This window comes from Lactuca saligna, chromosome 1 (assembly GCF_052625555.1).
Source record: "Lactuca saligna cultivar CGN05327 chromosome 1, ASM5262555v1, whole genome shotgun sequence".
Taxonomy (NCBI): Eukaryota; Viridiplantae; Streptophyta; class Magnoliopsida; order Asterales; family Asteraceae; genus Lactuca; species Lactuca saligna.
In genome coordinates, this window is record NC_136417.1 from 56,146,876 (window position 1) to 56,218,964 (window position 72,089).

Consider the following 72,089-nt stretch of genomic DNA (forward strand, 5'->3'; position numbering starts at 1 on the left):
TTAGTCAAAGTACCTACTTGGATAAGGTGTTAAATAGGTTCATCATGCAGGATTCCAAGAAAGGTGACTTACCGATCAAGAGTAACGCCAAACTGAGTAAGACTCAGAGCCCGAGTACAGAGGCTGAGAAGAGTCGAGTACCATATGATTTTGATGTAGGCTCGATCATGTATGTTATGACTTGTAATCACTGTACTGCGGTGAAGAACATTCTCAAGTACCTGAGGAGGACTAAGGATTGGGTCCTTACCCTTGGTGGGAGTGATGACTTGAGAGTAGTGGGGTATAGTGATGCCATCTTTCAAACAGACATGTATAATTTCCGCTCACTTTCAGGCTGGGTCTTTACCCTAAATGTAGGAGCAATTATTTGGAAATGTTCCAAGCAGGAGACAGTAGCTGATTCAACTTACGAATGAGAGTACATAGCAGCAAGCGAGGCGATGAAGGAGGCAATATGGACGAAGAACTTCATTAGAGACCTTGGAGTTGTACTAGCTATAAAGGAGCCTATGGAGATTTTATGTAATAGCTATAGTGCAGTTGCCTTAGCCAAGGAACCAAGGGATCACGACAGATCCAAGCACATTGACAGAAAATACCACTTCATTAGACATCGAATAGAAGGACTCCTCGTGGCAAAGAGGGTATCATCGTATGAGAACATAGAAGATACCCTCACGAAGGGACTGTGTAGGGTTAAGAATTTACTACATGTGAGGCGCATTGGGCTAAAGGATGATATTAGTTTTAGTAATTAGATAACTTTTGAAACTTGTAAAATAGTTGAAATGTAATTGACATTTGATGTTTAAATAAAAGGTGTTTTTATTTACTAGTATGGTATTGTCTTGTGTCAATCATTTACTATTGTTTCATTTTTCATGTTTTGACTTCCAGAATAATTATATTATTCAAACTATCTACATTCGATGATATTTTGGAAGTAGGTATTGAAATAAGGCTATCATGAATTGGGTTTGTAGATTTGTCTGAATTGTATTAGAAATAGCAATTGTTGTTGCAACATTCATGAGTGATCATAAGTTCTGAGTATTGGATTCAACCAACACTTACTTTGTATCACTTCATGGAATTTATCTTGAGTGATCGTGAGACGGTAATATCATATAAGTCTTCAAACCAAGAGATATGAGTTGTTGACTATGAGTTGGTTGTACGTTGATAGTACGAAAACACATTAGTAACTTCATGTTATAAAATGTGCTGTTGTGTACAGTTTGATAGTAGAAGCATATGAGTCGAAGTTTATCTGTTCCTTTTAGTCCTTAGATAATTAAAAGCGATATCTTAGGCCCCTCGATGATTTTGTTTTGATGCATGTTCCGGGCCCGGTCAGAACTGAACTGATGTGTTCGATTAAGTTCTATGTCAAACAAATCGGAAATCGGGAAACGAACTGCTGGACAATAAGTACGACGTTGTTCCATGTATTTATCCGGTTGATATCTTTAACAAAGGATTATATGATCACTTATTTAAAATCGCACAACTTAGTTCCACGAGACTTTTAAGAGCTATGATTGCTGGTCGGATCCTGAAGTCGTACTTGCAGCTATAGTTATTAGACTTATCCAAGTGGGAGACTGTTGGATAAGGTGTCTAAGTCCTTAAGTATATTTTGTATTTACTTGACCCGATTTAGCATGGTCCATTTGGGTTGCATGGCATCAGAACAATTTGGATAGACTTTTATGAGAAAAGGATATTTATGATTTATTAATATATTCTAAGTTCTAATATATTAATATGAAATCATATTATTTAATTAGTATTGATCAAGAGTTAGTTTGGAATTAATTTTGTGATAAAAAAGAGACTAATTAAATAAATGCGGATTGATTTGGTAAATCATTCATTCTTATAAAATGGGCTTATGATCCATAGTTCTTCATGTTGGGATAAACCCATGTGGTGACCCATGGATACTCCATGGAGGTCAAAACCCATGGATCATGAGGAATGTGGAAAGTCATGAGTTACATGGTGTAACCTTAATGTGCACACTATATAAAGAAGCCTCATACTAGAAAATCAGCACAAAAGATACACAAGTGAGGGCTAGCCGATTTTAGTGCAATATAATCTTCTCTCAAGTTATTCCAGCTGTTGATGGTGTTGTGTGAATCATTTGAGGCATCACATTTGGGGTGCTAGGCTCAAAAAGTCTTAAGGAATCAACGCTACAAGAAAGGTATGTCATTCTACTAGAATTTTGTGTTACATATACCCCATGATATGCTAGTTAGGATGAAACCTTGGAAAAATGAATGTTTGCATGTATAATAGAGAAAACATAGATCCAAGGTTTCTAGGGTTGCATGCACACAATAGGAGTGTTAAAATGGTCAAAACCCAACAACATCAAAGGTCACCTTGGACACGATAGAGAGTATGGAGAAACCCGAGTAGTGAGTAGACGACGAAGGAGCAAAAACATCACTAGGAGTAGAAATCTATAAAGAAACGAAATAGTTTTAGTTAGATGCTAATATAATCCTTAATATTGAACGCATAGTACATATTATAATCTACGACCAAAATATGCAATTCATAATCTACAAGAGGGATGTCGTAATCTAATTGTAAATTTTAGAAAGGTAGGTAAAAGCAATTTACCAATTTCAATCAAAATGAAATTCCTAGATCTTTTGAGATACATTGAATCTATCAACGACATGTTTAATCTCAGATTATGCTCTTCTATTTGTCATTGGGATGCTGAGGATCACAAACATGATGTAAATAACCATAAAATATGCTTGGCACTCTCGATGTCATTTTTCATTTCCATGTAATGTGTCGGTTAACCACACACCCTAGAACCCCTCACCATGAGTTTACGGCCATAAACTCATGGGGAGTTGTCCCTGGGCCGTAAACACCATAAGGTGAGTTTACTCTTGAAGAGTAAACTCCATTCCTAAGCCATTTGAGCCCTTAAATGTTACCCGGGACACCCTAAACACTAAACCAAAGTGTTTTCCGCTTCTTAGAGTGCGTATACTTTTTTAATTAGTATTAAATATACTAATTGTATGTGAACATATGTTATCATATGTTAAATAGGTCTCTGAGTGTGTCCAAGTCCTTACTTGACACCGGACACCCAACCGGCACCTTCGTCGGATCCACTTGCACCAGGTGAGTTCATACCCATGAATGAACCTTTTAAATGTTTTTACATGTTTTATTAGGGGGGGGGGGAGAATACAAGTTAAACATGCCAATTATCATATCAATCACATGTGATTGATAACCCGCATGCACAAGAATTTACACTGTAAACTGTTTTACCGAGTAGGATACTATAAATGGTTTTCTAAAATGTTTTCACTTGCTCATAACTCTTACTTATACTGGTTTATCAAAGTTCATTTTAAACTGGTTTATGAAAGGTTCCAAAGAATTTCTAAAGGTTTTCAAACTTATTTTATCAAAGAATACCAAGTTGTGACATTCTTAAGTATAAATGTTTTTCCAAGGTTTTCATCAAAGTTCTCTTTCATGTCGTATACTCTTGCTTGTTAGATGCCGTTGCTTCGCTTTTACTTAGTTTAAACTCCTACTTGATAACGTTTCCAGTTTATGATACACTTGTATTTGGTAACGCTTATACATCACGATTCGATTATCCCACACTATTTGTTTACACTTTACGATTGTGTTATTCCACACTATTCGTTCACACTTTATGATTCAGTTGTTCCACACTATTCGTTCACACTTTATGATTCAGTTGTTCCACACTATTCGTTCACACTTTATGATTCAGTTGTTCCACACTATTCATTCACACTTTATGATTCAGTTGTTCCACAGTATTCGTTCACACTTTATGATTCAGTTGTTCCATACTATTCGTTCACACTTTATGATTCAGTTATTCCACACTGTACGTTTATACACCACGACTCAGTTATACATCACAATGCGTTTCCACTTGTTACACACTCATTCGTAGTTAGATGTATGTCTGTACTTGTATAGGTGTATATAAATCATGATTGAAGGACTTAGGAAGGCTTGTCCGCCCTATTTCCTTTTCTTCGTTGAGATGTGGTCTGGTGGGATCGGATGGCCGTCCGAAGGTCGTTTGATTCATTAGTTGTATGTTATGTATACGAGCGTAGACATATAGGTTTACTCTAGTCAGTTCAGTTATGAGTCTCTACCTCTAGTTCAACACTTACATATGAAACCCACTACCCACTATTTGGGATGCATCTTCGAGACACGACCTTCTCCGTCGTCTAGTTGGTAACCAGAGTCTCCTGGAGAGAGAGCAGAGATTGTGTGTATAGATCTATACGGGATTGACACCCCCACACCCTGACTGCTAGCTACAGTCCACGGCCCACCAAGCCAAGGGGTGACAAATGTCATAATTTATAGACGCTTGTAGGGCGTCGGGTACTTTAGTGTCGGTTAGTATGGTTAAGAGTATCCCAGGTTTCCTTATAATTCATGGCCTTAAGGTAACGGTATTATACCAACAATTTACACTGTATGCTGGGAACCCATTTTCAGAGTCATACTGTTTTTAGACCTTGCTAGTTGTATCTTTCATTTGATACTGTCTGCGGTCTGTATTCTCTGTTTTAGACCTTGATAGCTGTATCTTTCATTTGATACTGTATGCGGTCTATATTCTTTGTTTTAGACCTTACTAGCTGTATCTTTCATTTGGTACCGTTTGGGGTCTGTATCTCCTTTTGTTAGACTAAGCCAGGCGTTGCGTTCGTTCGATACTCTCCTGGAGTCTATGATTCCTTTTTGCCTTAGTCAGCAGTCCTCACTGCTGAGGCATATGTTATTTCCCTGATTTCTCTTGCTTTCTTTAATAATCAAATTCAATATTTTGATAATGATAGCGATTAAGAGAAAACTACTTCTTACCACATAACTCCGTCCGGTCTTGGTAGAAGGCTACTTTTATTAAAGAAAATATAGGATTTTCTGGAAAGACACTAACGTAATGGATACACTAAAACTACCACTTTTATTAAAGTTATTTGAATAAAATGACACTAAATACTTATGAACTCACCAGCATTTGTAAAAATGATGATACTCACTTTTCAAATAACTTGTATTCTTAGGTCAGCATTAGATAGGTACATCCCCGGAGCTGTTGATAAAGATAGCTTAGTACAATGTTGTTCTTATTACATTTACTTGTATTACTTTGATATATTGTAATGTGAACCATGTAAAACTATTACCATTAATGCAATGATTGTTGTACTTTGATTTACTATATTACATATGTTGTGACACTTGACATGACGTCATCCACCCCAGAACGTTTCCATCGTTCCGGTTTTGGGGTGTGACAGGTTGGTATCAGAGCATTGTTTATAGTGAGCTAAGTATATCAATTCATAAAAGATATACAGCCTATAAATACAAAAGGGATAAAACACTCTGACCAAGAATTTTACTTTAAAATATAACCATATTTTACCAAAGTATAATAACATCTAGAATCTAAACACTTGAACACAAATATCACAAGAAGAACAATAATAAAAGTCTTCGGATGTTGAGCACTACAGTCAAACCTGGGTAGTTATGTAATCGTATGCTGCAATAAATGTAACCTGATCAACTACATTTATTCGAGATGCGATGAACGTGTGCTTGGGAGTGATAATGGTGTTGCAACAGGTCTGAAACTTACCAACTAGGAATGCTAGAGCCAAACATAAAGTTTGAAATACTATAGGAGTATTTTGGAACACTAAAAGACTCACATTAATCCCAGAATCATAATCAGAAGATAAGAAACAAACAAGAAATTAAAATACTGTAGGGGTATTTTGGAATACATAGATAACCCTGTGTGGAGAACTAAAAAGCTCCTTATTGATATACCTACAACTACAGAGGGTATACTCCCAAGATTATATATAATAAGGATCCCATAGGCTAAGAATGTGTGGTTTCACCATACTTCCTTTTCCTTGTTTGGATGTGGATATAAGGTAGTATCACATATTCGAAGGCCTATCGAATCTAAGCTATATATGATTTGTATACCCTATGTAATCGTAGCAGGACTCGATAGGGATCACCCAGTGAAATGTTAATAATCTCTTAGGATTCTTTAGACATTTCCATTCTCACGCAAACCCTGTAGAAAACCCTACCTACTTCAGTACTCGGCGGAAGAGTTGATTCTGACCCCGAAGAAGTTCATTTAGAAGATTTCCAGCTCGGAAACGAATGAACTAGGTCGAGATTATTGCATTCACCAAGTGCCTATATCTTTTGGGGACATCGGTGAGAGATTCGCCTAAACTTCCTAGATTTCCATTCATCCATCATGAAGTGATGACAACCAGAGTCGGATTCGGAAGTAAGGCGGAGTAGAAATTCAATATGTCCATACGAGAAGAGAACCATCTTACAAATGTGACAATTTTATTTTTAAGTAAATTAAGAAAAAATTCATTTTTGTGACAATTTTAGTGAATAACAACAAAATCATTGTATAAATGAATCATCGAGATGTTTTTTTGATAATTTTTTCTTGTGAATCATCTTACAAATGAATCATCTAATGATTCATTTTGCTTGTTCGCGAAAAAAATATGTAGAAAAAAAACTTCTTACCTTCCTACCAAATTTTTTTTTCTTATTTGATCTTGACTCTCTCTCTCTCTCTTTATATATATATATATATATATATATATATATATATATATATATATATATATATATATATATATATAACTTTTTTTTAACCAACAAAGGAGAATAATATATATATATATATATATATATATATATATATATATATATATATATATATTTTCTATCTAATAAAAGAATAGTTTTATTCTCCTCTTGACATGTGTCATCTTATTAAGTTTCTTAATTAATGCATATTTTATTCACTTTTTGACATATGTCATCATATTATATTTCATCTCATAATTAATATATGACATTTGTAAAGATATTAATTCTCCATTTCAAATTTCAAATTTCAAATTTCTTACGCTAATTATATTAAATTAATATCATTAGAATAAAAATTAAAATAAACTTAATACAAATTATAAAGTGATATAATATCACATATTTATTTAAATAAATGATTAAAATTTATATAACTAAAAAAATCTCTTAATTAATAATTTATTTAAAATAATCGATTAATAATTTTTAGTTTTTATTTTAAAAATTAATTAATTGTATAACCGTGGTTCCCACGGATTATAAACTAATATATATATATATATATATATATATATATATATATATATATATATATATATATATATATATATATATATATATATATAACAACACTAGCAAGTTACTAGAGAGGGAAAGCAAAAGTAGACGGGACAAAAAATGGAAGGAATTAAAATGCAATTAGACCATCCGTAATACCGAGGACGAACAATGAACGAGGAGTGTGAACACCAACCATCAACCATTGTTGGTGTACCAGTCACGATCACGAACAAAAAACAAACAAGGAAAGAGAAGAAGAAGCCGACCACGACTAGCCACAGTAAACCACGTAGATCACGAGCCGGTTCGTCTTAGATACACGAGACTGCCTTACATTAGAAACTAAAAAGGGATTGATGTTCAAATGAATTTAATGTTGTGGAAAATAATAAAATATTCCTGCAACTCGAATAATCCAAGGCTTCTTACGTAATTGCGGCTTGATACTCTAAGGTTGTACTTCCATTACGACACCGTACGGTCAAACATTCAACTTGCTAGCTCCTAAACTTTATGTTAAGGACTTTAGAATTTTTCACTTCGGTTTATTGCATTTCGGTCACTGATAATTTGCGTGTCTCTAGAAGAATTGTTTTATTTATTCCTACCTTCATTGACTTTCAAAATAATTTTTTAAGTATATGGTCTACTAACCTTTAAATTGTTAAAAATAAATGCCCTGTTTTTCTATATACAACACTTATTTAAACCAGCAAAAATCAAGATTAAAAAACATTGATAATTTAAAATGGTAATAAAAAATCAAAGATTTATAAAAAATATTGAATTACAAAGATATAAATATTGTTTATAAGATTATAATGATTAGTTAAAAATAACACATACATTGTTTTCAATTTATGATCTACGTTGTGTATGTGTAGACATTTAAAATGATCATAAATATCGGATCTACGTTCTGTATGTATAGAGATTTGATAAAATTATGATTTTATACATGTAATATGATTTGAATAGACCGAAAAAACATAATAAATCATAGAAATAACATTGTTATACAGTTAATTAAAAAGAACCGTAATATAATAAATATATATAAACACAACACAATAAATTACAAATTAAATGATGAATAGAGTGTGATTTACTAAAATGATATAAAAAACATGAAATCTATAGATTGGTTATAAATTTCTAAAAACTTTTTTATACATAAGGTTATGTTAATTTGTAGATCTCTTTAAAAATAAAAATGTTTTTACAAAAAACAATAATATAGCGTAGTAAAAATCAATATAATTTGGTAAGAGTGTTACAAACTCTAAATTCCGGATTTGAAGCGTTAGCTTGTGTTTTATTTGATCCTCATTCCGTGAGTCCAACACCTACATCGAAACAACTTCACCAATAACATCTACAACTATAGAATATGTCATAAAAGATTGAAGTGCATAGATAGTATACTGTGAAAACATGATGTATTGTAATAGTTTATTAAGAATATGGGAAAAAAAGTTACCAACTAAGTTATAGATAGAGTTGTTGTAGAGATAACCGTCTCATAAGATGCAAAAGAAAATCTGTGAAATGATTTTGGAAAATCCAAAACACTTAGCAATACATGTTTTGTAATAGAAAATGATCTTTCTTTTACATCAATGATAGTTAAAGTTGCTTTATTCTTTGCAACAATGAAAGATTTTATCAAAATAACGGAATCTTCCACAAGTTTGTATTGCACCCTTGAGGAATCCTTTGGATACACGTTTGCTTGAATTTTTGTATCATATTCAGATAAACAATATACATTTTGTATAAAAATAATAATACATTTATAAAAGTAAAGTAGAATAAACTAAATAAATATATAAAAATGAAAAATACATTCTCATCAATATGTATCATTTCGACTGATTTAGGAATGTTTGCGGTTGAATCCAATGTTGTTTCCATAAAATGAGAATCTGAACCTTTAATGTATACTCATCCTTCAAATTATCAATTTCTTGTATTATAGTAATGTTTTGGTTAGCCATTATTTCTATAATGGAGAGAATAAAAATTTAAAAGCACGTATAAAGTTATTATCTAACAAATTATTATTATTATTATTATTATTATTATTATTATTATTATTATTATTATATATATATATATATATATATATATATATATATATATATATATATATATATATATATATATATATATATATGAAAAAGTGAATATGTGGCTGTCATGTATGTAGTATTAGGTATAGAACCATCAAAATTGACTTAATTTTAATTAAAAAACACAATTTTTTTCGTTGTTAGTTTCTTTCTATTGTTTTTAAACTCATATTATTTTTAATTTATTAATTTATCTCCAACATCTATGTATTTCGAATGAGCTGTTTATATTAGATCTTTAGTAGGCTTCATAACTTTCTTAAACACCTACCATATGTATACTTACATGGTTCTTTATGATGTGTTGTGAGAAAAAGTTTATTAAGCTTTTAATGAACAATTTCAAGTTTACACTACAGTTTTCTATAATAAATTTGAATATGAAGATTTATAGGTAGTTGATAATGTATTCTTATAGATGGTTTGTGGTGTAATATTAAATATTTAAAACTTATTAAAAATATATACAAAGCCTATCATCTATTCTAATAGAGGATACGAAAAAGATGGTAAAGAGATTTGATTGTTTTTTTGTTAAAACTATGTTGTTTTAGATGGTTCTATACCTAGTATTAGGTACTAAATATGAATAGTAAACTTATCATTTTTTTGAAGAAGAGGAATAGTAAACTTATCATTTTTTTGGTAGAATTGGTCCTGCACTTTGCTTCTAATTCTTTATCTATTTTGACACGTTTGGTCCTTGCAATCAATATTTTTACACTGAACCTTTTAATATTTAAAGTTTTGCCACAAAACATTAAAGGTTTGAAAACTTTGATTCTTTTTCTAAAAATTTGTTAATTCCTACCCCTTTAATTCTTTAGCCGTTTTCACACTTCTGATTATTACAGTCAAAACTTTTACATTTTTTCATAAAAAAAATGAAAAAAACGGTCCGGGGCAAAGTTCGGACTTTTCACCCTTGCACTTTCTACGTCTGTAATTTATGTTGCAGTTATCTTATAATTACCGAATATGTAGCGGGGGTAACCTTTCTAGTTTGAATTAAATTTATGTTGCAGTTATCTTATAATTACCGAATATGTAGCAGTTTTGAAGAAATATAAAGGTATTGCCGTATTTCTGCAGTAATTTTGAAAAAAAAATATAAAGATTAAATAAGAATTCGCCATCTTAGATTATACATTATTATATATAATTTATTAGACGAATATTCACGCATTGCGCAATGGAATAATTATGTAGTTTAATATGGTTATATATATTATGGTAAAATAAATAGGTAACGTTCTTTTTAAGCATATAGTTAATTGGGAAGTTATGATTTTAAAACAAATAAGATACTAACATAATGCAATTAAAAAAATTATGAAATTATGATTGATATGGTTTAATTAAATTATTATTGTTAGTTTAAAATTGTAAATGTAATGTTTATGTATGCATTAGTATCTAATGTAATTATTTGATAATTGGTTAAATATGAGTTTTCAGTTGTGCCCGTATGCGTTTAGTTTCTGAAGTAAACCCGACATGTGTTTGAATCACATTTTTAGAAAATTACTGAAATAGGATTAGAAACTTACTTATTTCCTGCAATGTTTGGTAATTTAAGACATCGAATTTTCGCATTTTTTCATTGTAGATTTTGTAGAACTTTGGATTCATTTAAATCTCTATGCTCGAGTTTCTTATTCATTTTTTAACGGTTTTAAATATTCTTTTATTCTTGGAGTTTTAGATCTTCAAGAATCGTGGTCCACCTCCTGTTCTTCCATTCTTTAGTAAGATTGGAATAAATATAGTTTTGGAAACCTGTCTAAAAGGCAAAGGTTTTGAAGTTCTATATTGAGACTTTATGTAACGACCCTCTATGGTATGTTGTTTTTATATTATTTATTTAGAAGTTTGCAGAGGGACTCGGCGAGTCTATTGCCCGACTCGTCGAGTAGAGACAGGATCTTGAGCAGCGTTTAGATCGGCGACTCGGCGAGTCTATATTCGGGACTTGGCGAGTCTACCTGCCAGGTAGAAACCCTAAATCCCCGGGTTTGCAGCCCATTTAAACCATCATATGAGCCCCAAACTCATCTCCTTCACCCTCAGAGCATCATTTAGCAAACCTTAACCATTCCCTTGAGTATTTGAACATTTCTTGTGTGAATCTTGAAGTTTTGAAGAGAAGAAGGAGGCTAGATCCAAAGGAGAAGAAGAAGATCCAAGGTCTTGCACCCATTTCAGAGTTTATTGAGGTAATAATCAGATTCCTTCTGTTTCTATGATTGGTTCTCTTTCATAAGCATATTTAGCCCATTTTATCCATTCCTTAGCTTGTTCATAGTAGAGAGATCACATTAGATTGATTAGTCTTCGGATCTAGCCATGCTTCAGTTCCAAAAACGTAGATCTATCACCTTTATGGATCCATTTTGCATGATAGCCCTAGATCTACTCTTCTAAGTGCCTTTTTATCCTTTATATCCTTTTTCATGCATATGTACACGTAAAGTTGGAAACTTTACATGGTAAACCAGCCTTAGAAACTCAGATCTATAAATTGTACACAGTGGTTTTGAGCAGAATCGAGTTTTTAGTAACTGCATGCATGTGACTCGGCGAGTCGTTCTTCGGACTCGGCGAGTCGAGTCGCGAGTCCCCGATCTTTCCCCTTTGAGTGATTCCGAGTGGGGACCAGTGAGTAGTAGAATGGACTCAGTGAGTCGGAGGTTAGACTCGGTAATGGAGGGACTCGACAAGTTGTTCATACAACTCGGCGAGTCTAAGACAATCTTCTTAGATTCTAGAACAACTCGTTGAGTTGTTCATACAACTCGGCGAGTCGGATGCAGATGGCCTGAGTTTTAGAAGCGAATGGGAACTCGTCGAGTTTATGCCATACTCGACGAGTAGCAGCAAGCAGGGTTGAGAAATGAGAGTAGGGACTCGGCGAGTTGGCGGCCTAACTCGGCGAGTCAGGTCAACTGTAATTTGACTTTGACCAGGAGAGTTGACTTTAGTCAGGGGTAAAAGAGTCATTTTACCCCAATGCAGTTGTTAGTATTTGATTGAGTGTATTTGTGGAATTGTAGCCGGGGATATACCGGAGCAGCAGCAGATAGCTTCCAGAGCCATACACTTAGCAGCCAGATCACGAGGTGAGTTTCCTTCCAGTAGGAACGGGTCTAAGGCCACAATGTCGGCCCGTTCAGTTAGCAGTAGTTTCCAGACTACGGTCCGATGCAGTAGTTAGTATGTTTGATGCCTTCGTGGCTCAGATAGGATTTATGTGTTATGTATTATGTGTTATGTGTTACGGGAAACGACCCGATGCAGTATGCAGTATATGTGTTTATGCTAGTTGATATGTTATGCTATGCTATGTTCAGTCAGTTTCCGGACATCGGTCCGATGCAGGGGGCAAGGCCCCAGTTAGTCCGGACTTCGGTCCGATGCAGGGGACAAGGTCCCAGTCAGTTTCCGAACATCGGTCCGATGCAGGGGGCAAGGCTCCAGTTAGTCCGGACTTCGGTCTGATGCATGGGACAAGGTCCCAGTCAGTTTCCGGACATCGGTCCGATGCAGGGGGCAAGGCCCCAGTTAGTCCGGACCTCGGTCCGATGCAGTGGGCAAGGCCCAGTATGTGCTTTATATGTATTGTATGGTATGTGGTAGTTTGGGGGAGCTCACTAAGCTTTGTGCTTACAGTTTCAGTTTTGGTTTCAGGTACTTCCGCAAGCAAAGGGAAGAGCTCGGGTTGATGGCATCGCATACACTACAGTTTCAGTTGTCCTGGGAGATGTTTTTAGTTTTTCATAAATGTGATTTGATACAGTTTTGATACAGTTCTTCATAACACTTTGCTACTGTTTTGAGATATTGCCGTACGAGTTTTATTTTATGATATTATCATAGTGTTTTTAGTAATTGTTAAATAAAAATTTTTGGGTCGTATTTTGGGATGTTTCACTTTAACTTTGGTAGAAAATATCACCTTCATCAGGCAATGATCTTGGATTCATTTCTTGGTTATAGTATCCGCTTTATTTCATCCTCAATCCACATTATCCTATCACAACTGCTACATATTCATAATCCGTTTAGAGAATTTGAAATTGTACAAACTAAAGGAGTGGAAGTTATGAAATGAATGATATAAAATCATGCACCAGGATCAAACTAAATTAGTGGAATGTATAACATGAATGATATAAAAGGATTTAATTACCATGCATGAGCTAGTTTTGTTTCATCATCTTTGCCAAATTTTCATTAGAATTGGGAACATATTTATAAGTACGTAGGAAAAAAATCAAATTTTTCTTCATGCCGTGCTCTAAACTTACCATCCATAGTTCCACTTGTAGCTTCAAAATTTCAGTTATATAAAATGTGTAAAGTGTGATTAATTACTTTGAATGTGTAAAGGTGTGTGTGTGTGTGTGGGGGGGGGGGGGGGGGGGTTTAAATGCATGAGGTGTTTGAAAATTTGTGTGGAGGGTTTCAAATGCATGAGGTGATTGGAAAAATGTCTCATTTATAAGTATAGTAAGATAACTTATAATCATTATAAGAAAGACACTAACATTTATCAATTTTAACTATTTACAAAATATTGTTTGAGTTGTTTAAGTTAAACTAAAATTTATATTTATGTTGACCCTGTAATGTTATATTTAAATTAATAGTTTAAGTATTTTATACAAATTGTTCAAAAGTTGTATCTTTAAAATGATAATGGTTAACATCCAAGAATATATTAAAAATAATAAATTAAGTACAATATGTTAAAAATTAAAAAACATAACTTTATAAGTAGAAGTAAATATATTCTTTTAATATTGAACTTTAGTTTATATATGATTACACTTTAGGTTTGATATTTATTTAACCTTATTAACCAAGTTATAATTATTATTAGAAAGGAATTGAAAAGTCATAGAGGTTTCAAATGAATGTGGTGAAAGAAAAAATATATGGGAGTTTCAAATGAATATGATGAAAGGAAAAATGCATCATTCATAATATAGTACGATTATGTGAATGTTCGTGCGTTGTGCAAAAACACAAAGATAGTTGAAATCTTTACAAATATATGTTTTTTTTTAATATAACAATAACGTTGTTGTTTAAATTGATATAATAATTTGTATACTAAATTGATATAATTTATTGATTATTTTGAATTATATGATAATGTATCCATTTATTTTAAGCTTTCATTTCCACCTCCCTTATCACCTTAACACTCTATGAGAAACCCTAATCAAGCTATATCCTTGTGTGAGAGAAAGAGAGGCTAATACTTCATATTTTGGTGCGTTTTTGAAAGAATATTGATGAGAAAAAGGCTTGGGACGAGAGGGAGCTCTTGGATTCGGTGTTCATTCATTCATAGCTTGTGTTTGAAGGTAAAAAGCTACCACCTTGCTCATTCTTTGATTATATCTCGTTTCTAGGGAGTAGGGCGTTTTTCCATCCTTCTTTGAGTCCTAGAGTGTTGTGAGCTTGCCATGGAGTTGAGACTTCAGATTTGGGCTTTATGTAGTCCCTTGAGCCCAAATATCCAAGCTTTATCAAGCTGGTGGCAAGTTTTTATGCATTAAACGCAATATAGAGCTTGTTTTGGCATTTCGAGCCCTAGATGCCATACATGGACGTAAAGCTTGCAACTTTACGTGGTATTTCAGCCTTGGGAGGCTAGATCTAGAGTTTGGGACATTATTTTTGCTTAGAATCGTCTGAATCAGTATTGATCTAGAGGGACTCGATGAGTGCATTAGCCAACTCGACGAGTCAGCTAGGCTTTTCCCTGATATAGTGTACGCGCTACAACTCGACGAGTTGAGTTGGAGTTTACCCAATTTTTTGAGAACAAAAGGAAGTCAACGAGCTACATAGGTACACTCGACGAGTTCAGTTAACATGGATTGTTGACTTGAGCGTTGACATTTGTTTACTTTAAGGGTTGGTCAATTGTGGAACTTGGAAACATTGAAGGGGTAAAATGGTCTTTTAACCCTTTTGAGATTTAGTGGAGTTATCTTAGCATCTCGGAGTGGTTATTATAAATTGCTTATTAGACTGTTCGTGGGGTACTAGATTTACTAGCTTACTTCTGAGGAGAGTCTTCTCACTATACATACCTAAGTGGTTAGGACCGGACGGTCCAACCCGAGTTGTGAGACCGGAGGGTCTTCACCTAGATACATGACCAAAGGGTCCATATCGAGATATAGCCATCAGAGGCTAACTATTGTGTGTGGTATTTTGGGGAAATCACTAAGCTTCGTGCTTACCGTGTTGTGTGTTATGTGTTTCAGGTACTTCTCAGGATCGCGGGAAGGCGTCGGCTTGATTGTACACACCTGTTCGAGATTATGTTTGAGGATTCTGGAATATTATTAGTTGTTTTGTGGATTTGTGGTTATTGACAAATGATACATTGTGGAATTTTGAGAAAATGTGATACTGAGTCTTATGTGATTTTAAAACGAAAAATGTGTTTGAAAACTTACGGTGTTACATCAGCTCATAGCAGAAGAGGCCAAGGTGACACCAGACATCATTACTGGCATGTATTCTTTTATTTTTTGTTAATTATTTCAAGTATACTTATACTTTTATATCAGATAGGTACCTTCTTAGTGAACTCTTTGTATCCCTGTCCTGTAATAAAGATTTTGTCATGGCTATTGCGGAGCTGGAGTGTCCGTTGTGATTGTCTATCACCAATAAACACAGGGTTGCGGCTTCGAGTGTTCTTTAGGGCTATACTTTGGAGATATTTTGGGTGTCATACCTGACTGACTTGATTCCCATCCCTACAGGGGATATGTGCATGATAGTAGGGATGGACTGATTAAGCAGATTTGGTGCCATGATTGATTGCGAGGGGCAACAGGTAATAGTTTGAACCCCAAAGGGGGGAGAACAAACTAATTATAGCAAGGGTACCAAGGTCGGTTCAACCTTTTGTTATGCTGACAGGACTCGACAGTATCTACAACATGGGTGTTTGGGTTACCCCGCATATGTGGTTGACACTCGAGAAGAGGGAAGAGTTTCACTTCTAAATGTGCTAGTGTTCATAGAGTTTACAGATGTATTTCCGGAGGATTTACCTGGTGTGCCTCTCGTGAGGCAGGTGGAGTTCAGGATCAATATGATCCCCGACGTGGCACCAATTGTCAAGGTTTTGTATCGTCTCACACCACCCGAGATGCAGGAGTTGTCCTCTCAGCTTCAGGAGCTGTTGGGCAAGCAGTTTATCAGACAGGACAGTTCACCTTGGGGAGCACCGATTCTACTTGAGAAGAAGAATGACGGGTCTCATTGTATGTGCATAGACTACCAGGAATTGAACAAGTTGACAGTGAAGAATCATTAGGCACTCCCTAGGATTGATGATCTCTTAGATCAGGTGCAGGGTACATCTTGGTTCTTCAAGATTGATATCAGCTCAGGTTACCATCAAATGAGAGTCAAGGAGGAGGACATGGAGAAGACAGTGTTACAGATGCATTATGATCATTACGAGTTCATGGTGATGAAGCTTAGGCTCACCAACCCACCTGCAACGTTCATGGATTTGATGAAGCGGGTATGCAGGCCGATTCTTGACCGGCCAATTATTGTTTTCATTGATGATATTTTGGTCGAATCCAATACTAAAGAGCAACATGAGGAGTATCTTGAGAGTTACTGGTAGTATTAATACAAGAGAGGCTTTATGTCGAGTTCTCCAAGTGTGAGTTTTGGTTACGAGAGGTCCAGTTTAGGGGACACCTCATCAATAAGGACGAGATTATAGTCGACTCGACCAAGATTGCGGAGGTGATGCACTGGGAGGTCTCGAAGTCCCCGTCTGAGATTTGGAGTTTTCTTGGGTTTGCAAGTTATTACCAGAGAATTATTCAGGAATTTTCTAATATTGAAGTTCCTCTGACCCGCCTGATGAAGAAGAGTGTGGATTTCCATTAGGGGTCTGAGTCATAGGTTGCGTTTGAGACTCCTTGGAGGAAGTTATGTGAGGCCCGATATTAACCCTCCTAGAGGGTCTTGAGGATTTTGCTGTATTTTGTGATGTGTCAATCACAGGTTTAGGGGCGGTTCTCATGCAGAGAGTTATAGACATTGCTTATCCATCCAGGCAATTCAAGCCTCGTGAGGTTAGGTATTCGAATCACAATTTGGAGTTGGAGGCAGTGGTATTTTCTATGACATCCCAATTTTCACAGCCAGAAAAGACCGATTTGTTTATGCTTTATTTTATAAAACCAGAGTAATCTTTTAAAGAAAACAGTTGCGGAATTTGTTCCCAAAACAAGATATGATAATAACTTATCAAAACATTTATCAAAGAGAATGTATTTTCATTTAATAATAAAACCTCGGGATGTCATGTTCCGATACAGACATATAAGCATAAACAGAACTTACATTCAATTACACTAATGGTTTATATCTCCTTTAAATCTCTCTGTGAAATATGTCTTTGTATCGATACCTGTGATACACAGAAAACTGAGTGGGTCAGGCTTGGGAGCCTGGTGAGCATATAGGGTTTTCATCCCATAATGTTATATCATATATTTATAAATATAGAACATTCAAAATTGGACAATTTCACCATATAAAGACAACTCTTATCCCATCCCATCGATCCTCGCAACAACATGATCTAAACTCTCATATCTAAAATTTTCCTCTTTACCTAATCCCTACTAACGGATCTAAAACTATCCTCTTCACCGATCCATACTCAAGGATCTAAAACTAACCGTTTTCACCCGATCCATACTCATGGATCTAAAACTACCTGGTCCATTCTCACGGATCTAAAACTAACCTCCTGATCTGATCCGTACTCCCAAATCAATAATTGTACCCAACCCATACTCCCAGAATAAGGACAATTAACTATACCCTAATCCTGATCTGATCCATACTCCCGGATCAATAACTGTGCCCAATCCATACTCCCGGACTAGGGACAATTAACTTAGTCTTAATCCATACTCCCGGACTAATAACAAGTTTTATCTCTTTACCTGATCCATACTCCCGGATCTAAAACTAACCTCTTGGTCTAATCCATACTCCGCTGAATAACTAGATCAACAACAACAACATCGGGGCCTCTCATCTGTTTATCACACATCAACTATCTACCCATGTTCTACCCAACATATTAGTAGATAAAAAATATATATATATTTATACATAGTTTAAAACCTGTATAGCATTCTCATTCAATACCTATTCCACATAACAGATGAGGCACACCCACATAACACATATTTCATAGAGAATAAATCAGATCTATGAGATAGAAGAAAGTGAATATACATTCAGACACATAACAATAAAATTATACACATAACACATATTTCGTATAAAATACTTCATAATTATGCGTTATAAGAAAGTAACCACACACTCACTTGATTAGAAGATGATCGGACATCACTACGACTTATAGAAGTAGTATTCTTCGGTAGATCTGGAAGATCTTCACAAAAACCTGGCTCCTCACGGGCAGAGCTTCGGCTCGGGAATCGCACTTCTCGGGATCTTCGGGGCCTCGGGACTTGCTTTGGGGCTCGGGAATGATACCGGGGCTTCGGGATAATTCTTGCACGAAAAACGATGCAAAAATGTGAGAGAAAGGGAAGAAATGAGCAAAGAAGTCGGTTGCCCTCGACACCCTTTTATAGGGGGCTGGAAACTCATTTACGCTGAGTGTAAATTTACATTACGCTGGGCGTAATGTAGATCAGATCGTTGACTCCCCCCATGGATAATATTGGTTAATTTATAATTAAATTAAATATTGAAAATATTTAATAAACTTCAAAAATTCATATCTTCCTCATACAAACTCCGTTTTTGACGTGCTTTATATCCCCGCGTAGGTGAGACTACGCTCTACAACTTTCGTTTAGACTCTGTTGGCTAGTTTTGAATTTATTTTTATTATTTATTCTTAGTAGGCCGGGACAGGAAAACTCCATTATAAAATCATAACTTCTTTATCCGATGTCTGTTTCTTTTCATCGTTTCACTACAATTAACGAGATCTTCGATTCTCGTTTAGATTGTTTCGGCTAAAAACTGCTCGGTCTCAAATCGAGTATTCGGGCTGCATATCGCTAAGTCGAAACTTAGAAAAATCATAACTTCCTCATATGAAGTCAGATTTGGACGTTCTTTTTATGCACGCTCATCGTTTAACGAACTCTATGACTTTTGTTTATATTGCTAAGGCTAAATATCACTATAACGTAAATTCACTTTTTACGTCATTCTTCGTCGTGCTGGTTCTGTCGCGAAACTTCGACAGGTCATAACTTCTTCGTTATAACTCGGATTTCAGCGTTCTTTATATGCACGAAAACCTTGTAACATATACTATAAATTAGTTAATATTATTCATTCTAAATAATCTTTCATCAAAAATTCATTTTGCAGGTAGAGACTTTATGCTGAAATTACGTTAGATGTTACATCTTTATATGCACAAGGTTCAAGTTCACCATATACTACGCCTCTAGTAGGCTACACTTCCTGATACAGACTTTATATATTGACATGAAGTCTTCATCCTTGAATCCTCGCATTGTTTTCTCCTTCGTCGAGGATCATGTGGAATGCTCTTGGCTTTGGTGGTGTATTTGGCCTTATAGCCTCTTCTCTTCTTGGGCAGTTTTGCTTGAAGTGCCCTTCTTTGCCACACTTAAACCAGACTTCTCTTTTGGCTGGGCATTTGCTGGCGTAATGACCAGTCTTTCCGCATTTAAAGTAGGTCATTTCTTTAGAGCATTCCCTAATGTGCTTCATTTTGCACTTGTCACACCATTGTGCTCCTTCTTCGAGCTTCTTCGAATCAGACTTCCAAAATTTTCTCTTCTCATCAGACCTTGAAGATCCTTCCATCTTTCTTTTCTCGCCCACCTTGTTTTTCTCCAGACCCCTTTCCTTTAACTAGGTCTCCACATTTTTAGCTGCTTGGACTGCTGTCTTCAAAGTAGTTGCCATCTTGATCGTTGGGCCAAAGTCGGCAGGCAGTGCATTTGCGAACCTCTCAATTTTTGAGAGTTCAGTTGGCACTAAGTATGGAAACAACTTCATCTTTTCAGTAAATGCATTAGCATAATCATCAATGCTGAATTTACCTTTCTTCAGGTTACGGAATTCATTGTTCAGATCAATCAGGTCTATCTCTGAGCAGTACTGCATCTTTAACTACTCCATGAATGATTCCCAAGACATCTTCAGGGCTTCCCCTCGAGGCATCATATCTGCCAGTAACTTCCACCAGCTCAAGACTCCGGTCTTCAGTTGTCTAACTGCAAAGACAGACTTCTATTTGTTGCTACAGTCGCAACTCTCAAACACCATCTCCATTTCGGAGATCCAGTCCCTAATCTCAACAGGCTTTGGGCTTCCAGAAAGACTTGGTGGCTTGGCGCCCAAGATATTTTTATACATACACCCATCCCTGTTTCTTTCCCTTTCCGGGTCATTCCTTTCTACCAATAGGGGTTCTGCTCATCCAACCGTCCCACTGTAGTTACCTCCCTCCGAATGCCCTCCATTCACTTCAGGATCTTCCACTTGAAGTGACACTTCCTCATGATTTAGTTGGAGTAATCGCCTTGTCTCCTCCATTTGGCAATCCAACATCATTTGTATCATCGCTTGCACCCCAGCCATCATCATTGGCTCTGGTGCTGCTGCTACAACAGGTGCTTGCTCAACCACAGGTGGTTGATTCTTGTCTTCGTTCACATTTCCAACTCCACTTCTGGTTCTTACCATTTTTGATCTACACACCAAATAAGGTGAATTCAAATCCTCAATCACGATAGATAATTAAATCATCCTCATTACTCTGAAACGTTTACATGCTAGTTCTAATATCGTAGTCGTACGCTTAGAATCCTAAACACATAAGGTCTCCAGATCCGGTCAGCAACAGACCATTGATCCGAACAAATAATAGCATCAATATAGCTATCATACAAAACATTTAGCACATAAAAGCATTTTAGGCATCATTCCTAAAATATACTAGTGCTTGTGTCAATTTAGGTGTACCACCTAACATATTTTAGACACACTCCTCACAATCATTACTTAGCATTCTAAGTTTAAGTCTAGAAATTTCCTACAATTTCCTAGTTCGCTTAAACTAATGCTCTGATACCAACTGTGACATCCCCATTTTCAAGGCCAGAAAAGACCAATTTGTTTTATAAAATCAGAGTAATTTTTTAAAGAAAACGGTTGCGGAATTTGTTCCCAAAACAAGATGTAACACCCAAAGTTTCAAAGGCCTAGAAAGGAAAGAAAAGCCCTAATTTAAGGGCTGACTCGGCGAGTCCAAGGAGGGACTCGGCGAGTCCGAGCGAGATCCGGGTCGAGGTGTAAGCGACCGACTCGGCGAGTCTGGTCTGTGCGTGGAAAACCCTAAATTCGGGACTTGGAGCCTATATAAATATCTTAATCTTCTTCCTAGGGTTCCTTACTGCCTCTTTAGCCCTGGATATCAAACCCTAGCCGTCACATCTCCTAGTTGAGCCTTGGAAGGTGCATTAAGCTTGGAAAAGGAAGAAGGAACTTGGAGGAGCAAGAAGGAGCTATAGATCTGGGATTGTGAGTTCATTCTGAGCACTTGGAGGTAATAAACTAGTTCCTAGACCCTTTTTGCACCTAGATCTATGTGTGGTTGTTGGGGCTCTTTTGCCATAATGTTATTATTTTGGGTTAGAAGCCGGATCTGGAGTTGCTACTTCAGATCCAAGTGTGTTAGGGCCTGGAGAAGCATAAAGTATCATCATTTAAGTCGATTTTGAAGCCCCTTGGCCTTACACCCTAGTTTATGGCATATTTTGCCTAGATCTCCTTCTCTACACGTAAAGTTTGCAACTTTACGTGTGGAATAGGCTTGGGAAGGGTGGATCTATAGTTTGGAGTCCATGCATGACTCAAAAATCCTCTGCATGTAAGGAGAACTGAAGGGACTCGGCGAGTCCTTTGAGTGGACTCGGCGAGTAGCATGAAGTTGTGGAGAAACTCGATGAGTGGGATGAACAACTCGTCGAGTCGTATGAAGATTGCCTTGGACTCGGTGAGTCAGGTCGCGAAACCCCAAACCCTTCGAGTTGTGACTCGAATCAGTGAGTCGGGTGGAGACTCAGTGAGTTGAACAGGTTTGGACTCAGAAATCGGTAGACTCGGCGAGTCATGGACTGACTCGGCGAGTCGAGTCGCGAATGAAAGGAATCTGATCATTTTGAACTCGGCGAGTCAGTAGGGTGACTCGACGAGTAGGGTTGACCTGGAAGGTTGACTTTGACTAGGACTTTGACTTTGGACCAGGGTGGACTTGATTGTCTTTCGGGGGCCAGTTAGACTCAGTGTTGCATTGATATTGGTAGTTCGGGGAGCAAGGGGAGCAGGAGTTCCGTGAGTGGTCGGGCAGTAGCTAATGAGATCATCAGCAAGTTCAGCCAGTGCAGGTGAGTTTCCCTTGTGTAAATGGGTCTAAGGCCACAATGCCGGCCCATGTAGTTATGAGTAGAAGACCCGGGGGTTAGCCCTAGGCACAGTATGCTAGTATTGTTTGCAGGACGAGGTCCAGTAGTAGCGGGCGGGTGCCCAAGGAATTGTTTATATATGATAGTCTATACTTGTTGTTTGTGTGATACATGTATGTGCCTGGTAGGGAGGTGAGTGTGGGCGAGGTCCCGTATCTCACCAATAGCAGAGTGTGGATGGGGTTCCATATCTCACTAGTAGCAGATTAGGGGCGAGGCCCGAACTAGAACAAGAGTGAGAGTGGGCTAGGCCCGTACCTCACTATCATTAGGAGCATGGGCGGGGTTCCATGACTTATCAGTAGCGGGACATGGGCGAGGCCCAGGATAGGCGAGGCCTTAGGACAGAACTAGTTGCATGTGTCAGTTATGTGTTGTGAAGTGTTTATATGTTATTATTTGTTGAGGGCGAGGCCCTGTGACAGGCGAGGCCTAAGTAAAACAGATCTGTATCCGAGCAGGGCTCGAAGCCAGGCGGGGCCGTTGTAGCGGGTGAGGCCCGAGGTAGGGGGCGAGGCCCAAGATAGGGGTCGTGGCCCAGTATGTGCAGTATGTGGTTATGCATGGTATGTGGTAGGGTGCGGAACTCACTAAGCTTCGTGCTTACAGTTTTCAGTTTTGGTTTCAGGTACTTCCGGTAGCGGAGGGAAGAGCTCGGGGTGATCGCATGGCACACACCATAGACTAGGCAGCCTGGGAATGTTTACTCTGATAACGAGCATGTGTTTTGAAAACTTATACTCATATTATGTTTTGAAATGATGACTTTACCTTAAGTAATGATTTATTAAAAGAAAATTTTGGTCTTAAATTTTGGGTCGTTACACAAGATATGATAATAACTTATCAAAACATTTATCAAAGAGAATGTATTTTAATTTAATAATAAAACCTCGTGATGTCATGTTCCGATATAGACATATAAGCATAAACAGAACTTACATTCAATTACACTAATGATTTATATCTCCTTTAAATCTCTCTGTGAAATATGTCTTCGTATCGATACCTATGATACAAAGAAAAATGAGTGGGTCAGGCTTGGGAGCCTGGTGAGCATATAGGGTTTTCATCCCACAATGTTATATCATATATTTATAAATATAGAACATTCAAACTTGTACATTTTCACCATATAAAGACAACTCTTATCACATCCCATCGATCCTCACAACGATATGATCTAAACTCTCGTATCTAAAATCTTCCTCTTTACCTGATCCCTACTCACGGATCTAAAACTATCCTCTTCACCGATCCATACTCACGGATCTAAAACTAACCTTTTTCACCTGATCCATACTCACAGACCTAAAACTACCTGATCCATACTCACGGATCTAAAACTAACCTCCTGATCTGATCCATACTCCCGGATCAATAATTGTACCCAATCCATACTCCTGGAATAAGGACAATTAACTATACCCTAATCCTGATCTGATCCATACTCCCGGATCAATAAGCGTGCCCAATCCATACTCCCGGACTAGGGACAATTAACTTAGTCTTAATCCATACTCCCGGACTAATAACAAGTTTTATCTCTTTACCAGATCCATACTCCCGGATCTAAAACTAACCTCTTGGTCTAATCCATACTCCGTTGAATAACTAGATTAACAACAACAACATCGGGGCCTCTCATCTGTTTATCACACATCAACTATCTACCCATGTTCTACCCAACATATTAGTAGATAAAAAATATATATTTTTATACATAGTTTGAAACCTGTATAGCATTCTCATTCAATACCTATTCTACATAACATATGAGGCACACCCACATAACACGTATTTCATAGAGAATAAATCAGATCTAGATATAAAAGAAAGTGAATATACATTCACATACATAACAACAAAATTATACACATAACACATATTTCATATAAAATACTTCATAATTATGCGTTAGAAGAAAGTAATCACACACTCACTTGATTAGAAGATGATCGGACAGCAATACGACTTATAGAAGTAGTATTCTTCGGTAGATCTGAAAGATCTTTACAAAAACCGGGCTCCTCGTGGGCAGAGCTTTGGCTCAGGAATCGCACTTCTCAGGATCTTCGGGCCCTCGGGACTTGCTTCGGGGTCGGGAATGATACCAGGGCTTCGGGATAATTCTTGCACGAAAAACGATGCAAAAATGTGAGAGAAAGGGAAGAAATGAGCAAAGAAGTCGGTTGCCCTCGACACCCTTTTATAGGGGGCTGGAAACCATTTACGCTGGGCGTAAATTTACATTACGCTGGGTGTAATGTAGATCAGATCGCTGACTCCCCCCATAGATAATATCGGTTAATTTATAATTAAATTAAATATCGAAAATATTTAATAAACTTCAAAAATTCATATCTTCCTCATACGAACTCCGTTTTCGACGTTCTTTATATCCCTGCGTAGGTGAGACTACGCTCTAAAACTTTCGTTTAGACTCCGTTGGCTGATTTTGATTTATTTTTATTATTTATTTTTAGTAGGCCGGGACAGGAAAACTCCGTTATAAAATCATAACTTCTTTATCCGACTTCCACTTTTGCCTATCTTTTCATTGTTTCACTACAATTAACGAGATCTTCGATTCTCGTTTAGATTGTTTCGGCTAAAAACCGTTCAATCTCAAATCGAGTATTCGAGCTACATACCGCTTAGTTGAAACTTAGAAAAATCATAACTTCCTCATACGAAGTCAGATTTAGACGTTCATTTTATGCACGCTCATGGTTTAACGAACTCTACAACTTTCATTTAGATTGCTAAGGCTAAATATCACTCTGACGTAGATTCACTTTTTACGTCATTCTGCGTCGTGACGGTTGTATCGCGAAACATCGACAGGTCATAACTTCTTCGTTATAACTCGGATTTCAGCGTTCTTTATATGCACGGAAACCTTGTAACATGTACTATAACTTAGTTGAGATTATTCATTCTAAATAGTCTTTCATCACGAATTCATTTTTGACGCCTATCGTCTCTAAATTAACTAGCCCGAATATACGGGCTTTACATTTTCCCTCAAGATTTGGCGACATTATCTCCATGGGATTCGATGTACCATCTACATGGATCACGAAATTTTGAGATATCTTATGGATCGGCCAAATTGAATATGAAGCAGTGCAGATGGCTTGACGTAGTCAATGACTATGATTGCGAGATTCTCTATCATCCGGGGAAGGCCAATATGGTTGTTGACGTCTTAATCCGCAAGGCGGCTAGTAATCCTTCTCGAGAACATTGTTTGAGGATGATCATCGACTCCATACTTTAGGATTTGATCATGGAGGCTCGGGATAAGGGACTCAAGAAGGAAAATTAGAAGCAAGAGATGATCCGGGGTGAGATTGACAGGTTTTCTATCGATAGTCGTGAACTTTTGAACCAATGTATGAGTCCCTATTTCTGGAGGGGTTTGGCAAATAGTATTGGAGGAGACTCATAAGTCCAGGTTCTCAATTCACCCTACAACCATAAAGATGTATCGGGACTTGAGACTTAGTTACTTGTGACCATGCATGAATATGGAGATTGCATTGTATGTCGAGAGATTCAGGACATGTACGATGGTCATGGTAGAGCACTAGAGGCTGCATGACAAGTTGTAGCCCTTGGAGGTTCCTATGTGGAAATGGGAACAAATCATTATGGATATCATCACCAAGTAGCCAAGGGCAACCAAGTGATTTGATGCGATTTGGGTTATCATGGATCAGTTAACAAAGTGTGCCCATTTTCTCGCTATTCGGGAGAGTTCTTCGGCTGAGAAGTTGGTCGACGTGTATTTACGTGAGATAGTTACTCGTCACGGTGTACCGCTCGCTATTGTATCTGAATGCGATCTTTAGTTTACTTCCTGATTTTGGCAAAAATTTCATGCGGAGCTGGGTACTAGACAGTAAGTTAGCATTTGTAATTTTCTATTTAATTTATAAAGTTCAATGCACTGTAGGAAAAAAGTGATAGAGTTTTATGAAATATAGAAAAATGATGTGGAAATACGTTGAACTCTATGAATTTAATGCATTGTGTAGATCCTTATTGTTTTTGTAATAATTATCGATTTATTATAATATTAATAATTTTTTGCTTTTATATAATAATATTATATTCAATGATCTACTCCTAAAATCAATGGACTATCCTTGCTGAGTCATGTGTATATTAGGTATCATATTAGTTCAACCTTGTTAGTTATATGTTGGGTATGATGTTACTATGTTTTCAACCTTAATTACCCATTGTTGACATACATGTTGAGGTAGCTAGGATTCTAGGACACTTTCATGAAGGTTGGTAGAGTTTATTGATGATATAACTATGGAAGACTCTTATTTATATGTGTATTAGAGTTTGGTGGTTGAAATAACACTCATGTACACTACTTAGAGCATCCACAATGCAAGTAATATAAGAGTTGAATGAGGTGATGGCTAGGATCAAATAAGAGTTGAATGGAGTGTCAGTGTGATGACATAGAGTAGAGTTGAATGAATGAGTTAAATGGTTCAATAGAAGTAATAAAGTGGTTATTATGCTTGAATATGTATTTAATGAGTTGTGGGGTGGTGTTAGATAGATGTTTAATGGATTATCGATGTCGTTATTGTAATTTGTAGTTATTAGGCCATCTCCAATGGGAGTTGAATAGAGACTTGAATGGTGAGTTGAATTCCATTAAACTCAAATCCTCATTGTGGGTGAATGACATGACATTCAATAGAATGGAGAGTTCAATCCCCGTTAAACTATGCACTCTCTCTCCTCACACACACATATAATCAGTAGAATTTACATATGTCAGTTCATTGATTTTATATCAGTTTAATAGAGTATATAATTTAATGATAAACTTATATAATGAGTAGAATATATATATATATATATATATATATATATATATATATATATATATATATATATATATATATATATATATGTTAATCCATTAAACTCATATCAGATCAATGCATTTGACCCTATGAATACAAGTACTCGATGTTCGAGATGTAGAATATATTGTTGAGCCTTTACTAAATATTGTGATGTCTTGTTAATGTTTAAAGAAATATTAATGATCTCAACTATTATCGTCCAATTATACAAATTAGTAAAAACAAAGCTAATTAATTAGAGCAACACAACTATTGATCATTTTTTTATTTAACTATATAACTAAATATATAAAATAACGTTTTTAATTCACAAAACTTATGTCTATTTTCTAAAAGTCAACTTTCCAAATCTTCCTGAATGTCTATAAATACTCTCTCACACCTCCTCCCAATAAGCACACCTACAGCTTACAGTTTCTTAGCTTATCGTATATACAGATCCCTTTTCTTTACGTTTCGAATTCCCCATATTTTTGGAATTCGAAAACCAACAATGGCTTCCCCTGCAACTATCCCGGAGCATCAAGAAGTCATATCCATCGACAATGAAAACACCACCACCACTCAACGGACCTTCGCCTTGCCTGTAGATTCAGAAAACAAAGCCACAAAGATGAAGATCTTCTCTGTAGCACAACCCCACATGCGAGCCTTCCATCTCTCATGGCTTTCCTTCTGCACTTGCGTTATCTCCACCTTCGCCGCCGCCCCACTTGTTCCCATCATCCGTGACAACCTCAACCTCACCCGCTCCGACATTTCAAATGCTGGAATCGCCTCCGTCTCCGGCAGCATCCTCTCACGCCTCGCCATGGGAGTGATCTGCGACCTTGTGGGTCCCAGGTACGGTTGTTCGGTGATCAACATTCTTGCTGCTCCGGTGGTTTTCAGCGTCTGCTTTGTCTCAGATGCTGGTGGTTACGTAGCGGTGAGGTTCATGATTGGGTTCTCACTGGCGACATTCGTTTCTTGCCAGTATTGGACGAGTGTGATGTTCAATGGGAAGATTATTGGGGTGGTGAACGGTGTTTCTGCCGGGTGGGGTGATGTCGGAGGTGGGCTTACTCAGCTCCTCATGCCGGTGCTCTTCCATGTGATCACCGGGATGCTCGGAACTACGCCGTTTACGGCGTGGAGGATCGCTTTCTTTATTCCTGGATGGTTTCATTTGATTGCTGGAGCTCTTGTATTGGCTTATGGCCAAGACTTGCCTGATGGTAACTTTGCTCAAATTTATAAGGAGGGTCGGGTTGCAAAAGATAAATTCTCCAAGGTGACATGACTAAATAATCTGTTAACACTTAACAATCTTAATATCATATCAACTGATCTTAATATTATCAATATACGCTATAATTCAAGAAAACTAATTATTAAAGCAATATACGTGTCAAACTTTACAGAATACCTTCAAACAATATTAACGACACGTATTTCTTCTGATTCACACAATGACTTATATTTTCTATAATTACTGCAGGTATTCCGAAATGCAATCTCGAATTATAGGACGTGGATCTTTTTCTTGATCTACGGATATTCTATGGGCATACAGTTGTGCTTGAATAATGTCATCTCTGAATACTTCTATGATAGGTAGTTAACTAATCATGATATTCAGTTACTTTTCTCATGACAAATTCATAGTAAAATCTTTATGATCACTAGCTAACAAACGACTACATTGTTCTAATGTTGAATAGGTTTAGTTTAAAGCTTCACACAGCCGGAGTTGTCGCAGCCAGTTTCGGGATTGCTAACTTCTTTACACGTCCGTTTGGTGGATATGCTTCTGACCTATCGGCTCGAAAATTCGGGATGAGAGGTAGATTATGGACATTATGGATAACACAAACCCTAGGAGGCATTTTCTGTATATGGTTAGGTCTATCCAACTCTCTACCCATCGCCATCTTGTCGATGATGCTTATGGCCATGGGATCACAAGCAGCTTGTGGAGCAACTTACGGCATCATTCCCTTTGTTTCCCGACGATCTCTCGGCATTCTATCTGGTTTAACCGGAGCTGGTGGCAACGTTGGTGGTGGTTTGACACAGCTAATATTTTTCTCCGGTGTAAGATTTTCCACAGCATGGGGGTTAACATGGATGGGAGTGATGACAGTGGTTTTATCGATTCCTGTGGCTTTTATCCATTTCCCACAATGGGGGAGCATGTTTTTTCCGGCGTCAAAGAACGAGAAGTACAATGAAGAGTATTACTATAGCTTGGAGTACAGTGAGGAGGAGAGAGAAAAGGGTTTGCACATCGGAAGCATGAAGTTCGCCGAGAACAGCCGGGCGGAGCGTGGGAAGAGATCGGTGGTTGCGCTTGCCCAAACCCCGCCGAATACGACACCAAACAACCACGTTTAAAGGGATCTTGGAGAAATGAATAAAGAAAGCAAGGGTTAAGTAAAGAAAAAGACAAAATAACTATATAAAAAGTGGACATTTCAGCATGAATCACACCGTGGTGGTATACGCAGACGTACATATATATATTAAGCCGTACTTGTTGGAGCCTTTGCTTATCCGTAAATTTCTCGAATTTTGTATAATATTTGTTTTGATTGTATTAGTAAAGTAATTTTCTTTTATATCAATACATTGTTACAATAATACGTTTTCTTTTTGAAAAATTATTGAACCTATAAGGGTATCTTTGATTTTATTGGTGTCAAATAGAAGTAAAGGCACACAAATATAGGTTGGACGTACATATTGGGTTCATGATGTGCCTTGAACTTGCCTTACTATGTTGTCTTGATTTAGTTGATTTTTCTCAATTATTTTCCTGTTTTGTGTGACCTCTCTAGCATCTTGTTAGGAAGTTGAGTGTTTTAATAATATTATGTAGTTCTGATAAAAAAAAAACCTCTAATCAATTTGACTAAAGTGGTGTAAAAGATATATTCTAAACTTTAAATTATATCTCTAACTTATTACATCATTTTTAGCAAAAAAATATAGACTAGTACAAAAGAGGTTTAATAAAGCGGTTTTTTTTTTTATTATTTTTTTATTATTTTTTTTATTTTTTTTATTTTTATTTCTTGATGCGGTTGTTCAACCGCTTCAAAAAATATAGCATCATAAAATAGTGTTGTTTTCTGAGGTGGTTCTACAACCGTCTTAGAAAATGTTCAAAACCGTCTCATAAAAATAGCTTCATAAAATAGACTTATCTTATTTTTTTGATGTTGTCCAAAACCGCCTTATAAAATATAGTTTCATAAAATAAACTTATTTTTTGATGCTGTTATTGAACAATCTTAGAAAATAAACTGCCTTTTAAAACACAATACGAATGACAACATAAAATATCATCAATCATTTGTTGATGCTATTAGTCAACAACATTAGAAAATGTAGAACCGCTTTATATAAATAAGAAAGACGCCAATCTCACTTGTTATTTCTTTTTCTTATGATTGCTACTTTGGCTTTGTATTCTTCCCTCAAGATGCTTCTGTAAATGAATCTCACTTGATGAACTCACGTTACAAATAAGACATATCCACTCCATTTTCTTCTTTAAAACCTCACTTGAACCTGCAATAACTAGTAATGATGGTGGTGGTGGTTTCTTATCTTTTTTTGAATCATTTGGAACACATTCAGATGATTTCTCAGTAGACTCCATGGATTTGATAGAGTTTTCGGTTGTCAAATATGCCACTTTCGCTTGATGTTTCTTTCTTGCAAGATGTTCCAGTAAACCACGCTCAGATATGCACTAATTTTCCTGATCGAACACCTTCTCTCTTCATTGCCAGCATCTCTCTTCCCATCATCATTTCCTTCTTTACTTGTGCTTCCTAAATGTAAATATGCTCCGCATCCTCTAATATAATCTTCATGCTGAATCACTTTTCTTATATCCGTCGATCCTCCTTGAAAAGTCATAGAAATTCCGATTTAAATAAAAGAAAAACAACACAAAACATGATTATTTCAACTATACTTGTTGAAATCGAAAAAAAAATCACCAAATTGAATAATGCTCTTTAATTAAATAGTTAATGTGATCAATATTACGTAACTTCCATAGCCTTTTTTAGGGAAAAAAATACTATAGTTGGAAGAAGTTGATGCAGAAGGTGTAGGACATACTTGATTGCGTTCATTTTGAGACTGAATCTGGGCACCCTGAAATCTACTGCTACAAGGATGGAGATATTTAGGGTTTTGCACTAGGGAGAAGTTTAGTCGAAGTAAAAGAGATGACAATGAATTCTTAGGAGTAAATTCTCATTTATGAAGAAGAAGCATAGGATTTAGTGGTTTCATCAGATGTGAAATGGAGATAACCAGTAACGTTTAGGAATATGAATGGTTGATGAAGCCATAGATTTATGAGGGGTCGGTTGGATTTCAATCACAAAATTTTCCAGTGGGAGGGAAACCTAGGTCGGAGGGAGATTAGAATTTTTTTTGAAGGCGAGAGGAACTTAGGTTTGGGGGTAGATTAGAAGTTTTCGACCGCCATTGGGGGGAAATCCGCTGAAAGTATTAGAAAGCTAAAACGAAAATTTAGAGGGAAAGAGATGATTTGAGGCGGTTTTAGGTTTTACTGATGCGATTTGTGTGGAATTTGGTGGTGGCTATGGAGGGTTTTTAGAAAGCTAAAATGAAAATTTTAGAGGGAAAGAGATAAAGATTTAATGATGCTATTATATTAAAAAAAGCATAAAAAAATCCTTATTTAATGATGCTTTTACATGAAGTAGCATTAAAAAATCATACCGTTTTCATTTGATGCGTTTTTCAAAATATAGCATCAAAAGATAAAGATTTAATGATGCTCTTTTATAAAAAGAGCATCAAAAAATCTTTATTTAATGATGTTTTTAAATGAAGTAGCACTAAAAAATCTTTTTTTGAGGCTATTCATTGTTAACCGTTTTAACAAAAGTTTCTAGAAATTTATCTGATGCTTTTTTAAAACGGTTTGTGTATTATTTAATGCTCTATACATTTAATGAGACGGTTTTTACCATCAACCGTCTCAAATATAAAGAATGGTTCGCATTACTAAATTACTTGTATAGTAGTGTATTCTAGGTATATCATTTAGTGGAGCTATGATCAAAGTAAAAAGAGAGTACAAAAAAGTCCCGCTTAAAATACTCAATTAACACTAATTGTCACATTTTATTCTAAAATTTTGATTTTATCTGGTAGCCACTATTAGGATATGTCACATGGCTAGGTAATTCTGATGTGGCAGCATCATAAAAAAATGAGAAAAATAAGGACAACGCATGGATCGAAGTCATGCATTTTCCACATGTACATGTGTTTACTGCTGAGACATAGACATAATTAATTATTAACACCTAATTTACATATATTTTACACCAAAACATTATATGCGATGTTAATAAAATAAAGTAAAAAATAGAAGCAAGAATTGAACTTGAGCCTACTATATATTACGAAAACTTGTACACCATTTCTCTAAAGGATTAAATGTGATTGTAATCAAGCTTGATTTTATTTTGTAATATGTATATAGGGTAGAAACACACTACAAGAATAATGATCATTAGTGGCGACAGGTGTCGCCGCTAAAGGTCCCAATTGTCGCCGCTAATATCTTTAGCGGCGACCCGTCGCCGTTAAAGGGTTCCTAATACCCCATTTGTCGTCGCTAAAGGTAGCTATCGCCGCTAATACCTCATCGGCACTAATACTTTCCGTCGCTACTAAAAATGTCGCCGCTAATTGTAGTTTTCTCATTTTTTTAATTTATTTTTCAAACATTCTTCCATATACAAAAGAAACGTTATAAAATTATGAAATTTGTTATAAAAAAATAAAAATTTTATAAAACATATAACCAAAAACACATCGATACATACACAAATACATACATAATACACATAAACACACACACACACACACACATATATATATATATATATATACACACACACACACACACACATATATATATATATATATATATATATATATATATATATATATATATATATATATACACACACACACAAATACATACATAATATACATATAAATTCACAAACATATATAAAATACACATTCTAAATACAAAGAGAAATTAGTTCATAGAAGAGGGAGGAGGAGCTGGTATAGAGTATTAGCGGCGACACCTTTGAGTGAAAATTTTGATGGTCAAAATTTTTGAGTATTATCAGTGACAACTTTAGGAGGAAACTTTGGCGGTCAAAATTTTCGAGTATTAGTGGCGACACCGTCGCCGCTATTGGTTTGTACGTTATCGATTTTCAGTCCTTGGATTAGGGACAAAATCAACGGCTAAGGTTTCACCTCATATTTCGATGCGGATCGGGGTCGATAAGCATTAGCGGCGATGCTTTTAGCAGCGACAACCACCTTTAGCGGCGACACATAACGCGAAAGTTATGTGTCGCCGCTAATGCCCATTATTCTTGTAGTGACAATATAAAAAAAAATCTTATGTTTTTAGACGAAATATGACAGATCACAGACAAGGTTGTAAAACTTGTTACTCAGTACCTGTTCGACCGACTACCGAGTAGTGAGTACTCGGGAGTACTCGGATTCGGTAATTCATGTAGAAATATTTTTAGGAAAATTATATATATCGAAATCATAAGTGAAAATCAAAAGTTGATTGAAATATATAACAAAATTAAATACATATGAATTCACAAAAATAGAAAAACTCATAATGGTCTCAATTCGTGAATAATTGTTGAAAATTATATATATATATATATATATATATATATATATATATATATATATATATATATATATATATATTTTGTAATAATCATATGTGTGTGTTAAATAATAAATCATTAAATATATTATACATATTAATCACCGACTTGACCGGGTTTTACAACATTACTTAGTTTAGTAAGGAGCCGATCGGGGAGTACCCGAGATTCTGCAACTCACCTTGGTAAGAGACCGAGTAGTGAGTAATCTGAGGAGTAATCGGACAGTTGGACGAGTTTTACAACACTGATCACAGAGGCTACCCGTGCACTCATGTGAATCACACGAAATTTTTAGACGTTAAATTTTATGTCTAAAATTTTTATGTTTTTAGATGAAATTTGAGGGATCTATATCTAATATAATTATGTTGCATTAATTTTATAAATAATATTATAAGAAAAATAATAATATATTTTTAATCGTGTTTTATTGGATTTATAGACTAATATATGTGTTTTATGTGATTTATGCAAATATGAGTTGCATGTTTTTTTATTATGGAAAGATATTGATACACTGAAAACTGAAGTATCTATTTGTGCTAATGAAGCTATAACATTATTTGTTTTTTAATGAATACCATACCATATCATTAAATTTGGTCACCAACCTAAATATTTGATGTTGGGTTAATTAGGACTTAGGACAACTTATTCGTTTTAATGCTGGAATAGTGACGGCTCTTAACGGATCAAAAGAAACTCAAGGGAAATACTAAAAGGAGAAAAAAAAATCTCTCTTTTTAATCTCAAAAACGTATATTATCCAAAAGTAATATATAAAAGGACTCAAAAGAACACACTAGAAAACGGACTCAAAAGAACATACTAGGAGAAACGAAAAATTGCACTAGCTACGTATCTTGGGGCCAAGAAGACCTCGATGAAATGATCAAAGCTGTGATTTTTTGTTAAATGTTTTGATGTTGTCATCATTTTCATGGGTGGATCAAGTCTTTGCCAAGATGCGCATTTCATAAATGACTAAACTTCAATTACAAAAACTAAAAGCCCCCTCGTGAAAAAACTAGAAAAACCAAATGGTTTATTTGACTTAAAGATGTCAAAAATACAAAACAAAACTTTCGTTCTTTTTAATTCATAACCAATTAAGTGAAGATCTGTAATTTTTATGTGGCAATTCTTTTACTTCAAAAACAAAGAAACTTTATAATAATAATAATAATAATAATAATAATAATAATAATAATAATAATAATAACACTAACAGTAATAATAACAGTAATAATAATAATAATAATAATAATAATAATAATAATAATAATAATATAGTTCTGTTTTACATGTTGTATTTATATAAGAGAAATTATAAAGGTACCTTTCATTATGAGCAATATAATTAGCTAGAATCTTCTTAATTGTGCATGAACTATGATAAATATTATTTGATGTTCCCCAATTTTTCTGCATATTTCTAATATCAATCAATTAAATCATCTTTATTTTGTTTCTTAATATTTTTATACCAAATATACCCATCACTACCGATCACAAAAATACCTTCTCTATTACTTTAATTTTTTTTTTTACTTTAACTATATTTTATTATTATTTTGTTATAAATTATATGATATTCACCCCTTACTAGTCGATATCTATATTTACAAACTAATCATATCTTTAAGCCATTTGAAAAAAATCAATTTTTCTTAAACTAGCCGAATTATCCTAAACACTACATTCTAGACCCGAATTTGACTGTCATGGACATGGCGATTAGTATACCACCATAGATGTGACCATAGTCTTTCTTTATGATCAGTGAGCCTTAAATTTAGCACCTTTACCTGATCTGCTTATCATCCCCAACCCTTATCCCTCTCCCTCCATTACTTGTTTGCATCGTCGGCACCATCCGTTACAATAACTAGTATAAGCACGGAAAATGGGTAACAAACAAAAGGGTGAAGCGAATCCAAGTCTCATCCACATAATGGGGATATTCTAGGTTACACCAACAACATACCTCCTAGGATTAACACCCATATGTAGCACCTTTGGTTCCATATTTACAAACTTGGAAACAACATTAACAAGTTAACCCACACCCACGACTAAGCAATTCCAAAAAGTTAATTGTACATAGATTGCACAAAATGCCAACATAACACTAAAGTGACATGTTAACCCCATATTTCATAAGAGAAAAACCATCACATACACCTATATTGGTTATCAAAGCATTTAAGCCATATATTTAGTAGAGAAAATCAATATAGTCAAGGGCACCACAACAAAATCAACACATACAAGACCCATCACCGTTTCTAGAAAAAATGCTAACTTATACCCTACCATAAGGCAATCATATGCTACACTTTAATTAAAAACTATGATCACACAAAATATATGGATGACGATGTAGAAACTTACCATGTACACATGCAATCTTTAAAGTTAGACTACACATTTTGTTGTATACATTTCTAGACAACATTAGAAGGCCATGGACGAGGTTACTTAAATCCTAGCAACCGATTACATCCACAATTGGAAAAAAAATGGATGGGAGAACTCGCAAGCCATTTCATAAGGGAATGCAAGCTTCACTAGGTCAATCACATAATACTAGGATGTTGTCAAAGGAAAAAAAATATCCCTGAATACCTAACCTTATTCAAGTCCACCGGTCTCTAATGGCATTGTGGAGATGATAATATAGTCATATGAGCTTTCGCACATGGTTTACAACGAAGTGTTTTGTTTAGACATTTGAGTGAGAAAAAAACAACCACGAGACAAGAGCTACATAGAGAATAGTGATGCTGACTCACTAGTCTGACACATAGAACCTAAAACAACATAAATTTTACCATGTACAAGGACTTGTAGGCTACCAGGGAAAGAGGAAGGAGAGAAACTACAGACGTCTCCACAAAAACAAACATGATAATACATGTAGCACCAAGTTTCAAATAAATATCACTTTTGAGTTTTGGCAATTTAAGTCTTGAATAATATGGTTTTTGGTGACCAGGATGTGGCAAAGGTTGCACCACGACGTGGTTAACACCAGATGAAACGTACATTCATTTTGGTCCCCACGATGTGGCATGATTGAGCCACGACGTGGCAACGACCAGGTTGTAAAACCCTAATTTTTGGGCTTTAAGCCTTATTTAAGGGATGTAATGGCTAGGGTTTGCACACCCTTAGCCTTCATTACATCCCTTTCGACCTACAAGCACCCATAGCCACCATTGTTAAGTTTTAATGTTTTGTAAGAAGAAGAAGAGGAATAAGAAGAATGTATCCATTGTGTGAAGATCCAGCAAGCAAGCCTATAACATCCATAAATTTCATAAAAACTTAAAATTTTTCAAACTAACCAAAATCATACTTGTTTACATTGTAGTTTTTAAAACACGTTTGACATCAGAGTTTTTCCTAAAGTCACAAAACATAACATGAGAAGGTGTACGATCAAGCTTTTTCCTTCCTACGATTATCTGAGGTACCTGAAACATAATCCAAAGTTGTAAGCCCAACGCTTAGTAAGTTTCACCAAAATACCACCAGAACACATAATCATAGATATTACAACAATAGCATGCATACAGAAGCTTCAACATATCTGGACCGCCGCAATTGGCCTTCAGCCTGTCTGGACCGTTCTTCGGGCCTTCGGCCTGGTCCGCCTCACAGGCCTTCAGTCTATCCAAGCCGTCTTGGGTCTGTTGGCCTTCTGCACACAGCATGACTGCCTCAACCCAACTAACAATCACATATCCACATATAACATAATCAAACATAGCTAGCATATAAAGGTGTCATAAATGTCTAGCAGATCACTATAGCATAGCAAGCATACCGTAAACCAGGATAACAATCCAAAAGGGCCAACATTAGTACCTTCGACCCGAGAGTACAATGAGGACAACTCACCTCACTCTGACGAATTGCACTAGAAACCTCCAGTTGATGGTGCACTAAATCCTCTAACTATCACAACCAATACACATCCGATTAATAATTAGATTACCATTCTTGACTAATAACCCATTCCTAGGGTAAATGGCCACTTTACCCTTTTCCCTAATTGGACCAAGACTCATGCCCAATTCTTGATCCAAAAGCCCAAGGTTATTTATGACCCTTAACTAGCCCAATTTTCCAAATTGGGGCCAAACTCCCTTTTTGGGCCTTACCCTAAGGTCCAACCCTTCACTTGATCCAAAACACTCTTACCTAGATAGTCCAATAAGGGCCCAAGCGTCTAAGCCCAAAAGGTGGCCCAAAACTTGAAGCCCAAAATCTAAAGTCAAACAGAAGGCGTATGCGAGGCGTACTCCTTCGGTACGTGGGGCATACATCGAGCCTCGCAGTGACCCACAACGGGGTGGCTGACTAAGTACGCAGGGCGTACTCCCCCTTATGTGGAGCGTACCCTTGCAGATGCAAAAGACTCATTTTGTGCTTAATGGCTTAAGCACTTAATCCCAAACTACAGATCCATGCTCCAAATGCATCCTAGAGCCATAAAGTCTCCAACTTTATGACTATACGCATCCAAACGTTCTTAATACAAGGTATTAATCGATTAAGACCCTTAAACCAAATGCATGGGACACTTCTAGCCATTAGGACCTCATTTTTATGACTAATGACCCCTCTAAAGGTTTGAAAGGACGACTCAAAACATGCATGGCATGCCATGCTACAGATGGAGCATTTGGGATCAAGAATAAACATAAAAAGGCCCAAACATGAGATCTAACAAATAAACCATAAAGGTATGAGCTTTATGTTTTTAGATGGTGGAGAATAGAAACAAATGTCCAAATCCACTCCTTGCCTCAAGCTTCCGAGATTCTTGATGCACTTCTCCTTCCTATAAAACCCTAAGAAAACACTTTAGGACTCTCAATCCCACTCTAAGAGGCTAGGGTTTTGCAAAAACGGTTATAAGACTTTGGAGGCTGAAAAGGTGGGGATAAATGATCCATAAGGAGGCTTAAATACCCCACAAACCCTAAAACTTAGGGTTTCCATCAGACAAGAGTACGCCCAACATACTAGGGTGTGAACTAGTATGCTTAGTCTACCCATATGTACGCTTAGCGTACTCCTCCTGGCCCCAAGTTTACAAATTTACCAATAGGGCTTCCCATGACTACTTTCATCCAATCCAAGGGCCAAGAATAGCATACATTAAAACCAAGGGATGGATTTAGAAATACCTGAATTCTCGGGATGTTACAAATCTCCCCCACTTAAACTAGACTTCGTCCTCGAAGTCTGCTGCAACGAACAACCATAGATAATGCTCCCGGATCTCAGCCTCCGACTCCTAGGTCCACTTAGAGCCCCTCCAATGCTACCATCATTCCTTTACCAAGGGCACTTACTTGCTACACAAAACCTTTACCTTCATCTCTAGAATAGCTACAAGCCTCTCAAAATAAGTCAAGCCCTCATCAACCTGAATATCATCCAAGGACACCACTGCATCCTAATCTAGTACACACTTTCGCAATTGCAGAACATGGAAAGTGCTTTGAATCTGACTGAGCTCCTCAAGAAGATCCAATATGTATGTCACCTTGCCAACCCTAGAAATAATAGAAATGGCCCAATATATTGGGGAACCAATTTCCCCCTCTTCCTGAAACGAATCACACCCTTCTAAGGTGACACCTTCGTTTACACCATATCATTGACTTAAAAATCCAACTCAGATCGGCGCTAGTCGGCATAGATCTTCTATCGACTTTAAGTAGTCTGCAATCTCTGCTTGATCTGCTAAATCATCTTCGTAGTCTGAAGGACCACCTCGGTCCGCCCCATAACCTTGTGACCAACCTCGCCCCAACAGACCGGGGTACGACACCTCCGTCCATACAAGAGCTCAAAAGGCAGAGCTCCAATGCTATATTGAAAACTATTGTTGTAAGAAAACTCTGCAAAAAGGTACGTAGGAGTCCTAACTCCCACCAAAATCAATAACACAGGCCCGTAACGTGTCCTCAAGGGTCTGTGTTGTCCGCTCACTCTGGTCGTTGGATTGCAGATGATATGATGTGCTGAAGTGCAACCTCGTGCCCCATTTCTCATGGAACTTCTACCAAAAATGAGAGTTAAACCAAACATCACAGTCTGAAAGAATGGAGACTAGAACCCCATGGCCAGCAATGATCTTGAAAATATACACATCGCTGGAAAACTCTCCCGGATCGCTAGGAAATGGGCATTCTTGTTCAGTCGATCCACGATGACCCAAATAGCATTAAAACCCTTTTCCGTCCTCGACAACTTGGTGATAAAGTCCATCGAAATCAACTCTTATTTCCACATGGGAACCTCTAGAGGCTGCAGCTTGCCATGTAGTCTATGATGTTCAGCCTTGACCATCCTGTAGGTCAAGCACCTCTCCATATACCAGGCGATCTCTCTGTTCATACACGACCCCCAATAGCTCAATGTTAGATCCCGATACATCTTGGTGGCCCCGGGTGGATAGAAAAGCAATACTTATGAGCCTCCTCTAACACAATTTGTCTGACCCCACCAAAAATAGGAACCCATACCCAACCACAATGGGTCAACAATCTACGACTATCCGGAACAAATCTGGTGATCTCACTCTAGATCCTCTCTATCTTCCTGTTCTCTTCCTGAACACCCTCGACCCGGGCCTCTCTAATCAATCCCAGAAGTGGGGAATCCATTGATATCCTCATACACGATACCCCATCTGAAGACCCATACGACTTGTGGCTTAAAGCATCTGCCACCACATTTGTTTTACCAGGATGGTAAAGGATCTCACAGTCATAATCGTTGACTACATCCAACCACCTGCGATGCCTCATATTTAGGTTCGGCTGATCCATAATGTGCCTCAAACTCTTGTGATCTGTGTAGATGGTACAACATACCCCATAAAGATAATGCCTCCAAATCTTGAAGAAAAAAACCACATCCTGCAACTCAAACTCATGTGTGGGATATATCGTCTCGTGCGGCTTCAGCTGCCGCGAAGCATGTGCTATCACTCATAATCTTTGCATGATGACCACCCCCAAACAAGTGATGGAAGCATCATACAAAACCACTAAATCCTCAATTCCCTCTAGGAGATTAAAACTTGGGCCCTCACATAATCTCTTCCAAAGGGTCTCGAATGCTGACTGCTGCTCAGGGCCCCACTATAAATCCACCCCCATCCTCGTCAGACGAGTGAGGGGTACTACAATCTTGGAGGAATCTTGAATGAATCTCTGGCAGTACCCCGCCAATCCCAAGAAACTCCTAATATCCGACGAAGATTTTGAAACCTCCCACTGCATCACAGCCTCGATCTTAGCTGGATCGACCAATATCCCCGTCCTGGTTAACGAGGTGTCCAAGGAACTGAACCTATCGTAACCAAAACTCGCACTTTGAGAACTTATCATAAATCTGTTCATGCCTCAAAACCCCCAGAAGCTCGCAAAGATGCTCCTCATGTTGCTCTCTGGTATTGAAATATACCAAGATATCACCAATAAATACGATGACTGAACAATCGAGCATCGGCCTACATGCTTGATTCATCAAATCATAAATACGGCAGGCGCATTGGTTAGCCGAAACGACATCCCCACAAACTCATAATGTCTATAGCGAGTCTGGAACATGGTCTTCTCCACGTTGCCTCTATCACACTGACCTGATGCCACCCATACCTCAGATCTATCTTGGAGAACCAAGATGCACCTTGTAACTGATCAAAGAGGTCATCAATCCACGGATGGGGTTAATGGTTCTCCACCATTAACTTATTCAACTCCCGGTAATCAATGCACATTCGGTGTGAACCATCATTCTTTTGGCGAATAAAATCTACACTCCCCCACAGAGAACTATTTGTCCTGACGAATTGCTTGCCTAACAGCTCCTGTAACTGAGATGAAAGCTCCCGCATCTCAGGCGGTGCCAAGCGGTACGATGCCTTGCCGACCGGAGCCGCACCCGGCTCAAGGTCGATCCTAAACTCGACTTACTCTCAGGAGGCACACCAGGTAACTCCTTCGGAAATACATCTGCAAACTCCTTGACAACCGGGACATCAGAAACCGAGACCTGACCCCAACATGCGTATCCACCATATAAGCCAAGTAGCCCACATACGCATGTTGAATATACTGCAAAGCCCTGGCTGCAGAACAAAACCTTGAACTGTCACACCCCCGAACCAGACGGCGGAAACGTCCAGGGGCTTATGCGTGACTTCATCTTGAAATATCATTACAGTGAATATAATTGAAACATAACATCATCATCATCACACATGTAATATAACAACATTCATTGTTTACATTGAGTATTGTATTTGAATATTACATGCCAAAGTAGTAAGACTATGATGAAACAAAATATCACACAATATCCATTAGAGAATGTAGAGAGAATGTAAGAGCATGTAAAGATGTCACACCCCAAAACCGATAACGGCGGAATACGTTTCAGGGTGGATGACGTAGTGTACGGTATCATCACAATTGCATAATAGTAAAAGCAAGAAACATATAACCATTTCATTTACATAGTAAGTGTATTTACAAGTGTGTTTTGTAATGTTAGACAAACACCAAAAGTAAACAAAAATAAGAGATGGGTCTTGCATGCTCCATCTTCTCCAAAAATGCTGCAGTTGTACCTGTCTATCTTTAACCTGAAGATACAAGTTATTTTGAAAAGAATATCAGCATAAAGCTGGTGAGTTCATAAGAGTTTAGTGTGAGTTCTTATATAAAAAGCATTAGAATCATTAGTATGAAAGCTGAAGTTTATAGTCATAAGTAGTGGTAAAACCTAGAAAATCCTATATTTTCCAGAAATGTATAGTAAGTGAAAACCTTTAAGAATTATGATATTTCCATCTTTGAAAACCATTTATCGTAGAAGTATAATAGTGACTCACCAATAAGTAAAGCAGTATGGTAAGTTATACTTGAAGTAAATAATAGTGGTGCAGCTTCCTTTAGTATTAGATACTTATTTACTTCGGGATATTAACTTTATCTTTTGTTTAGTGTTTTAGTACGATTATAGTGTATTTCTTGTATGTTGCCAATAGAGTGAGTAATAGCGGACCCCCATGACCTTCCCGGTCATGTATAGTATAGTGGAGTAAAGGCATCCCTGGACCTGTGCGGCTCGGACTGAAATTATTAGTCGGGATGTAATATCGTTTGCCCCGTATAGATCTATACATATAGTGTCGTCTTCCTATCGGAAAACTTTGGGCGTAGTGTGTAGCGAATAGAGTATCTCGTAGTGGGTAAATGAGTTATCTTATGATTTGTACTTTCTCTTGTGTTATAGTGGAGTAGTCTTTTGTATAACTTGTATTGTATTCTCTTATTAGTGTATATTTTCATAATAGAAAAAATCATAGTAGTATAGAGTAGTAGTTAAAAACACGGGATAGAGAACTTAACTATACCTATTATAGTTAACTTAGTGTATATGGTTCTAGTCAGGTTAGTGATTTAGGCATCTAATGAAATAAGAAGTACTCATAATCCGTACTAATATACGAGATATATAACTAAGAAATCAACGACAGTCGGACGGATAACCACTACCCTAAGCCCACAATCAAACAAGAACAGGAAATAAGGCGAGCCATCGGTCCTAAGTCCTTCAAGTCTTACTTATAGAAATATATTAGTGTGATTACGTATTTAGAAGGGGATTTATTAAATAAAAGTATTGTACAAAAGAGACATTTAAAACTTGTTTGTCTATTCAAAATAGGTTTGAAAACAAATGATTTATTTATAAGACATAGTGATAAATCACATGTGATTTGAACTACAGATAGTGAATCACATGTGATTAATTTTGTGACATGATTAACTGCCTTGTATATATTTTCATAAACATGTATATTCAACTTGTATCTCCCCCCTAAAACATATAAAACAATTGAAAGGTTCATTAAAGGGGTATGAACTCACCTGAATTCGTGTAAATCGGGTGAATCGGGTAAATCGGGTAAAAGTGTCGGTTGAGCGTTTTGTTCCAAATAATGACTTGTACACCTTTTAGGACCCTAATGTCATATGAAAATATGTGTTTTACATGAAATTAATCATTTTATGCTTTCTGTTTAAGTATTGAGGCATTCTAGCATCAATTCGGGGTTTTAGGGCCTAGAAGGGGTTCCCGGGAGTGGTTTAAGGTTAAGTAAGATTTACGGGAGGGTCCATGAGCTCACTCCCTTGGAGTTTACAGCCCAAAGGCTACTCCTTGGGAGTTTACGGCTGTAAGCCCCCTAGGCTTGGCCGTAAACTCATGTGGTCTTCCAAAATGTATGTTTAAGGCCTTATTTCACTTCCTTAATTTAATGGTATGTGTCTTGGACTAACATGGAGGGATTAAACCCTCATTTTGTGATATTTTGGGGAGTTTACGGCCAAGACTTTTTCTTGGGCCGTAAACTCCATTTAATCCCTCAAAATGGTTGTTTAAATGGTACAACACACTCTCATTCACCTTAGATAAATTCTAGAAGGCCTTAGATGGAGTTTTGGGACATATTAACATGAAAATTGGGGAGTTTATGGCCCAAGAATATCCTTGGCCATAAACTCTTCTTTTGGCTTCAAAATGGGAATATTAATGGTACAACACACATCCAAGGGCCTTAGCTAAATTCCTTACATGCATTAGATAAGTTTTGGGACTTGTTTGACACAAAAATTTGGGTGTTTACAGCCTAAGCATAAGCTTGGGCCGTAAACTCCTTTTTAAGCTTCAAATCCTTGTGTTTTAATGTCAAAACTCTCCTAGGTATATGTCTTAATTAGTCCATAAGCTTAAAGGAAGGAAAAAAGAGGTTTTTGGCAAGTTTTTAGGTGTTTACGGCCTAAGGGGCTTCTTAGGCCGTAAACTCCTTTTTGGTCCTTGTTTTCTATGATTTTGGCCTCTAAATACAATGAAGTATGTTTAGACTAAGTTAGGGAATGAATCCTTACGTTTGGAAGCTGGAAATTCGCGGATTTGGGGTCGATTTCGGGTCTAGAGAGAGAAAGTTGTGAGAGAGAGGTGAAGGTGTGGTAAAAGAGTTAAATTGTAGTGCCCATTTGTTTATATATGTCTCAGGTATTGCACCCGATACACGGTTACCCGATGCTAAAGTTTAACGGAGTTAAAACTTTTTACCCGGGTGAAGTGGTTGAAAAGTAATATAACTCTATTTAGTTAAACGGGGTTAACATTTACAAGTTATAAATACTTATGATAATATCGGAACGTATAATTAACTAGATATTTGTTTATTGACGACTCCAAACATTACCGAAAATAACGTATAGTGACACATTCCGTTAGTGAAAGTAGGGTTTGTAACGGCAATATATTTGGGGTTATCACAAAAGAGAATGTTCCCAGAAAACCCGATGTTGCCTGTAAAAAAAATGGTCTTCCGTAAACTTCATAACGTTAATTCCTCTAAGTGAGCCATCATAACTATACTAAATAATGACAATTTCACCTGTCTAGGCGTCGTTGGACGCCGGTTTTGACTTTGATTATAAGGTTTTCATCACACTATACTGAGTTAGTCTAACTGTAGTGAACAACTGAGGTGTGGGGTGTCAACCCCGTATAGATCTATACACAAATCCCCGTTCTCCCTTCAAGAGACTCTAGTTATAACTACAGGCTATGATCGTACACTTAATAGGTGCCAACCGACAAAAACTCGCTAGATCCTTAATCGAATTTACGCGAAGAAAAAGGTATCAACTCATTCCAGGACCAATGATCCATGTAAGTGAACCACTAAGGCATCACTAAACATGTAAATCATTTCAAGACCCAAATGTAATGAGATTATATAACATGGGCCCGAAATATATATGAAAGGACAACTAAGGCCCATTTCACATGTAAAGTATTTACAGGCCCAAATAGCACACAAATAGTATCCAAGCTCCATCGCACACGTTAATGGGTAAATGAGGCCCAATAAACATATACAAGACCTCTCACACATAAAAATGGGCCACTAAGGCCCAATAACGTAGAAAATGATCAAATTAATCCGTTTGTTGGTTTATCGTTGGTTTTGGTTCAAGTATTCACTAAAATATCAAAGGGAAGAAAAAAACACATATAAAACTCATTCCTAGGCCCAATAAACATGTAAGTGGACCACTAAGGCCTACTATACGTGTTTATTATTTCCAGGATCAAAAGGAATATGAACGTCTGTCATGAGCCCAATATACATGTAAAAGGACACTAAGGCCCACTAAACATGCATATTATTTCCAGGCCCAATAAGGACATGAATATCTATCCCAAGCCCAATATACATGTAAAAGGACACTAAGACCTACTAAACATGTATATTATTTTTAGGCCCAGTAAGGATATGAATATCGTTTTTAACCCGTTCGTTATTGTTTTGTTTATTTTAGCTTCACTATTTACAAAGTTGACATAAAAAGCCCACCTTTTTTTAAAAATGACGTTCGTGGCCCAATAAGCCAAAAATTTACAATTAAGGCCCAATTTTTGTAAGAATAACATTTTAATCTCCAATTTTGTTAAAAACTTGTGTTGATGACTACATTGTGATATAAATAACATTTTATACCCATTTTTGTCAAAAATATCATTTTTGGCTTATTTTTGTGGAAATACATATTTTCTGGCTTTGGGATTTTCCGACCTAGGTTTTGGAAAATTTGTAGAACAATCATCGTATGTCGAAATTTGGATCCGTAAATTCTAGAAGTTTGGGAAATGTGTCTACTTTGTTCACAATTTTTCTCAAAATTTTTAATGGCCTCAAACTAATATGAAATTGCTCACCTTCACAGGTTGGTCCGAAAGTATTTCAAATTTGATAGGTAGTTTTGTAAAATTCACCAAAACTTGTAGAAAAATCGTATGCAAACGTTAGAGTAGTCATTTTAAAGGTATAAATATGAAGTGTATCCATGTAAAAAAGTTTTGAAAAATACTTCCATTAAGAGGGTCAAAACAGTCCGAGATTGGACCAAAACTTTTCCGTCAAGGGCTGTTTTGTGAGTTTAGTTTATAGATCTTTGAACCAAACACTCATTTTTGCTATATCAAGTATACAAGTCCTAGATCTACAAGTTTACATGTCTTATATGAGATAAAAACATACTTTTCTCATGTTTCATATGAAGATCGTAGTGATACACTTCAAGTTTCTTAACATATTTTTAGATTAGTGAAGAAATCAACACATAATCACCAAATGTTTCAAGAAAACACACATAATCATGCATATATACCTAGATCTACACATAAGACTTGATTCTCCCCCCCCCCCCCAAAACAAGTAAAAACAGAAAACAAGGGGGTATGAACTCACCTTGGGGTTTGGAAGTCGGTTTTGATGAAGAAGTGAAGAGATCTCGGCCCTAGATGTGTTATGGAGATGATTTCCGAGCTCTAAGGTGCTATAAGAGTATGATTCACGAACACATGGGTGTAAGAGGAGTAAATGAGTTTAAAGATGAAGTATGGCACTTGGATTTGCAAGATCTTACCACAAAATGAAGCTTGAAGTGATTCTCTTGAAGATCTTCCTTATACTCACAGTTTTCTTGAGGAAGGTGGATGGAGGAGTGTTAGATGACCTTGAGAAGTATTGTTGAGTTTGAAAAAAAAAACAGAGAAGTTAGAGAAATGAGAGTGTGGCCGAGAATTAAAGAGAAGAGAGAAGAAGAGAGAGAGTTTCATGGATGTATGGGATGGTGCATGGAAATCCATAAGTTAATAAGGAAGTGGCAAATGGAAGTCAACTCTTCCTCCATTTGGGTTGTTGGGCCGAAAAGAGGAGAAGGGAAAGAAATAATATTGAGATTTTTGTGTTTAAGCCCATATTATGATTCAATTAGGTAATTTTTGGCCCAAATAAATCAAGAATGATTTTTATGACCCATTAGGGCTATATAAATTTGTTGTGACCCAATAAGGCCCATTAAAGTTAACCTAGTTCATTTTAGGCTTATAAGGCCTATAATATTAAGTTTCAAGTATATGGGTCCAATTAGGGCCCATTTGAGAGTTCTATGTTCAAGATAGTTAAATTGGAAGCTTATTGGTCCATTAGGCCCAATAAGGAAATCCTAGTCCATAATGGATTTAAACCGGGACTTCAAGGGTTTCCAACCTTTATTTGCACATATGAGATGTATTTGAACGAGGATAGAGTATAGTATTCACTTAGATTACAAGCCTTACAATAGATGATGGTTTCATGAGAATAGAATTTCCTAGCAAAAATGCCAGTTGTGACATCATCGCCCCGTTAGAGGGAATTTCGTCCCGAAATTCTTTCGGAAGATAGGATCACGAATGAGAGAATAGGTGAGGGTAATTTTGTTTAATCTAGTCCTTGCATTCACATGTGAATTCCGATCCATGCTCGGCTTTCCATCGATCCTTAACAATCGGAATGCGGCTTTGTTTTGTACGCTTTACTTCCCTATCTAATACCTTGACTGGTTCTTCGATGATCAGGAGATTCGCGTTTATTTCGATCTCTTCTAAAGGAATGATAAGCGTTTTGCTTGATAGGCACTTTTTCATATTCGAGACGCTGAACACGGGGTGTACGTTGCTGAGCTCTAAAAGCAACTGCAACCTATAAGTCTTTGGACCAATCCGAACATGAATCTCGAACAGTCTGATGTATCGTGGGTTTAGTTTTCTCGGTTCCTAAAGCGAATCATTCCTTTCCAAGCAGATTCCTTTAATAACATGCGATCCTTGACTTGACATCCTAATGGATTACGCCGCTTGTCAGCATAGCTCTTTTGTTAGTCTCGTGATGCTTGAAGTCGAGTTCTGATTTGGATTATCTTCTCTATCGTCTCGCGAATAGTTTTCCGGTCCCGTGTGAGTACTGGTGAGTGATCTGCATTTATGACTATAAAGAGCCTAAAAAGGAGCAACCTTGATGCTCGTGTGATAGCTGTTATGGTATGAGAATTCAATCAAGGGTAACTAGGTATCCCCTGACTTGTTGAATTCAGACACCCAGACTTGTAGCATAACTACGAGTGGTTGAATGGTTCGTTCGCCATGGCTATTGGTTTGAGGGTGGTAAGCAATGATCATACTTATCTATGTTCTTATAGTCTTCTGAAATGACTGTCAAAGTCTTGAAGTAATCTCGTTATCTCGATCCGAGATAGTAGATACTGATACTTCATGGAGTCTCACAAGCTGTATTAGCAGGAAATGAGCAGATTGGGTTAACCTATCGACGATCACCTGGATAGCGCCCAACTGAAGTCTTATAACAATAAGCTTTGTCTTTTGACTTCGAGAGTTTTATCCATCCATGCAGTGCTTTCTTCGTGATATTCTATGGCTTTGATGCTTTCAAGGCTGGTCGTAGATGATGACAGTGTTTCGTTCTCGCTTTGTGGGCAGACGAGTATGTTATTCATGAAAATAATGAAAAGGATGGCTAGGGATGGTTGGGAAAACTCGGTTTGTAGGGTCCATGAATCTCGTGGGAGAATTTATTAGACCAAAGGGTATCAAAATGAATTTGAAATGGTCACGACGATTTCGGAAGGCAGTTTTTGGAATGTCGTCTTCTTGGACTAGAAGTTGATGATAATCGATTCTTAGATCTATTTTAGAGAAGTAACTAGCTCCTTGGAGCTGGCCAAATAAATCGCCAGTCCGAGGGACTGGGTATCGATTTTTGATAGGGAGCTTATTCAATTTCCTAAGATCAATGTACCTTCTGAAGGATTCGTCTTCTTGAAGAACAAGACTGGAGCTCTCCAGGGTGAGAAGCCTGGTCCGATGGATCCTTTGCTCAAAAACTTTCTTAATTGACTGGATGACTTCTAAATTTCAGCGGGAGTCAACCTATAGGGTGAATTGGCAATTGATGTGATTCCTGCTATGAGGTCAATGCGAAATTCGACCTATATCTCTAGGGTACTCCTGGAAGTTCTTTGGGAATTACATCCGGAAAATCGCATGCTAATGGAATACCTTGTATGCTTACTTCATCCTTGGTATTGTCCACAACAAGAGTGAGGAAAAAGTAGTTCTTCTGGTTCTGGCACTTTTGTGCCTTGATGCACGAGATAGGACGAGGATTGGCGTTGGGTTTATCACCATGGATTATTAGAGTTTCGTGATTGGGAAGGCGAAGGCAAACGACCCTCTCGCGACACATAATATCAGCATGGTGGGGGCTTAACCCAACCATGTCGATTATCACATCAAAACTCCTAATATTTAGTGGCATAAAATTTATTTGAAATGAATGGTTGTTTAGTGTTAAGGTGCACCGTACATGAATATCTTTGGTTAATACAATTTTTCCCATTATCCATCTCCACCGTGAAGGCTTCGTTTAGCTTTTGGGGTTGTTGTTTCAGTAAGCGTTTGAATTTGTTACTAACGAAGCTTCGCTCAACTTCACTATTGAATAAGAGGTAAGCGAAAGAGTTGTTAAGTGGGAACGTACCAGTAACAACCGTCGAGTCTTGGACTGCTTCGCCTTGACCCAAGGTCAGGACCCTTTCTAATCCTTCTGCACCTTGATTGTTATCCTTGGGGCAACTGCGCCTGAAGTGATCGGTTCCTCCACACCTATAGCAGATGTGACTGGTCTCATCATTGGTGTTGTTGTTAGGGTTGTTGCGATTGTTGTCGTTCTCATTTGGCTAACGATTCTAACATGGATAAGTTCTACAAAATTTGGCGGTGTGATTCTTTTAGTTGCATTTGTTACAATGTATCTCCCGGCAGGCTCCATTATGATGGAATTTGCACTGGTTGAATTTTGGAAGGCTTCCAGCATATGGTTTCCTGGTTGTTGGTATAACAGGGGTCATGGTTGCATGAACAACAATACCATGTTGCTTCCTTGAGAACCCTTGAGTGGGATGCCCCTTTTTCTTACTTCCAGACATCAGCTTCCTGCTCTTAAGTTTGGGGTTTGGAGTTCCTTGATAGGTTGTCACTTTGTTGGTTTCGTTCCTTTGGCTGGAGTTGTCAATGTTGTTCCCGCCTCCATTGGGGTTGTTTGCATTGATTTGCGTCATCGCAACGGTTACTGTCGTCGTTACAGCAGCTTGGAATGTAACAGAGTCCATCTGCAGGAGCGGTGTCTCGCGGGTGCGCTTTTTATTCCTGCGGGATGGCATTTTCCTGCTGCACGTTGATAATCCAGATCGTAAGTAATGATCATAATTCCTGGTTGTACTCTACTAATTTTTCATTTTGTTGTATAATTATCACTGCTTCCATCTACATCCCTATGATGTATTTTATGGTAGTAGATAATCATAGATTTGGCACGATCATTACGCCTATCCCTAGAGTATATGGGTTGTTTCGGTTTCGAGATCCTTAAGTGTCTAGAGGTTTTGAGGGTTCGGTTGTGCATTTAATTGAGTTTATCAAATAAAGATAGCACATAATTGTTCTATTGGTAAGTACCATCTTAGTATATGAAAGAGGGTCATATCGGATAGTAAGGGGGAAAAAGGCTGATTCTAATCGTGGCAGAAAATGTTTGGTGGTGGTGCTGATGAAGTGGATGCACCTCGGAGACGAGTTACTTGTCACTCGTATCTCGTAGTTGTATCTCCCAACTAACTGTCTCACTCGGGAGTCTCCGTTCACTTCCTATGTTTGTCTCTTAGCCTCTCTCAATAGCAAACCGCATTTGTTTCGTTCGATTTAGGATGTCCTGAGCTCGGTTATCAATACCTTGGGCGCGCCGAACCATGACTAGGAGGGCCCAGTCACCTGGTCCTCTACGACTAAGATTGAAGAGACCTCAGTTCCTACTGTAGTGTGGTCGTATCCCCTGCTGGTGACTCTATTTCCAAATATTGTGTGCCTAAGGGGGCATGGGGCCACCATGGCCCACACGAGATGTCGGTACTCTTGCTTTACATGGAGGATTGATGTCATCGGATTCTGTATCCGAGTAATCATCATCATTGCCCTCTGTCTCTTCCTCTTTGAGGTCCACTATTGACTCGGCGGGTTCACCTGCAAGTTCTACTTCATGTTCCTCCTGTGGTTCCTTCTCTGAGTCGATCCACCCTGCTATTCCCTGACTAGGGAGATAAGGGTTTCTTGGCTAACGATACTCGTCTATAGTGTATTGCACGAAGGGGTATAAATACTAGAAACAAATAGCATACCAATTACTCCTATAGTAATTTAATTTTGGTTAGGTTTGGTTCTATAAGCTCATTAGATAATTAAATGGTAAGATTTTGATTCATTGCTCGTCACAATTACTCCCGAACACATGTTGGTTGTATTTTGAATGAATGTAGTTGATCAGGCTACATTCACCCCCAATACGACAACATAACTGCTCGGGTTTAATAGCGATGTTCAAATCCTCCAAAGATTTCTATTGTTCTTGTTGTGTAATTATTCTAAAATGCACACAAAGGTATGCATTTTAATTATTATGTTCAGAGTTGTTTAGTCCCATTGTATTTATAGTTGCATATCCTGTATGATTAGATATGCTAGTTCACTATAAACAATGCTCTGATACCAATCTGTCACACCTCCCAACCAGACGGCGGAAACGTCTAGGGGCTTGTGCGTGACTTCATCTTGAAATATCAGTACAGTGAATATAATTGAAACATAACATCATCATCATCACACATGTAATATAACAACATTCATTGTTTACATTGAGTATTGTATTTGAATATTACATGCCAAAGTAGTAAGAGTATGATGAAACAAAATATCACACAATATCCATTACTTTGTTTCGTTCATCCTGCTTCAACGGTTTCCTGAGAATACAAGTTATTTTGAAAACGGTCAACATAAAAATGTTGGTGAGTTCATATGCATGTTTGTGAAAATGATTTGTATAACTTTGAAAACCACTAGAAAATCCGATATTTTCTGAAAACTGCTTAGTGTGTTTGTGTTAGATCTTGTATTAATGCATGTATGTTATTGTTTATTTGACTAAAAAGGTAAAGAGAATGTAAGAGCATGTAAAGAGAATGTTCCCAGACAACCCGATGTCGCCTGTAAAAAAAAATGGTCTTCCGTAAACTTCATAACGTTAATTCCTCTAAGCGAGCCGTCATAACCATACTAAATAATGACAATCACCTATCTTGGCGTCGTTGGATGCCGGTTTTGACTTTGATTATAAGGTTTTCGTCACGCTAGACTGAGTTAGTCTAACTGTAGCGATGAGCTGAGGTGTGGGTGATATGTGCTGATATGTGCATATTTAGTTTGTATTAAGTATAGATTTTTATTCATTTATTAGCTAAATTATTGCATTTCATGGACAAAAGGTACTTAAAAGTGTTTGATTTGTATTTTCAGTCCAAAAATGAAGCTCGGAAGCGAAAGGAAGCAGGAGAAGCGGTTAGGAGCTCGGGAATTGGATAAAGAAGAAAAACACCAAAAATAGCACCTACTCGGCGAGTAGGATCGACTACTTGGCGAGTCCAAGTGAGGATAATGACTCGGGAACCCAGATGCTTATCGCATACGGATATTGTGAGACGGACTCGACGAGTTGCCACCTGACTCGACGAGTCGATACGCAAATATATAGATAACTTCTTAGATCGAGGAAAAAAAAACTTCTGGGATAATTCTGGAGTAATTAGCTGCGATTCAGAGGCCAGAGAACCCTAGAAGACGAAGATAGACGCTACAATTCAATCCCGAAGGAGATTTGAGGCAAATTCCATCATTATACTTAATCTTTTGTTTTCCACTATGGTTAGACAATTAGAATTCGTTTTTGTGCTGTTATTTACTTCAATCATGAGCTAAAACTCTTAAACTTCTGTTTGGGGATACAAAATTGAGACTATGGTTTGATTATTGGTAAGATTAATTCAATATTGGTGATTTATTTGTTATTTTAGCTTGCTAAAGAACCTTGTGTGTGAATGATAATTAATTTTCTTTTAATAGGAAGATAATTAAATAGCATGAACATCGTTTGATTATCAACCTCATATATCTTGTGACTAATTTGTTATATGTCTAGGACTAATGAACATGAAACTAGGATTAATAAGATAATTAAGTAAATTTAGGTGCAAGCTTGTGTGATGACCATCAACATGAAGTTAATTAAAACCAAATTGATTAACTATTGTGAGTCTAAAGTAATCCGAATAATTAATCTAGTGAACTAAATTGAATTAGACAACTGATCACTGTTTAAGTTAGTTTATTTGCTAAGGATTAGTGTAGTGAACGCGAACCTAATCACTTGAATGGGTAACCAACAAAAGAATTAATCCATTGCACTATTACCTTGAAATCAACCATAGGATCAATTGAGTTGAACTAAACAGAAGTTCCTTCGTATTATTAAATCTAGTTAATTCTTTGTTTTTCTAGTTTTTAGATTAAGTAATAGTTAGTAAGTTTCTAGTTTTGTAAAACTAGAGAAAACCCTCTACTTATTAATTAATTTAGATAGGATTAGTTTTTATTTTAAATTTGCCGTTCCCTGTGTTCGATACCCTACTTGCTTAAACTATTACACAATTGATAGGTACACTGCCTTTGTGTGTTTATTTTACAACTAAAAGTAGGATTAAAACTAAGTGAGTTTACGCACATCAAGTTTTTGGCGCCGTTGCCGGGGAACGGTTCTAAAATTAGCATTAAAAATCTAATTCAACCGATCCTTTGTGTGAGATTTATCTTACACAAAGTTAATTTCTGTTTAATTTAGTAGGTAGTATATATATATATATATATATATATATATATATATATATATATATATATATATATATATATATATATATATATATAATAAAAAATAAAAAAAACTGATTTTATCTTGGACTCGCCGAGTGCATTCGCGCAGACTCGGCGAGTACGACGCTAAATCAACTTTAATTTTATTATATTTTTTTGTTCTTTTTATGCGTTTTCTGTTTTGTTTGCAGTTGTTTCATGACCCGAGGATCTGATACACCTCTGGTTCCCCCTCTTGAAGATCCGGAAACCGCACTAAGAAGGAGCAAAGGCAAAACCGTTGGAGAATCCGCTTCTTCAAAGAACTTACCACTCAAAAACCTCAAGTCTGTTTTCAGCAAGAAAAGGAGCAACAAATCAGGAGCATCCAGTGCCTCGTTGACAATCGAAGACCCAATTCAAAAAGACACCGAGTACGAGACTGAGGAAGAATACGAACCCACATACGAGCACATATCCGAGTTTGAAGACGATTTAGCCACCGCTATGGCTAATATCGATGAAATCCCCATGGAGGAATGGAAAAAGAGGATGCGTGATGACACCGGCCCGGGACTTGTGCAACCCGTAATTCCTGCAACCGTTATTTTCGAGCTAATGGGCCATATTCTCGCTCAACTCAAGGAGATTCCTTTTTACGGGAAAGATCACGAAGACGCCTATAAGCACTTGGATGAATTAAATGATGTGGCTGACTACTTCAACGTACCTAATGTGCCTCGCGAGACCCAGCTACTTCGCATGCTCCCAGTCACGTTTAAAGGTGCTGCGAAGGATTGACTCAAGTCACTTCCTCTCGGATCGGTCACAACATGGGCCAAGATGAAAGAGGAATCCATAGACCATGTTTGCCCGCCTTCCAAGATAGCTAAGTTGAAGAAAGCCATCGCCAACTTCGAGCAACAACCTGGTGAATCTCTTTATGAAGCGTGGGAAAGATACAAAGGCTTGCTTAGGAATTGCCCACATCATGACCTTAATAGCCAACAAGAGGTCTCCATTTTTTATGATGGAGTCAATGTCACCACAAGGCAACTGCTCGATTCACAAGGCCCGCTCACCAGAAAGCCACCTCCGGAAATCAAGGAGTTAATTGAAGAATTCTCTAAGCATTCTAGAGAATACCACAATCCGAGAAATGAAGTAAGTCGGGGAGCAGTAAACTCGGTGAATGATAGCATGGCGACGGTAATAGCTAAGCTCGATAGTCTAGATAGAAGGATGACAAAAATGGATCAAAGAATCCATGCTAGTAGGGTTGGATGTGAAAATTGTAGCGGCCCCCACCTCACCAAGGATTGTGATCGAGACGAAAATGGAAATAAAAAGGCTCAAGTATTTTACTCTAGCGACGATAGATACGATGAAGATTGGAGGAAACCGAAGAAGGAATGGCTCCCATACGAAGAATATAAAAAGGCTAAGGAGGAGAAATACAAGCAGAAAGAGAGGGGATTCTATCAAAAGGAGGAGCCGGTGATGGAAAAGAAGGCCAATTTAGAAGAAATGCTCACTAGATTCATAACCCCATCTGAAAAAAGACACAATGATCATGATGTAGCACTGCAAGAGACCAGAAATATGTTGAGGAATCAGCAGGCATCCATTCTCAACATTGAGAAACAGCTGGGACAGCTTGCACATCAAGTGAATGAAAGAAGACCGGGTCAACTTCCGAGTAACACCGAGAATAATCCAAGAATGGAAAATATGAGTATGGTAACTTCCAGCTGTGAGAAAAATTTCACACAGGCACAAAGGGTTCCTAATAGCAAGACAGAGAAGATAGAAAATTCGATTCCAGCTACACCCGACCCGACACCCCCGAGTCCCTCAAATGGACTCGACGAGTCCATGCGTGCAGGACAGAACTCCCATTCACTCAAAGCCATACAATCCCCCTCTGTCATTCCCAATCAAAGCCATGTCTGTGGAAAAAGTGGAAGCTTATAAATCCTTTATGAAGCATGTTAAAGACCTCCAAGTCAATGTGCCATTTGTAGAGACGATGCTTACAACACCCAAGTACTTCAACTTACTAAAAGGTCTCTTTGCTGCTAGGAAAGACTTGGCTGAAGTCGCAGAAATAATGCTGAGTGAGTTACCCGAAAATAAGGGCGATCTGGGAAGTATTAAAATTCCATGTCAATTTAGAAACACATTTGACACTCAAGTGTTGACCGATTCTGGTGCAAGCATCAACCTGATGACTATTTCCTTCTTCAAGAAACTGAACTTACCAGATCCAAGACCGGTAAACATGAAGATCCATTTGGCTGACAAGACAACAATTCATCCAAGAGGAGTTTGCGAGGATCTTCTTATTAAAGTTGACAAGTTCATCTTTCCGGTAGACTTTGTGGTGCTACACATGGAAGAAGACCCCGAAGTTCCAATTATTTTGGGAAGGCCATTTTTAAACACCGTGTGTGCTTTAATTGATGTATGTGAGTATACACTTACATTAAGGGTAGGAGACGAGTCAGCGGTATTCAAAGCTATACCCGAAGTCAAGCAAGAAGTGAAAGGGAGAGAAGAGATCTCGTTTATCGATTTAGATGATGAGATACTACAAAAAGAACTTGAACTTTTGCAAAAAGAAGACCCAAGCAAGCTTCTGCAACATTCTGGAGAGGATGGAGATGTTCAAAAGGACTTGGAGGAGTTAGAGAAGCTACTAGAAGGAGCCAATTCAGAAAATACTCAAGAAAAAATGGAATACGACCAGACTCGCCGAGTCACTCTATTGGACTCGACGAGTCCAGTCGAATTTGACAATAAATCGGACAACTTCAATATGCTTGTTGCTGAGTCTCTGCATATTCGGGGCGATGATTATTTATAAGAACAAACAGCAGAAGGTGAGACGGAAACGGGAGTCCAACATGCTCATATAGCAATCCTTGATGCAATTCCGCTTGTAGATGGGTCAAACGTAGAAAAAGAGGACAAGGCAACGGATAGGAGAGTGCAGGCTGATCAACCATTCAATACCAAACCAAGAGCATGAAATTTCACGGAATATGAAGTATTTAAGTTTACTGAAAAGGAGGTGAAAGAGATGGAGAAACAGAATGGGGTGAAGAAGAAAAAGAGGAGAAAAGAAGCCCAAGCAGCCGAGGATGATGCTGTAATAAAGAAGAGAAAGGAATTAAAAAGGGCTTATAAAAAGAAGATTCACACTTACAAGACAAAGTACAAACCACAAAAGATAAGGTGTGAATTCCCGATGCTAGAAGATGACGAGACGTAGATGGGAAGGAGTCCAGCTAACGACTCCTTAAAAAAAGAAGCGCTTGGCGGGAGGCAACCTGTTATTTAGAGTTTGCTTTCTTTTACCTTTTCTTTTGTTTGCATTTTTTTCTTTCTTTCGTTTTTAGAATTTTAATTTTCCAATTCATTGGATATGTCTGCTTGAGAGTGCGTATGCACTAAGTGTGGGGTGAAAAAAGTTTTCTTTTCCAAAGAAATTCTAAAAAGTGTTAAAAATTTTGGATTTTTGCAAGAGACTTGCCGAGTCTAACCATGACTCGACGAGTCCGTACATATTTCAGAAAATATCATGCATCGCGACCAGACTCGCCGAGTCTGACCCCGACTCGACGAGTCGGTATTATTTACAGAAAAAAATAAAAATAATATTTATTTTTACAACTGTTTTAACCCTAAAAGACTCATTTTTTGAAACCACATCACCCACTCGCCGTGCGTGCGCCTCTTACTCCCTTCTCTCTCAAGTTTTCATCTTTCTCTCCATTAATCTTCAACAATTTTCAAGTTTCATCAAAGAAAGGTAACAAATTTCTTCTTCTTTTCTGTTAAAAGTATGATTTTAAGAGCATCCATGGTGGACATTGCAAGAAAAACCCGATTTTGGAAAAATAGTAAATTCTAGGGTTTTGATTTTTCATGGAATATAATGTTTTACTTGCTTATTCGTGGTAAATACCTTACATACATGTGTCTAGACAAAACCCTTGAAGTGATTTGCAGGTTTCATGACCCAATTTCATTATACTCGCCGACTGACTTGTACAGTTCATGCGACTCGCCGAGTCATACATGGACTCGAAGAGTCGAGTCGTGGAAACATGTGCATGACTGTTTTTAATTATGATCTATGTTTCTGGGTTTTTGTATCTTTGTTTTGCAGAAGTATGTTTAGCAGGAGGCAGAGTTCAAGTGCAAACCAAGAAGATTTTCCTTGGTTAAACTTCCCACGAATTGAGTCCGCTTCAACAATGCGGAAGTGGAAGAAGAAGCTGGCTGACATACGGAAAAAAGAAGTGTACGTGCCTAACAAGATAGATTGGGAGTTGTTACAAAGTGTTCGGTATGAAGAGGAGCTAGCCCCTTATCTTTTGAAGGAGTTTACCCATGGAGGCGAGACAATGATTTGTGATGGGTGGAGCCGGGTCTTTCGGATTCAAGAGTCGGTGTACTTGGAACTGTGCTTAGAGTTTTTCTCTACGGTGTCTTTCACGGGGGGAACGGATTTTTATCACCCAGCAAGTTTTACTTTTTGCCTCGGGGGTAAATTTCATCACTGTTCGGTGATCGACCTTGCTTGTCGATTAGGGATTTATGACCAACCCTTGGTTTCCACACCTATCTTTCGGGCCTTCTTGGAGCAAACTCACATGGTGTTTCCCGACGGAGTAACTAGCACGGGTTGGTGGAACACAATTGGAACACAAGGTTTATATTCCAAAGTCGGCACAAGAAGGGAGCATTAGATCACCTACCCACCACCTTATACATCGTCTCATTTCATCCACCATTAATCAAAGAAAGGATGATGACAAGGTTTCTAACCTTGATATCTTCTATCTATGGAGCATTATTACACCCGGTATTTTCTGCAACATTCCTTCGTGTTTGGATTCGTATCTAGCGGAGGGTGCGGTTAAGCATCGCAAAACTTCCCGTATTAATGGTGGTATGTTTGTCACCCGGTTAGCCAACTCATTTGGGTTGATGAACCGTGGTGCATGGAATTTTATGATGATGATTCCTACACCTCCATTCAATCCAATTCTTTTTCGGCGAGCAAGAATCATTGAAGACTATGGTAGTGGTCATTATGCTATCCCGCATGATGACCCCGTTGTTGGTCCTGAAGCACCGGGAAGGAGGGTTCGATCGAGATGGGAACGGGATGTGGAGGACGAGCCGCCAGTGATTTCGGTTGAAAATGAAGATGTACCAATGGATTGGTACAATGTGGAGATGAGGCGGCTACAGGATCAAATGGCGCGTGGGATCAACTTCAGAAATCAATCCCACATCCAATTATTCGACCACTTCAACACCCCACATATTGATGGTGGAAATTATCCATTTATTCCGTCATGGGATGAGGTGATTAGTGCGAGAAGAAGTGGTGCTGGTGGGAGTGGAGCAACCACGGATGATGATGAGGAAGAAGATTAATTTATTTGTGTTTTTAATCAAACGATTTTCATTTTCTATTTTTTATTTTTATTTTTATTTGGTGTTTATGAAGTTGTTAAGACTTTATTTATTTTGCTTAATGATTGTTGTTATAACGAGTGAAAGAGAGTCAAGGAAGTGAAGCGTTAAGGTCAAAGTGTCGAGTCCGGTCCCTAGGGATATGAGCAATTGAGTCTAGAAGTGAGAGGAGTTTAGAAGAGTTATTAGAGGCTGACACAGTTGCAAAATACCATGTTTTTTCGTCCAGTGGCCTACTCGTCGAGTGCACTTAACTGACTCGACGAGTCGCCTTGTATTTCCACACATTCTGAGATGGTCGCGCTGGTACTCGACGGGTCCTATCTATGACTCGACGAGTCAATCATTTTTATACCAAAGGACTGCTAATTTGATGCTGCTAAGTGTACCACTTGATCACTTATTCTTCCATATCGATTCTTGAGGACTTTGCACTATTTTACCTGCATATTTAGAGCTGCCGCATGAGATTTGATGCCCAAGTCTTGGATGCGTTATTTTCATGGCTAAATTCAATTGAAGTTGGAGCTTGAAAGAAGAGTGTCAACCTATCGACTGCTACCCCAGGGGAGTTTGTTCCAATTTTCTCTATATTTGCATTTTTATTTTTGCATAGTATGCAATGGGGGCATTGCATAAAATAAGTGTGGGGTAGGGGGTTAGTCACATATTAGAAAATTTAGAATCTTAATTTAGGCTAATTTTAAAAAATTGTTGCATACCAAAAATATGACTTAGGGATTTAATTTAGAAAATTTTGGTAAACAAAATTAGGATTCCATGTTAGAATTATATTTGATGATTGCATGAAAACCCAAATGTTTAGTTGAGCCTATATACGTTCTAGTGCATTTGTGGCTTCCTTATTCCAGTGAAATCATGAGACAAAAACATGACCTTGCTCAGCCTAAGGGATGCAATACGTTTAGCAGCCTAAACCTGAAATGTATCCAGGAAAATTGTTATCGTTAGCCAATAAAGGTTGAGATTGAGCGCCCCTGCTTAAGCATGTAGGGTTTTGAGTGAAAAAAGTGAGGAATACATGTAAAAAATAAAAGAGAGAATTACTAGAAAAGTTGTAAGAATTTTGGAGCAAATAAAGTGAAGATCTAAAGATCAAAATTCCAAGAAATCCAAAAAGTTGAAGATACCAAAACTCAATCAATACAAGGTGGTGAATTCAAAAAGATCAAAGATCAAGTTATCAAGGAAGTGAAGAATTCAAAAGAGCTCCATAGTGGTATCGAAAAGTTGTAATCTGAGATTATGTATACTTGGGTTGCTCAATTTAAAATACCTTGGGGGTAAGAGGTTTTCTGAGGATGGATTCGGAGGGTTGCATAAAATGAGCATAGTTCGGGGTGATTGGGAGAATGTTTACGAGGATTGTGAGTATTTGGAGTATGGGGGGTCCTTAGGAAAAATTTTAGACACAAATGCATGCGTTGCGGTCTTGGCATAATGGTTGGGTTAAATTGGAGTTGTCATACATAATTCTAATGTCTTAAAATTCAGTTTTGCTTGGGGGCAAGAAAAAGTCATGTATGGGGTATTTTGATATGTGCATATTTAGTTTGTATTAAGTATAGATTTTTATTCATTTATTAGCTAAATTATTGCATTTCATGGACAAAAGGTACTTAAAAGTGTTTGATTTGTATTTTCAGTCCAAAAATGAAGCTCGGAAGCAAAAGGAAGCAGGTTAGGAGCTCGGGAATTGGATAAAGAAGAAAAACACCAAAAATAGCACCTACTCGGTGAGTAGGATCTACTACTCGCCGAGTCCAAGTGAGGATAATGACTCGGGAACCCAGATGCTTATCGCATTTGGATATTGTGAGACGGACTCGACGAGTCGCCACCTGACTCGACGAGTCGATACGCAAATATATAGATAACTTCTTAGATTGAGGAAAAAAACTTCTGGGATAATTAGCTGCGATTCAGAGGCCAGAGAAACCTTAGAAGACGAAGATAGAAGCTACAATTCAATCCCGAAGGAGATTTGAGGCAAATTCCATCATTATACTTAATCTTTTGGTTTCCACTATGGTTAGACAATTAGAATTCGTTTTTGTGCTGTTATTTACTTCAATCATGAGCTAAAACTCTTAAACTTCTGTTTGGGGATACAAAATTGAGACTATGGTTTGATTATTGGTAGGATTAATTCAATATTGGTGATTTATTTGTTATTTAGCTTGCTTAAGAACCTTGTGTGTGAATGATAATTAATTTTCTGTTAATAGGAAGATAATTAAATAGCATGAACATCGTTTGATTATCAACCTCATATATCTTGTGACTACTTTGTTATATGTCTAGGACTAATGAACATGAAACTAGGATTAATAAGAAAATTAAGTAAATTTATGTGCAAGCTTGTGTGATGACCATCAACAAGAAGTTAATTAAAACCAAATTGATTAACTATTGTGAGTCTAAAGTAATCCGAATAATTAATCTAGTAAACTAAATTGAATTAGACAACTGATCACTGTTTAAGTTAGTTTATTTGCTAAGGATTAGTGTAGTGAACGCGAACCTAATCACTTAAATCGGTAACCAACAAAAGAATTAATCCATTGCACTATTACCTTGAAATCAACCATAGGATCAATTGAGTTGAACTAAACAGAAGTTCCTTTGTATTATTGAATCTAGTTAATTCTTTGTTTTTCTAGTTTTTAGATTAAGTAATAGTTAGTAAGTTTCTAGTCTTGTAAAACTAGAGAAAACACTCTACTTATTAATTAATTTAGATAGGATTAGTTTTTATTTTTAATTTGCCATTCCCTGTGTTCGATACCCTACTTGCTTAAACTATTCCACAATTGATAAGTACACTGCCTTTGTGTGTTTATTTTACAACTAAAAGTAGGATTAAAACTAAGTGAGTTTACGCACATCAGTGGGGTGTCAACCCCATATAGATTTATACTCAAATTTTATGTGATTTTCTAAAAACAGTACAGAAAAGTTAAAAGTAGTTAAACAACTCTCAATTTATTTACGCTTTGTAACATGTTGAGCAAAGTGTATATCAATAAAAATTCTATGTGTTGAATGTATTTCTTGTTAGTTTAATATCACAAATAGAAATACTCATTCATGATAAGATGTCCATTTACTACGAACATATGTAATAAACTATACTAGATATAGTTTATGTTTCATTTACCCTACGAAAAGTTCCATTTACATTACAAAAAGGATTTTCATTAAAACTTCACGTAAACTCATTATCGTAAATTCTGAGACGCTACTTCATTGTACTCTTAGAGTACTGGTTAAATTCTTGTAGTTATATTCAGAGTCTCTTGCAGGGAGGGCATGATAGTTGTGTATAGATCTATATTGGGATTGACAACCCACATCCTAGCTGCTTGCAACAGCCCGAATGGCAGGTCGGCGGTGACAAATGTCATAACATTCCGGTGCCTGAAGAATGATGTAACAGGTCTACTGTGTCATAGTATGGTTATAACGACTTACATAGGGAGAAAATGAAACATATAGCTTACGGGGAATCTTCATCTGAAAAAGGGTTTTATGTCGATTTAAAAACCACCTTTACTACTATAAGTATGGGAATTTACTTGTACATTTTGGTCTTTGGGCATTAAAACTACAAATCATTTCATAAGGAAAATATTGGATTTTCGTGAAACATACTCATTCATTTACAAAGAAAGGTTTTCAATCGTACATACAAAAAGCTTTTGCACTCACAAACTTAACTGTTGACACTCTTTGGAAAATTACTTTTATTCTCAGGAAATTAATGGCTAAAGTTAACCGCATGCATTAAGGATGAAATGCTTCGGTGTTTGACAAATTATTATTTTTAATGTCATATTGTAATGGATTTTGAAACATGTAACACTTGAAACTATGTAACTTTTTTCGATTATATTTATGTTTGAATGTGATTGTTTATTCCCATGTTTAGAATTTGATTTTTTTCAACACGGATATACTTCCGTGAGCATAAGCGGGACAACATTGGTAAGGTCAAATATGGAAAATCTACAAGATCCATAACTGTGACGTGCACTTAGTCTTAATTGATAATTGAAGGGTAATTAAGGAAAGTATTTGTACCAACATTCCAAATAAAAAATTAAAAAGCAATAAAAATTACATAAATACCCTTTTCTATAACAACCTTTCAACATATAACATACAAATCAATAGAAATTACATAAATACCCCTCCTCTATACATTACACCCACACTAATCCACATCCATAGTCTTTGATGCACTGCTACCTTCACCTTTAAGTTTTTTTCCTAACTTCATTTTAAGCATTATTTCAGACTTCTTCATCTTCCTTGGTTGTTCCACTTTACCAAACTATAGCTCTTGCTCATTAACCCTAACATCTTGATCAAAATCATAACCCATAACAACATCCACCCCCAGCCCTTTCCATTTTTTACTGACTCTTGTGTTTTTATAACACATTGTCTTTTCCTAACATTAGTTTTAGGAGGCCTTTTGACTTGAGGTCAAGTGCTCTTGTCGTATCTTCTCTGTTTGCATATACCACAAGACCTTTCTGAACCGTCTCAATTTATCTTTATAGTAGGTCTGCTAGGCATGCTTCATTTAATTCGGGGAAAAGGAAGGATGTTTTCTTTAGGAGGCCACATGTTCATTCTATTCATACAAGTATGGGGTATTTGTAAGTATTCTTATATAATGTTGTAAAGTACATTTGCTCGACATGTGCTTGATAATGTGTAGTGTTTAAGAATGATAATGTTGGAACTGAGTGCACACAACCATACCCATTTAATTGCCACATATTACATGTATATTCCCTATTCTGGACATCAACGACATAAGACTGATCTAAGTTACTTGTTTCAAACTTCATCACCACACAATAAATGACTTGCCAACACCTCAATTTAGTAACAGCAATTAATTACTACTCAAACTTATGAAATTAGTCATTGAATGGTATAGTGACATACCTTTGCTTGATTTTTAACAAATTCAAATTATCCCTGTTTTCTGGACATACATTTAAACGATCTCATCCTTATCCCTTATGTTTCATTTTAACCATCATTTGCATGACATACATACAAATATCCTCTAACATACTGATAATGGGTTTCTTCCTAGCATCCATTATAACACTACTGAAGCTTTATGAGTAAAAACTCTCCACAATTTTACAAGCATGGTGAACTTTGAAGAAAGCCAAAGACCATGTCTTAGGATCCCTCTCCATAAGATACATAAGGGCAGCATGATTTAGTTCTTGAATCTCCTTCATGATTTCATTGAAATGTTTAACATTTGTTTCTTTACTTGCCCTCTATAAAATATTCTCGAATGATGCTCCAAGAAATTTCTTTCTAAAGTTAGCATAAATATGCCTTGCACATTGTCTAGGTTTTATTGTTGGTAGTACCTCTTTTACTGCCTTAACCAATCCCTACATATGTTGAATCATATAAAAATTTAGAGTGACATACCATATATTGTAATACATCAAGAAAAAGTATCATACCTTGTGTTGCTTAGGTATTAGCACAACCCCAAATCCTTGACATTGAAGGTTCAAGTATTCAGTAAGATTATCAATAAACCACTTCCAATTGTCTTTGTTCTCTACACATACACCAACCCAAGCAATTGGGAATATGCCGTTGTTAGCATCCCTACCTACAACACAAAGTAGCTCACACTGGCAATAACTTTTCAGAAAACAACCATCAATGTTAATTATCCTTCTACACCCTCCCTTCAAACCTCTTTCACTCCATGAAAACATATGTAAATCCTACTAAAGTAATATTTACCATCGAGCATTCAATCAACAAAAACTTTTATAGTTGATCCTAGATTTGATCTTTTAATCTCCTCACCATATGACCATAACTTGGCATACTTATCTGCAATTATACCTTCAACTAGAGTAAAAGAAAATTTCTTGACCCCTTACACTGACTCATACTCACTTCAATGCCAAATGTGTTTTTCAACACCTCTCTAAGCACCCTAATACTCATCTTCTGATTGTTTACAAATTCTTGGTCGAAATGGCCCCTATCCATTTGTAGTTGACAATTAACCAAAATTTGAAATTCCTAGAACAGTTATAGTCAATTATCAGAGATTTGATCTGGAAAGAATTATCGTCACTTATCCATGATGCCAAAGCCTAAAAGTACAATTTCCATCACAACATTTAACTAACAACCTTATACAATTATTTTTTTAAACATAATTGATAACCATTAGCAACTACATAATTACATAACATGTGTTTGAGTTGTTTAGGATTCTCAAACCCCATACCTAACACAGGTTGTGGCTCCTTCCATGGTTGCCCTTTATTGAAAATATTTCGCAAATCAGTAGAAACATCAGCCTCATCATCTTCATTCTCCCCCATGTCAACATCAACAGGTTCACCTTCACCTATATTCTCCCTTATCTCACAATCTAGGTCATTATCTTTTTTGAAAAAATGAGGGTTGGCATTATCATCTGTATGCCATATCTCATCTGTTTCACCATCATCCTGGAGATCATCAACAACTTCTTCATGGATAGTATCAACCACTTCCTCTCTTTTTTCATCCAACCACTCTTGCATGTTAGTAGTGCCAAAATGGTCTACATAAAATGGGAGTTCAACACCATATTCACACAGAATGGATATAAAAGTGGAATAATCATTTTCATTCCTAATTAACCTCAAACCTTTTGGAAAATCGATATCAAGAAGACAATAAGAAAAGTTCTCACATTTTTCTCCTGTTAATCTTTCCATGAACTTGTTGCACTCGTTCTTACCCAGTCCTGCGAAATCGATTTCTCTAGTCTTTGCTTAGCACCATCATTGTATCATATTTGATACTTTTTAAGATTCCTTGAAATTACACATCGATAGTGATGTAGATAGCCATGGTTGAAGCAAGAAATTGGAGGATTAGAAAGCGATGCAGTAGACGTAGAGAGCTAATGAAGTGTTGTCGATAGCTCATTAAAAATGCTAATAAGACACAATCATCATTTACACGTGGAAATTTTAAATAATGTGGCACAAATGTTACCGGATGACCCCTTTAATTCTTAAAAAATTACAAAATCAACCCGACCAAAAACACTTTGTTCCCTCAAAAGACACAGAAAAAAACTTTATGGACCGAATAGAAAAAGTCATAATGCATAGTAGAGCCAATGTTCCATTTTCTCTAATTCTTTTATAGTTCATAAAAAGTTATTTCATTTTAATTTTTTTTCATATAAATGATATTTGTGGTATATGGTTAATCCATAATAAATAACATTTTTACCATTTACACTATGGTCACATCCCTACCCATAACTCTTGGGTTCAAAATTATGGTTTATAATTTGTTTTTCAAGGTAACTGTATTTTTATGTAGTGTAATATGTGTTTGCGGCTATGTTCACGACCAGGTTGGTGTGTATGGCCATCAACATGTTTATGACTGTAAACCTGTTCACGGTCGTGAACCCGTGTACGGCCCATGTTTCCTATAAATATAGGTGTAAGGGTTGAGGAGTGAAAAAGTAATGTACGGCTAGGAGAGAGAGAGAGAGAGAGAGAGAGAGAGAGAGAGAGAGAGAAAGCAGCTTATGTGTGTGTATGTGTGACTCTCATGTAAATGAGCATCATTCCATTCATCAATACATTGAATATTTTGATCTGGCATCATCCGTTTGATTGGGATTTCGCACCATCAAACAGATCTGATTTATACACAAGCAGATTGGGGACTTACAAGTGGTATCAGAGCCAAACCGGTGTTAATATGGATCTTCGTGTGTACGACCATACTTATTTAATCATTTTTTAGGATAATTCAAGATTACTAATTGGACATCTACTTTTAATCAACATTCAAAGCCATTGGATCAGAATTAACTTGGAATTCAAGTGTTTTTGGTGTGTATGGTTGAAATTAGTTGAAGAGTGTACGGTCGGACTCGCTTTGTACGACCGTAAACCATTCAAGATCATTGGCCGTAAAAACCTTGATTGTGTACGGTTGACGTGTACAGCTGTAGTTCTTTGTACGACCGTAATCCCCTATATGGCCATAATCCTTGTGCGGCCTTGAACTCCTTAAGTTGTTAACCTGTTTGTTTAATCTATATATATATATATATATATATATATATATATATATATATATATATATATATATATATATATATATATATATATATATATATATATATAATAGAAACTTCAAAAACCAAAAAAATGGATTCTCAAATCTCATCAGTTCATCAAGAATTGGGTACCATCATGGGAACCACCACTCGAATTTCTCGTTTACTGTCCGCAGAAGGATTTCTAGAATGGAAGTATCGAATTGAAAAATACATTAAAATGAAAGACTTCAAAATTTGGAGAAACATTTTATAAGGAGCAATTCGTATCACCACAACAGTTGAAGATGGAACAATCATTGACAAGAAAATTGAAAACTACAATAGCATTATCCCCAGAGAGTGTACAAGGTTTTAGAGAATACACTTCAGCAAAGGCTCTGTGGGATGCTTTGATCGATGTATAGGAAGGGAATGAGGATATGAAACAAAGCCATCAAGACATGCTGAGACAGAAATTCAATATGTTAATCACATTCTTTGAGAAACTTTGGAAGTTAAATTGCAACGCTTTATCACACTCACCAATGAAATGAGTTCCGTTGGGGTTTCAGTGCCAAGATCAGAGGTCAACAAGAAGTTGCTTAATTCTCTCCCAAAGACATGGGATGTGAATGTTGCTGTCATCAAGAAAACCAAGAATCTTAATCTACTTAGTTTGGCTGAACTCATGGCCATCATTAAAGCTTGTAATTAGGATGACAAACAAAGAGAGATTAACCATGTTAACTCATATTCTTCCGCCAATCTCAGTATTCAATCAAACTATGCTTTCTCATCCTTTACTAATCCTCAAGTTCCACCTTTTGCTACTCCTCAGTCATCATTTATCACTCCTCGGTCATCCTGTGTTGCTCAATCATCATTTGCTGCTCCCCAACCTTATCCCCAAGTTGCTTCATCTTCAAAGATAAGTGTTCCAGTTTCTGCTCATATTCCTGCTTCCAAAGAAAATGAAGAGAACTTGGCTCTTGCAACAGGTTTGGTTAACTGTTATAATGATTTTGTGGCAGGTGAACTGCCTCCTTAGTTGTCATTTTTTGATTTGGATCAAATTCATCCTAAAGATGTGAAGGAAATGGATATAACCTGACAAATTGTTATGGTTGTATTCCGTGCAAAACAGTTCTCCAAGAAGATTGACAAGAATAACCGAGGAATGAATGCAGAGAAGAAAGTTGGATTTAGCAAAACTTAACCTCCTGGATGCATTTCCCGAAACTGTCCAAATCATGCATACACTTAGGGCAGGAAGTGGGATTCAGGAATACGCCACCAGGGGCACGAAGAAACAACTTCCCAGTGAAGAAAAAGACATGTTTTTACTGTGGAACAGCTGGACACATTGCCTGAAACTTTCCAAATCGCACATACATTCCCTACTATGCACAAGGCTAGCAGAACGCGCCAAGAGGGAGATTTTCCAAAAGAAGCCCTTCAAGGTCAAAATCTTGAAATGGTGACTACAATGACAACAAGGGCAAGAGTTCAAATCCCAGGGATAAGAAATAAACTCCCAAGGGCAAGAAGGGAATGCTTGCCCAGAAGTCAAGTTCAAGAGATGCTCCCATGAAGCCAAGACCGGTTAGGTCAAGGTCATCTCGGCATGCGACTACAAGTTCAAAATCAAGTGCTGAGGCACCCATCGGATCGAAAAAGAAATGGGTTAAACCCAACTATAGATAGGTACCAAAGGTTCAATCTCCCAAATCACCCAATGACAATAATATTTCTTCATCTTCTATTTGGGATAAAAAGGATATGTCATGGGAGAGAGTACCGTGCAAGGATGAAAAAGTCAACCCAGTTTCAAAATGGATTGGGCTCCAAAGACCAACTGATCCCATTCTGTGCTGGAGTAGCTATTAAGGCATATCATCAGACTTTGGTTTGTTAGTAGTGGTTGTTCTAGGAACATGATAGGAGGCATCTCTCAACTATACAACATTCATAACTTTGTTTGAGAGTATGTGTCCTTTGCAGGAAAGGAAGGAAGGAGAGGATCACACATGGGGTATGTGCTTAATGACATGAAGAATTTTCGGATCTGTTCTGAGATTATAAGTGTTGTTCTCAGACGTTCTAGATGCAAATTCAATCGGTGAATTACGGTTTGAGTTCTCTTCTCGATACTTCTGAGTTTATCTTAAACTATTTCGTTAGACAATTATTTTCTTTCTTATAGTTTTTCGTTAGTAGGTATTGTTTGGGAAGTGATATCAAGAGAGTGGTAATGGGCTGTCTAACCAATGTAAGGGACTGAATCTGAATTGTCTAGACTTTGTGTTCAATGTGCTGGTAGGCAAGTGTAGATTTATATATTATTGTTTGGATTGACCATACGATGCTCGGGTATATTAAGCAATGAGATAAACACGGGAACCTACGTGATACACCAAATTAATATGCATCTAAAACTGTGGCTTAACTTCTCCTTGATGTGCGGACTTATGTCCTTAATTCTGGTTCTGATAGGGCGACTGGGGGTTCTGGTAAAGTACGTTTTTAGGAAACTATTTTCTTGCTTTCTATCTGTCAGTCATATGTTGCTTCCTCTGCATGATTGGAAGAAATCCGACCTGGATTGCTATAACACCTGATTCTCGGTATGCATTTAATTTAAGCATTTCTGTATTTTCTCTGGAATCAATGAGTTGGTGGCCTAACTCGTCGAGTAGGGTCGCGATCCACATGCATTTTAAGTGACCTACTCGATGAGTTGGGAGACTGACTTAGAGAGTAGGTGTTGTTTGAGGAAAACCCTAAATCTGAGGGTTTGCACCCTATTTAAACGACTTAACTCATCCTATTCCATCCTTATCTCTCCTAAGAAGTTGTATATCAAAACCCTAACCATTTTTGTGTGATCTAAGGCCATTTTGGTGCTTTTGGGTGGTTTGTGAAGCTTGAAAGGAAGGAAGAAGGTTGGGAATTCGACTTGGGGCTTGTAGATCCAGATATCTTATTCCATCTTCAACACAATCAAGGTAATTGCCCCCTAATTTGGTCTTCCATTTGGTTGTTCATCTTTAGGACTTAGATTT

At 37.0% G+C, this 72,089-nt stretch overlaps 1 protein-coding gene and 1 non-coding gene across 2 annotated transcripts; one reads left to right on the forward strand and one right to left on the reverse strand.

Annotated features, from left to right (window-relative positions):
• Positions 1 to 28,278: 28,278 nt before the first annotated feature.
• Positions 28,279 to 30,402, forward strand: LOC144998375 (high affinity nitrate transporter 2.6-like). Its single transcript, XM_078958156.1, has 3 exons — positions 28,279 to 29,143; positions 29,351 to 29,466; positions 29,574 to 30,402. Exons 1-3 carry the CDS (start codon positions 28,364 to 28,366, stop codon positions 30,244 to 30,246), a joined length of 1,569 nt encoding a protein of 522 aa, XP_078814282.1. The 5' UTR covers positions 28,279 to 28,363; the 3' UTR covers positions 30,247 to 30,402.
• A 25,871-nt stretch (positions 30,403 to 56,273) lies between these two features.
• LOC145027958 (small nucleolar RNA R71) lies at positions 56,274 to 56,380 on the reverse strand. Its single transcript, XR_013675718.1, has one exon. It is a non-coding gene; the product is annotated as a small nucleolar RNA R71 (small nucleolar RNA).
• Between the last annotated feature and the right edge of the window lie 15,709 nt (positions 56,381 to 72,089).

What these genes read in the sequence shown, in the direction of transcription:
- LOC144998375 (XM_078958156.1), top strand. Translation starts at nt 28,364, where the DNA reads ATGGCTTCCCCTGCAACTATCCCGGAGCATCAAGAAGTCATATCCATC. An exon ending in CAAAAGATAAATTCTCCAAG is followed by an intron (nt 29,144 to 29,350) that starts GTGACATGACTA and finishes TAATTACTGCAG; the next exon opens with GTATTCCGAAATGCAATCTC. An exon ending in TCTGAATACTTCTATGATAG is followed by an intron (nt 29,467 to 29,573) that starts GTAGTTAACTAA and finishes AATGTTGAATAG; the next exon opens with GTTTAGTTTAAAGCTTCACA.